The sequence below is a fragment of the Brachyhypopomus gauderio genome, chromosome 9, assembly GCF_052324685.1.
Source record: "Brachyhypopomus gauderio isolate BG-103 chromosome 9, BGAUD_0.2, whole genome shotgun sequence".
NCBI lineage: Eukaryota > Metazoa > Chordata > Actinopteri > Gymnotiformes > Hypopomidae > Brachyhypopomus > Brachyhypopomus gauderio.
The window spans coordinates 18982110-19043539 of record NC_135219.1 but is presented as its reverse complement, the minus strand read 5'-3'; the positions used below and the strand labels follow the sequence as shown (position 1 = coordinate 19043539).

The 61430-nt window shown below is 40.5% G+C and overlaps 2 long non-coding RNA genes and 2 other non-coding genes across 4 annotated transcripts; all 4 read left to right on the top strand.

Annotated features, from left to right (window-relative positions):
* The first annotated feature begins 9524 nt into the window (after positions 1-9524).
* LOC143523693 (small nucleolar RNA SNORD88) lies at positions 9525-9615 on the top strand. Its single transcript, XR_013133439.1, has one exon. It is a non-coding gene; the product is annotated as a small nucleolar RNA SNORD88 (small nucleolar RNA).
* A 4725-nt stretch (positions 9616-14340) lies between these two features.
* On the top strand, positions 14341-17402 carry LOC143523330 (uncharacterized). Its single transcript, XR_013133306.1, has 3 exons — positions 14341-15723; positions 15840-15969; positions 16097-17402. It is a non-coding gene; the product is annotated as an uncharacterized LOC143523330 (long non-coding RNA).
* A 4408-nt stretch (positions 17403-21810) lies between these two features.
* LOC143522531 (uncharacterized) lies at positions 21811-28194 on the top strand. The gene is made up of 3 exons (XR_013133041.1): positions 21811-22328; positions 23569-23695; positions 28163-28194. It is a non-coding gene; the product is annotated as an uncharacterized LOC143522531 (long non-coding RNA).
* A 38-nt stretch (positions 28195-28232) lies between these two features.
* LOC143523692 (small nucleolar RNA SNORD88) lies at positions 28233-28323 on the top strand. Its single transcript, XR_013133438.1, has one exon. It is a non-coding gene; the product is annotated as a small nucleolar RNA SNORD88 (small nucleolar RNA).
* Positions 28324-61430: the final 33107 nt, after the last annotated feature.

Genomic DNA, 61430 nt, shown 5'->3' with positions numbered 1-61430 from the left:
TAAACAAGTTGAGTAGCATATGTACAAAAAAGTAAATAATAAATAAATAATAACGCTAACGACAGCTAGCGTCGCCACAGCGGGCAGAAATTATCATACAGTTAAGCCCGCCCACTAAGAGGGAAGATATGATTGGTCAATTTTGCTGTCATTTGAAACTGGTTTTGCCCTGATTGGCCTAGGTGCACGCACCACTTCCTCGTTGGTGTCAGGATGCTACCGTATTTCCGGTTGGTATGCGGAAGTGTCGATGTCATGGCCGAGTCTAAATTCACAAGGTGCCTGTTGGAGTTCCCGAAATTTACCGTCAACGATGTGCGTCGTATTGTCAGAGCATCAAGTACAACGACACAGAGTCAACTTGAAAAGGGTTTCAAGTTCTACGTTTCATCCTACCTCTGCAATTTTGAAGGTAAGTGGCCGACGCTAGTTAGCTAGCTAGCCTGAGGTGGCAGTCTAATGAAGTGATGTTGTTTTTAGTAACGAACCAACCTGTCCTAGTACTAGAAATGCCTTTTTAAAACATGTTTGTATTTCTGATGGAAGTATCAGGCAAAAGTAAGGCTAACGAGATAACAGTGAGGGCTCACTGCTACAGATCTATGAAGAAAACAGATACGCCACACCAGCTGAGAGTAGGACTGGTTAAAATGACACGAGTTCTGTTCAGTGTCACGTTCAAAGTTCTGTTGAACAAGTTCAAAAGTGAGTTCAACACAAGTTCAATCTTTTATCCTTGCTCTTACTTCACGTAAGCTGTGATAACCATAGGCATTGGTTTTCAAAGCTTACAATGGTAGCCAAATGCAGAGTAGCTGAGTGGGAATCATTAGCAGTCTATTTTGCCTATAGTAAACCAATGGGAGTTTATTTTACAGTTCGAGCTATTGTTATCTACCTCTATGACTCAAAAGCAGAATATAGTTCACCTCAGCTATTCTTCAAACTGCATTTTCTAAAATCTGTCAATCTGTCTTTCAAATCTTTCATCTTAACTTCTTTATTAACATATGGCTGCAACACTTACACCTATTAACATATTCTGATAACACTCTTCAAGAAGCAGTTGAAGTAAAACCTGCACTGTTCTGTTGTTGGTGGTGGAAACAACAAAATAATATAAATATAAGTAGGCCTGTTTCACTCCTATGTGTAAGCATTTCATCTGGAGTGAAAATGAAGTTTAAATCTAAAATATATTTAGTTTATAGTTGCTCAGTGAACTAGTAGATTGAACCATGCACAACACTGTAGAATAGAAAGACAGTATAGCCAAGTGTTTTAAGAGTGATGCAAAACAGCACAAACGTTACATGAGACAATAGACAAGTGACATTCACCACTACCAACATGATGGGACAGATATTGCGCCTATTGACATTGCTGAAGTCTTCTTTTCAAGATATTAAATATTGCCTCTTGTGTATTTCAGATGACATTACGTGATTCAATGCCAGTTGTGCTCATTAAGAGCAACTGCTCTTGTGTTGCTAGTTGCGGAATCTGCAAACACTTGGTTGCATTGCTTTTCCAGACTGCTCATTATTCTGAATCTGGCATGTCTGTCGATCCCTCCTGTCCTTTCATGCACACAGACAGAACAGAAGTGGCATAAATCACCAACAATGGTTTGTCTTATTTCATTATTTAATGTTAGTTAATGTATCACAGTCACTTTACTAACACCATCTTTTAAATTAATAGGGGGTGAAGCCTGGACCCGTGGATGCCATGGTTGTCCTAAAGCCAAAACCAGGTGCTACTACAGCCAGTGGAGTTAGGTATGTAGTACCAAATTTAATAGGCAGATTACAGTGTGTGGTAAAAAAAAATGAATGCTTTTGATCATCTGATAAGACCCTGTTCTCTTCAAGATTTAATTTAGCCTCGTTGTACTTCAGATGACATGTGATATGTGATTCACAATCAGTTGTGCTGGTGAACAGATTACAATGTGTAAAAATAAATGTTATTCACTCTTCTTTTATTTCAGAAGTACACTTTTCAAGGGCTACAGCGGTGAGCTCCCACACCCGGCCACCCTCAATCATGGACCAGTCTACGCTGGAATCAAAGCAGATTCTCTTCCACTCATCTGCACAATGAACATCTCGCCTGACAAGCCACTTGTGGACTCCATCTTTGGGAAGGTACAAGTTGGCAGTGTACTGTCCTATCAACAACCACCACCTCCATCTGACAGTGTTGTCATACATGAGGATGCACCCCCATTCCCGAGTCTGCCACTAGAATGTTACCATCTAAGCCCACCTGAATATTCATTTGTGCCAACACACCAAGAACAGCTACACCTAAGCTCACTTTCTGTGACCTTGTCACAATCACACCTTATTGAGGAGGCAACAAGATCCCAAAGTGCTACACCTGAGTGGCATTCACTTAGGAGAGAAAGAGTGACTGCCTCACATTTCAGAGAGGTGAGCCACGTTAGAGGTCCAGGTGCTGCAGAAAGCCTGGCAGAAAGGATAATCCGAGGGACACGACAAACAGCACACATGAAGAGAGGACTTGAAATGGAAACAGGGGCCTTAAAGGACTATGCAGTTCTGAAAAACTTGAACTTGACCAAGTGTGGGCTAGTGATTCATCCAGATGCATCTTGGCTGGGTGCATCACCTGATGGACTTGTGTATGACACACTTGAGCGTCCATCATTTGGGCTTGTTGAAATTAAGTGCCCAAATGCACAAAGCTATGTAGACTGCAAATTCCTCAAAGTGGCACAAGGCCTACACAAAATGAAGGAGAGCCATTGTTATTATTGGCAAATCCAATTCCAGTTATTGATTACTGGTATGCAGTGGTGTGATTTAGTTATCTGTGCCCATGATGATATCTTTGTGCAGCGAGTTTAGAGAGATAGCAGTGTATTAGAAGAGGTGAAAAGGAGGTGTGACATGTTTTTCTTTAACACTTACATGCCAAAATACCTCTCTATGACCAAGCAATGGAAAATCATAATGAAGACATGAACTCATGAACAATTAAAACAATTTCAATTTATTCTGTCAATTGTATTACTATTGTATTCATTAAATTTTTTTACAAATACAGTAAAAGTTAAGAAATACATAATGTATTGTGTTGTGTCAATTTTACATATAAAAGTGAAAGCATTTTATACAATTAATCATATTGCACTGTACCTTAACATTGCAGCCAATATTTACAGACTAGCATGACCTAAAGCAGGGGTCGGCAACCTTTTTGACTCGGAGCCACAAAAGCAAAATAATTGGAAATTTATTTCAGTGACGATGACATGTCACTCAAGCAAAGCGAAAGTAAATACCGGACATTTGTAAAATTCCACCCGAACATTTTTTAAAGTCTCAAAAATAATATACGTTAATTAAATACTCATTAATTCTATTCAAAAGCTGAGCTGCATCACAGGGATAAAGAGCTGCATGCGGCTCCGGAGCCGCGGGTTGCCGACCCGTGACCTTAAAGGGATCATTTTAAGGTTAGAGAAAAAAAAAATAAAATAAATCACCATAATTCACATTACATCATCTGTCTAATTCTGGATTGACACGGGTGAATAATGTATTTGCTTATATTTTTCTAATTGTTTAGATGTCGATTGTCAAACTGTAAGTGGATTAAATAAAATTGGATAAATTATATTATATATATTTATGTTTTAAGAATATTTTTAGGCCCTCTGAGAGTATATGTATATATATATATATACATACGGTCTCTGGTCTCAACACAGCTCCCTGTCAAATACTGCCCACTAGTGGGACAGTGATGTAGTACAAGTGACAAACTATAAAAAAAAAAAACATACATTGCATAAAATTATACACATAATCACCATTAATAGGTTAAAAGCAGGAATGCTTAGATGTATAATAATTTATAGCTATAGTAAATTATATATGCTGTTTCAGTGTGCCTAAAAATACACCAATCAAAGAAGTGTGTGGATTATAGTTCTACTGTAAATTAAACATAGAAGTTATTTTTGTTGTATAGTCAAAGTCAAATTTATTTATATAGCTTTCACAACACGTCACAAAGCAGCTTTACAATCGTATGGGTCCAGATCCCTAATGAGCAAGCCAAGGCGACAGTGGCAAGGAAAAACTCCCTATGGTGGTGGGGATTAGGAAGAAACCTTGGGAGGACCAAGACTCAAAAGGGAACCCATCCTCCATTGGGTGGCCCGTTAGCACAAGTCCGTGGTGCGCAGGCTGGTTCTACAGATAATGTTTAAAGAGAGGTTTAAGGAAATCTCTCTTATTATTTGAGTGTTTGGAGTTGATTTAAGTGCTTTAGCTAATATTACTGTCATTTAATTACCCTCGCATAAGACCCAAAAACAAACACAAAAAGCAAGAACAAATGTTCAATTTAACCCACAAGCACTTAGTGTTGTGCTGAAGTCCTCCCTGAGGCCGGTCTGCAAAACCACACCCACTCAAAGGGGGCGTCAGTTCTGGCTGGGCTGGCTGGGACTGGAAGGCTCAGGTGGTAGTGCGTTGTGACCTGCTCTCGGGCAGGTAGAGGACCATCTCTAGAGACACCAGCACATTGAATTCAAAGGCGATCTGCTCCATCCTGCTAATGTGGAAGCTCTCCTCCAGCTCCTGCAAAGAGCAGAGACAGTGAGGGGCGGAGTTAGTGAAGGACCTGGAGCGCTCATTCTGATTGGCTGAGCTTTATGGGAACATGTGTTTGGAATTCAGTGAACAGAGCTCCAGAGCATGATTATACTTAGATATTATTGAAGCCATTTAATGAGAAACCTAACAATATCTCGCAGCAAACCGCTTCTTTGTGTATATTAAATTAATTCCGATATTAGCATTGTATACATCATAATAATAATAATACATTTTATTTAAAAGCGCCTTTCACAACACTCAAGGACACTTTACAAGAAATAAATAAAACAAAGACTGACTTTTAGTCATTACTTGGGTAGCACACATATTCTGAATGAGCAATTTTAATCTAGATTAATTTCAAGATTTCAGTGAGTTTAATCTAGATTTTAAAAAATTAATCTATGCCCACCCCTAATACTTATTAATTCTGCTGGTTTACCATTATGTAATTATATCTGGAAATATAAATATAATTTCTATTAACTGGTTTGCCACAACCACCTGAAATGACTTTCTGATCTCTGACCTTAACCAGAGTTCAGCAGGACTTCTTGGCAACACTGTCCATCACGTCAGCCATGGCAGTGCAGGAAATGACCTACCGCCCACTTCCTGGGGTCCAGCACTGATGATGAGTCTGAGCAAGAGCCAATCAGAGCTGGCCTCACAGGGGAGGGGATGAAGATGCGGATGACCAGCAGATAATCACCACGTCACCCCCCCTCCCCTCACACACACACACACACACCGCACGTCGCCACCGCGCACACACACACCGCAACATACCTGTCAAGTTTTGTATTTAAAAATACGGGACATTTCACGTATATGACGTCATCGCCTAATTTGCATAATCTGTTATTTACATATAGCTGCAATCGAGGCTGTAGGAGAGACGAAAACATCTTTGGAGTGGCAAAAAGTGAAGAATAAACACCCCAATTATGTTTTGAACTACAAATGAATAAAAAAATTCAATTTTCTAGTGGTATTTCTAGATACAAACGGGGACATCTCCTGGGCATATTTCTGTGCCTTTAGCCCGCGTTCGTGCTTGGCAGATTGTTCGTGCTGACGGACATCGTTCCTTCCCCCATGAGAGGCACTAAAATCACAGCTACATATCTTACAGAATGAGTAGCTATGCCCCTTCATGCTCCTCTTTAGGAAAGTAAATTCCCTGTCCCATTCGTCAAGGTACTTACACGTACGCTTAGCTTTTTTGGCAGGACTGCCTTCTCTCGTTAAATCCATGTCTGATTTGTTGTTCCAGGTTTGCTCCCACTGTCAACACTAAACCCGCGAGTTTTCAATTTTTTATTTTTTTTAAATAAAAAAAAAAATATATATATATGCCACGTATTGCTGTGTGAAAACAATCCTACATTACTTCCAAGGTGGCATACTTGAGATGTTTTGGAATTATAATTGGGGTTCACACACGTAGTGTGGGGAAACCTATTTTTGCAATTTAGGGTTCACACACATCTCAGGACTGTCACACTGTGCAGTTTTGAAACATTTGGCCACTAGGTGGCACTATTTGTGAATCATGCATAACTTTTCCAAATCTTTGCTTAGGAAAATGAAACTTGATTCTTTTGATTCCTTGCAGTCCACCTGACAACTTTGCAATTACAAGTCCTATTAAAAAAGGCGTAGTTTTGTCACATTCATCAATTGTTTGAAAATAGCACTTTTCTAACTAGTCCTAGGAATTTGATCCAATGATGGCAAGAGTGGCATGGGCATAATCTGTAGACACTGTAGGTAAACTATTTTTAAAAATTGTTGGATTTTTTTTATTTTCAGGTGGGTCCATTTTCCCATTATATCATTGAGGCCATATATGACCTATATTGCTATAATTCATATAAACATGTTGATCAACTCCCAATTTCAAAGCCTTTTATAGACTGAGGTCCTTCAGGTATGCCAAGTTTGGTTCAAATTGGCCTGTCGCTACATTGTCCAAAAACCTAAGAAATCATAAAAACTCATGCTGCAATCCTGTTATGCAGAATACAGACAAATAAAGGGTCTTGTATGAGTCAGATCAATGAGATAAATAACTTTGCAATTAGATCTCATAACAAAAGGTGCACTGCTTGACCAGAAATGAACCTTTTATTTCACTAAAATGTCTTATTTCATTACTGTAATATCAGTATGGTATTACATGGGCTCCATTTACTGGCCAAATACTGGAACTGACTGAATAGTACATACATAAGACCCCATACACACACACACACACTGCTGATCTCAGCATGTGATTTAGTTCTTTGATCTGACTCAATTTCCCAATACACATTTTGATCGTTTTGGGCCTTTAGTGCCTCAATTGAATCTTTTTGTGCACACATTAATTTATTTATGGCCCCATTAAGGCCAGAATGCCTATTTGTGTGTGAACCCGCCAATCGCCGGCTATGTTTCAAATATTATGTTTGTCAATTTCACATTATTTCAACCTTTCACTAATCAAATCTCAAACATATGGTCCTGTAGATGAGGAGACTTCATCACCAGTAAAGAGGGGTCGCGTGGAGACACACGGGCGGCTGACAGAGACTGCAAAAGACGGCACAGTGTGGCATGAAGAACAGATCGGAAGACATGATGGAGTGCATCCAAGCCCAAGTAAATGCAATACCACGAATGGAGAGCCAACTGCGTTTGCCCTACGGAAAGAATCGAGTCGCTTACAGAGTTTCCTCTGTTTCGTTTCTATTGAAATGCTTCGGATCATACAGGGGTGGACTGTCCAGCATGCACGCCAGACACAGCAAGAAAACTGGTTCATGTCCCTCGCTGAGCTAAAGGCGTTCATTGCAATCCTCATCCTGCGAGGTGTTGTGCGCCTTCCAGCGGTGCATGACTCATGGTCTACAACACTGGGAGTGCCCTTAATCACCAAGATTATGTCGCGAAACCGCTTCCAGAACATCATGCAGCACCTTCACTTTGACGACAAGTACACACGCAGTGAACGAGCTGCAACTGACCGGTTTGCTGCAATCTCTAATGTTTGGGGGTCTTTCGCTGCCAATTGCATCACTTGTTACAACCCAGGAAGGCATATCACCATAGATGAGCAACTTTTTCCAACTAAGACCCGTTGCTCTTTTCTTCAGTACATTGCAACAAAACCCGACAAGTTTGGGATAAAGTTCTGGGTGGCATGTGACCTGAAATCCAAGTATGTATGCAACATCATCCCATATCTTGGCAAAGACTCCAGTCGTCCCGTGGGGGAAAGACTATCGGAAAATGTGGTGATGAAGCTTATGGAACCATTTATGGACCAAGGAAGAACTGTTACCACAGACAATTTTTTCACCTCACTGTCACTAGCAAGGCAGTTGCTGGGCCGGAAGACCACCCTCCTTGGCACAGTAAACAAGATTCGTCGTGAGCTTCCAGACTCTGTCAAAAAGAATTTGGGCCGTGAGAAATTTAGTACACAGGTGTTTTCAACCTCTGGTGCCACGCTGACCGTTTACGCGCCCAGACGGAAAAAGACTGTCTGCATCCTCAGTAGCATGCACAGTACGGTGGAGATTGGAGACACCCGAAAAAAAAAGCCAAACACAATCACAGACTACAACAGCCTAAAATGTGGTGTGGATGTCATGGACCAGATGGTGCGAAAGTACAGTGTACGTTCAGGAACACGGCGTTGGCCAGTCGCTGTGTTTTATAACATGATTGACATTTCATGCCTGAATGCACATGTGCTTTTTCAAGCATGCACTGGGGTAAAAGAGAGACGGTCCGAGTTCTTGGTGAAGCTTGCAACAGAACTTGCACAGTCTCATATGGAAGCCAAGGAGGTGTCCAAGGTAGAGTTTCAGCAGCAACAACCCACACCTGACACAGGGAAAAGGGCATTGTGCCAGGTTAAGTGTGGCTGCAAGAGTAACCGTGCCACTAAGCGTTGTGGTTTTTGTAAAAGGTTCACATGTGGCAAATGCAGAAAGGAGATTATGTGGCAGTGCCAGGTGTGTTTAGACAATTTGTAAGTGTGCTGAGTCTATTGGGTTTTCATACCAGTCTGACAACAAGCAATGTAGCTCGCTACTGCACAATGACTGTATGTACATAAACTTCTTAGCAGTTTATATTTCTGTTTCGTTTACATTTCCATTTATGAATACTTATCATAATGTTGCATGCTTATTTTATCCTTTATTACTATTTCGTTGTACAGAGCAACACGTTTCTTTACTGTGCATATACCAATAAAGTTTCTCGTGATGTTTTGCACTGGGCTCCAAAAGTACATTGTGACAAAAGTGCGTCTCTACTAATGACATGGCAGAGACTGAGGGGATTATTAATATTTCAGGGCGAACCCTTTCGGTATTCCGGCGAGGGCATCCTTAACCGGTGATGAACGTCATTTAGGCCTACCTAATCTTTTCAAATTCAGAGTTTGTCATATGCACAGAGGGAACAGGTTTCCTTAGATACAATGAAAAATTTACTTTGCTCCTCGCTAAGAATGCCAAATATGTCATTAACAAATATCTAAGTATATACAAGCACATATCTTAATCAAGAAATACACACTAAATAAATAATTCATTTTGAAATGAGCTTTAATTTCCTTATAAACTACAATCAACGATTGAGTACCCATGTGCAGTTAACAGGATTTGACCCTACCTTATTTCTTGACGACACATGCATGGTGGTCTCTGGTTACAGAATTCAGTGGTCACAGATGTCTAACACGGGAAACAAGCATAAGACCAATTCAGAATAAAAGGCCATGACTGTTAATCTAAGACAATTGTTTTCTCTTTCAGGGGACATCGTCCATGCATCCTGGGGATGAGGTACGTGATTGACTAAGTCTTGAATCTGGAGTCTGAAGGTTTCCTCCTGTGATGATTTTGCACTGGGCTCTGAATGTCTGTGGCGAGAAAAGTGCACCTCTACTCTTGACATGGTGGAGTCTGATGGGGGGGGGGGGGGGGGGGGGGGAGGATGTTAAAGAAACTGATTCAATAGCTTTATCACCGTACTTTGTAAATATACAGGCGGGACTAATTTTGTCTTGAATTTTGTTTCAGGTGGTGTGCTCTTGACTCCCATGGCTGAGGCTCTGTGAAGAAATTCTGTAGTGTCATTATTAGGGCTGGGTATCGATTCAAATTTCAAGAATCGATCCGATTCCCATTCTGAAGATTAAGAATCGATTTATTTCGATTTAATCCGATTTAATCGATTCGATCCAATTCGGGGTTTAGTGTTATTAAAAATGTATTTATTTGAGCTGTTTCCTGACTATGTACAGAAGCAACATGTTAAAACTAGTCATCAATATTAATCAGCAAATAGTTACTGGTAGTTGGTAGTTACTGATGGCTGGAAGACTGGTGAAAAGGGTAATCATAAATCTACCTTCAAGAAAGGTAATCCAGGACAATAAACAGAGGACATCTTTGAGGTGTCTATATCTGCAACAGTGGACTCCTACTGGGACACTAACCAGTGCATTATTATTATGATTGAAATAATTAAGAAGTCACCCAAAAGCTGTTGCTACCAAATGCATTTTTATTTTAAAAGTGCTCACACTTAATAAACTGAAAGTATAAAATGTAAACGTGTATTTTTCTTTAAAGTAAGAATATAATAACAGAACTGTCACGTTACGGTCCCCGACCCCTCCCTGTTGGGCGTGTGTTAACGTTGTCTGCGTCTACTCGTCTGCGTATCTCCGTGGGTGCGGGTGCGTCTTGTGATAATCCTCACCTGTGACTCGTCTCGTCATCACGTGGGGTTTATGTGGTTTGTCTATTTAATGTGTGTTCGCGCAGCGTCCTGTGCTCGTTGTTTGAGTCACACATGTTCTATGTAAACGTGTTTTATGTGCGCTGTCTGCGCTTCGGTAAATGTAATAAACGTAACGATTTGGAAAGTGCAAAGGATTCTGTCTCGTCCATCGCCTTGCGCCCAACATTACAAGAGCATTTTAACTTTTTTAAACTGTAAAAACACTGGGTAAACTGTCAGTGACATGGACTAAATGTAAATAGTCACTGACACTGGATAAACTGTCCTTCTGTTTTTAGATTGCCGATTTGACTATCGTCGTTACCGTCACTGTCCGTCGCCATGTTGTTTTACAGTTAGTTAGACCGAGCACGCCTGCGTGAATTCAGTGACGAGGCGGGGGTAAAAGTTCACTAAAAAATCGATCTTTGGACGTACGAATCGATAATCAGATCATCATATGCGAATCGATTCTGAATCGGAAAATCGATTTTTTCAACACAGGCCTAGTCATTATCCTGGTCTACAGTCATGGCCAAAAGTTTTGAGAATGACACAAATATTATATTTTCACATGATCTGCTGCCCTCTGGTTTTTATAGGTGTTTGTCAATTGTTTTTAGCACATACAGAAATATAATTGCAATCATATGAGTAACAAGCTTTTATTGACAGTTAGAATGAGTTAAGTTAATACTGTGCCATTACACTTATTAGCTATACACAGTGCTTACTTTGAAAATCAAACGATGCCAGAACGCAAACAGCGGCATGAGACAAGGGGTCAGAGGCCAACAATGTCACCGGATCGCAAAACAAAATTACAATGTCACCGGATCACAAAACGCTTAGGCACACAAATGTTAAAATAACAAGCCAATTTGTATATATAAATTACTTTTAAATTATTTACATGTGTTTTATAAGTGTTTAAGTGCAGAAGTGCATACAGATTTCTTCATAACTTATAATTAGTAGGCTTGAAAGTTACTGGATCAAGGCAGACAGTTCCCAGAACGCACCCTTCAAAATGAGAGTTCCTGGATCCTGTTCCGGCAGGATCCGGCTCAAATTAAGCCCTGGCTATAGAATACAAAAGTAATTTTGTGAGTCGTAGCTTTTTCATTTTTTAAGACTCCTCATTGAAAAGTCACATTACACATACCAAACAACAAAAAGACTATAGATCCTTGTTCCTTGTGCATGTGATAAATTACATTCTGCACAGTTACCTCAGGATATGTCAACAGAAAATAACAATCATAGAACAATATATATCTATAGTCACCATGACAACAGTTATCATGATAAGTGTTAGTATTTCAAAATGCAAAAAGAGCAGAGCTCCTAGGCATGTTAAACCTGATGTGATTCGCTAAAATCTGTGCTCCTTATTTAAAAGGACTTCTGAGTTTAAGGATTTAGCTTTCTGCTAATTCAAAATGTTAAAAACGTTTGACTTTCTTCCTCTCTCTTTCATTTAAAGTGCAGGCACAGTAAGAAATACACAAACATCTCCATCTTCAAGTAGAATCCATGTTGGGCTTTATTTTGGTCTGGAGGTCTGGCTTGCAGCTCTCAGTTGATCGGGAGGTTCTTCACAAACTCTCTTAGGCTCTTGCGGATATTGGAAGGTTGGGAAGCAGCACAGTCCAGCAGCGCCGGACCCATGTGGGCATGAAGGGCTTGGCATAGGTGGACAGTGGCCCCTCTCACGCTTCCACCCCTCCCGTGGACCGTACCACTGTTGCTGGAGGTCCCCAGGAGGTACCAGAGCAGAGGAAGCACCTTCTGCTCAACCAGTTGTGGCTTGCAGGGGTAGAGTTCCCTAACCAGCTCTATAAAAAGAACATTTAAAAGGAACAAAGATAAATAAATCAACCCTGGACAGCACTGGGTTATTACAGAAGCATTTTTTTAACCTAGAAAGATTTAATTAAACTAAAGTGACAGTATTTGGTAACTATGGTAACTCTCTGGAATGATTATTATCAATATTATAAATATTATTAATTAATATAGGAATTAAAGTATTTCTGGTAAATCTTTTATCTTTTTTTTATCTCTGGCATCTCTTAGCATATCAGTGGAATTACTTTCTGAAAGAATTGTTTTTTGATAAATGTATTTGAATTTGTAGAATATTTCTGTATACACAACCACAAAAGATTAGACACTGTATATTGAACAAAAGAGCCTAAGCACATCCACTGTAAACTCCATTATTTAACTATCTGCTGTCAGATAATGCAAGATCTCCTGTCAGTCTTACAGAAATATTTTTTCTTTATATTGGACTGTGCCTTAATATGAAAGGAGATTTTCATTTGATCTGCACCACAAACATCTAGCCAAAGAGCAAGAACATTCTTTTACTGATTTGTGTGAACCTTTTTCCCAACCTAGCAACCTTTCATCAAAAGATACAAAGGTAAAACAGAACACAATCATTGTTGTTGTTGTTTTTCTAAAGCCCAGTGGCATGTGTCCTTCAAGATGTTTTGTAAAGAGAGAAAAGAACCCACCAAGGTTATTGATGAGAGCTTGAATGGCAACTGTTGTTGTTATCAGTTGTTGCCATGTAGATGGCGTTATTCTTGGAGTTGAGGTGATTGTCCACTATAGCTGGGACTAAGATGTAGACCACTTGGACCAGGTTGTCTCTGAGCAGTGTGATTATCTTCTGTAAGGCCTCCAAGGCATAGAGGTTAACCTTGCAGTCGTGCTTTGAAAGCATCAAATACCTGTAGCAGAGGAAGAGAGGTATAGAGCAAGCCGCCCATGCATTCATCAGGCACTCACCATATCAGTGCCGTTAAGCCCTGGAGCTGATTTGATAACCCTAACCCTAACCCTAACCCTAACCCTTTCATTTCAACCGACTGATTTTTTCATAAGTCATTCACTTGGATTCTTTGGTTTAATGCAATTTCAAGGATACGCTTGGGTGAAATCTTCACATACATTGTAAAACAAGCTCACACTAACAATGGACACGACTGCCCTCCACTAATAGTTGAGTATATAAAACTATATAATAAAAATAGTATATAAAATAGTAATAGTTAAAACTGATTGTTGTAATATTTTCTACTCTGAAGCATCTGAGCTTTTGACATTTCTTCAGATGTGCCAGCATTTAATGTTCTCCAACGTATGACCCCCCATACAGATCACTTCTGAAAGCTCCTGAAAACATAAAAAATGTGTTCCTTGTTGCTACAGGCTAAAATATAAGAAACTTTAAACAACTTCCATAAAACATTTGAATTAGTATACCACATTGTATTGTAATACACAATACATCACTAACCCCTAAACATGCAGAAAGAACAAAAAGTAAAAACATGTTTTTACCTTTTAGCAAAGTATGATATTAACTTTTGTTTCACATATGTATCAAATACATCTAAGTACATTACAAATACGTGCTTTCATGATGTGTGTGTGTGTGCGCGCGCGCGTGTGTGTGTGTGTGTGTGTATATATATATATATATATATATATATATATATATATATATATATATATATATATATATACAGTCATACCTCTGTCAAATTTTGACTTAAATTTACTTTTATTTAACCAGAAATTATATTTTTGACTGGAAATCTCCCAGGAGATAATACGATGATGTACAAGAAGCATCATTGTGGGGGAAAAAAATTCTCAGCTTTTATTCACATTTGAACAAAAAGTAGCATGTCCAAAATTATTCAGACCCTTCTCAATAATTAATAGAAAAGCCTTTATTTACAGCAATCAAACGCTTCCTGTAATTGCTGACCAGCTTTTTGCATGTCTCCACTGGTATTTTTGTCCATTCATCTTTAGTGATGAGCTCCAACTCTTTGAGGTTGGAGGGTCTCCTTGCCATCACCCTGATCTTTAGCTCCCTCCACAGATTTGTTGGTATGGGAGGAGTGAGGTAGTTACAGGCTGCAGTGTGCCTGTAATCAGGCATGTGATAAGGGCACCATGGGGTCCTTGCAGCAATAGCGTGGCTAAGCTAAGCAGCACAACGGGACGACAGGGTTGGAGCGTGAGCTCGACTTTACGGAGTGTTCGCTGTTGTAAGGTACGGTGCATTTTTACTCATGTATTCTGCTTTTAAATGTGAGACTAGTGTCCAGTACTAAGTGTTTAGTCCTGCTCTTATATCGAGGGAGAGGCCCAGACGAGGCGCCTCCTGGTGCAGTACTATTGTGGGAGCAGAACTGAGCCATTAGTAGTTTTGACGGGGTTAAAGCAGGTATGTTTCACTTGTATACGGAGTTTTATGGGTTGGGGATTTAGTTAAGCTACATAACTGGAGTGCAACCTTTAGCTTTGCTCTCTAACCACCTGTGCCTTTTAGTTTGCTTAGCTAGCCCCTGTAGCTTCTTGGCCTTAGGCGCTAACCACCTACAGCTTCTATCTTTGGCTGGTATATAATGCTTAGTTATTGCTGCTGCTCCTTTATAAGTTTAGTTTAGACTTGATAAAGACGAGGTTTGGTTCAGAGCGCCGATTTTGGATTAAGAAAATGTTAATGTTGTGGATATTACAACTTGTGTTTGTTTCCCATCATTTTTGTCCCATGAGCCTGATATCATGTTAACCCTTTGAGTTGGTATGTTTTGATAGCTTGCCAACCTTGATGATGATGTTTCCTTCATCTCCTGTCCGTTTATGTGTCCTAAACATGACGGGTAAACAAAAAAAAAGTATCGTTTCAACAACGTACAGACAGCAGGTCCAACCACCACTGCTGTGTGCCATTCTGCACAGCATCGACAAGGTGTAATTCCTACCTGAGCTTCCACACCTTTCCAAAGGACTCAGAACTGCAGAAACAATGGGTGGTTAAGATCAGGAGAGATCATTTTATAGTCACAAGTACTTCCTGAGTGTGTTTGCGACATTTTATCGCTGCTGATCTGCTCAAACCTCCCACTCCTGCTGGACGACGACGACGACTGCGACCTGGAGCTTTTCCTGTGCTATTTCAATGGAATAACTATACTATTCCAACTCCATGATCTGGAGTATGGGAAAGAACAGAGCGTCCACCCAACACTGATCTAACAGAGATGCAGACTGACCATGATGATGATGACCCCTTACCGTGTCATGAACATGACTACTGCGTCAGTAATGAGCCTGCTGCGCTTGATCTCTCCCTCAATGAAAATGAAGAGCTACGCGAGGAGATATCAAGGCTCCGAAAACAAATCGAAGACTTAACTGTCAGCAGCAAGTTCTGTTTGGAGCGGTTTTCTGCCTCTGATGACGACATACGATTCTTTACCAGGTAAATACAAAATATGGCAGGACACAGTATACGGATGGGCCTTCTCTGGTGTCTGAAATACATTGTGAATGAATTAGCCATTATATAACTTTATATATAACTTTTATATTCCACAGATTTGCAAACCATGCCCACCTGATGGGCTTTTGGAAGCAAATAGAGCCAGCCACCCACAACATCATACGGGTTACAAGCGCACGGACTGTTGAGAAGACTGATCAGGTCCCTGACTCTGCCAGTACAACGGTAAATGTTTTCCTGTTGTCCATACAAAGCATGTTATGTCATCATTTTCAAATTAATCTTTACATCAAAAGAAGTTTTGATAGTCATAATGTAATATGACAATAGGATAATGTATTTTTTTCCCCAGGTTCTTTAACCAATTGATGAGTTTTTTCTCTTCATGAACTACCCGTCATTGGGACTGATGCAAAAGGATTTGGCCCATAGATTTAGAATCCATCGGTCAACTGTTAGTCGTATTATTAACACCTGGGCCAACTTCCTTTATACTGTATTGGGAGCTGTTTGTTTGGTTAGATGTGGACACTGTGAAAACTCACCTCCCAGATGTGTTTCAGGACTACGCTGACACTCAATTTTAGATTCCACAGAACTGAGATGTCAAACTCCAAATTCCCTTCTCCTCTAGAGTGAAGTGTTTTCCACTTATAAATCACACTGTACATTCAAATGGTTGCTTGGGATAGCCCCTCATGGCGCAGTGACCTTTGTGTCTTCTCTTTATCAAGGTGCTATCAGTGATAAAGAGATCTTAAAGCAGTCTGGCATTGTGGCCCTCCTTGACCCATCTATGGCCATCATGGTGGACAAGGGTTTCCTTGTTGAAGACTGCGTTCCATGCAAAGTCCACATACCCACGTTTCTGTCAAAGAGAGCTCAACTGTCTAGGTCAGAGATCAGAACGTCACAGTCCATTGCAAGACTGAGAGTCCATGTTGAGCGTGTGATTCGCAGAGTCAAAGAACATAAAATATTCAGCACAGTGATCCCCCTTTCAATCACAGGGAGCATAAACCAAATTTTTACTGTTGCCTGTCTTTTGGTGAATTATCAAAATGGCCCCTTGGTAAAAGCCTGGGCAAACAATGGCTAATCTCAATCCAGAATTAGACAGATGATGTAATGTGAATTACGGTGATTTATTTATTTATTTATTTCTCTAACCTTAAAATGATCCCTTTAAGGTCAGGGGTCGGCAACCCTAGCTCCGGAGCCGCATGCAGCTCTTTGATCCCTCTGATGCGGCTCAGCTTTTGAATAAAATTAATGAGTATTTAATTAACGTATATTATTTTTGAGACTTAAAAAAATGTTCGGGTGGAATTTCACAAATGTCCGGTATTTCGTTTTGGTTCGCTTGAGTGACATGTCATCGTCACTGAAATAAATTTCCAATTATTTTTGCTTTTGTGGCTCCGAGTCAAAAAGGTTGCCGACCCCTGCTTTAGGTCATGCTAGTCTGTAAATATTGGCTGCAATGTTAAGGTACAGTGCAATATGATTAATTGTATAAAATGCTTTCACTTTTATATGTAAAATTGACAACACAATACAACATTATGTATTTCTTAACTTTTACTGTATTTGTAAAAAATGAAACGAATACAATAGTAATACAATTGACAGAATAAATTGAAATTGTTTTAATTGTTCATGAGTTCATGTCTTCATTATGATTTTCTATTGCTTGGGCATAGAGAGGTATTTTGGCATGTAAGTGTTAAAGAAAAACATGTCACACCTCCTTTTCACCTCTTCTAATACACTGCTATCTCTGTAAACTCGCTGCATAAAGATATCATCATGGGCACAGATAACTAAATCACACCACTGCATACCAGTAATCAATAACTGGAACTGGATTTGCCAATAATAACAATGGCTCTCCTTCATTTTGTGTAGGCCTTGTGCCACTTTGAGGAATTTGCAGTCTACATAGCTTTGTGCATTTGGGCACTTAATTTCAACAAGCCCAAATGATGGACGCTCAAGTGGGTCATATACAAGTCCATCAGGTGATGCACCCAGCCAAGAGGCATCTGGATGAATCACTAGCCCACACTTGGTCAAGTTCAAGTTTTTCAGAACTGCACAGTCCTTTAAGGCCTCTGTTTCCATTTCAAGTCCCCTCTTCACATGTGCTGTTTGTCGTGTCCCTCGGATTATCCTTTCTGCAGCACCTGGACCTCTAACGTGGCTCACCTCTCTGAAATGTGAGGCAGTCACTCTTTCTCTCCTAAGTGAATGCCACTCAGGTGTAGCACTTTGGGATCTTGGTGCCTCCTCAATAAGGTGTGACTGTGACAAGGCCACAAAAGGTGTTAGAAAATGCTTGAAATTGTAACTTCATTTCACAACAAATATCTGTCTGACTGAACAGTTATTTTGTGTTAACAAATACGAGCATCTTGCAATTCCAGGACGAAACATGAGAACGTGAAGACGTTACGATTGGGCGTTTTGAAAATAAACAACCATTAAATAATGTGATAAAAAAGCGAATAATTTCGAGTACATGTATAAATATTTAACTTATCCCAACAAACATGCGACGTCAGAAAGACGTTAAAATCAAGTCTGTATCACGTCGGTCAGTCCAGACCCTTTTTTGCATGTCTGGTGGACGTTCAAAACTGGTTCAAAATCTGACAGTGTGACTAGGACCTTAACCTTTTAACTTAACATGAACGTCTATGACAAGTTTTCTATCTGAACGTTTGACTAGGACCTTTATTGGATGTCAGGATGTGCAAAAACTGCAACTGAACGGCAGTAATAGACGTTTAAAAAAGACGTCGCTAAAACTTTCATTCTGGCTTTTCAGTGGACGTCTTTTGAACATCTGACAAAGTGTCTTTGCTCGTGCTGGGAAATATTGAAATGGACCTTGAAAGTGACATACAAGTGTTTGAATTCCACAAGGTGTATGAACCCTGCAAACATGACTTTGTTCATCGCGCTGAAGCGTGGCGCACGCGAGGTCGTGCACCTCTCGAATTTTGTAACTTCGCACGCGCCGCACCTCAGCGCAATGAACAAAGTCATGTTTGCAGGGTTCAATTCAAGCGCTTGTACCAATATTTCCCAGCACGTTAAACTTATGTTTCAGAATGTTCAGTATCGATACGTATCGATATATCAATTTTTTTGACAACACTAATCTGAAGTACAACAAGGCTAAATTAAATTTTGAAGAGAACAGATCAGATCGTCTTATCAGATGATCAAAAGCATATATTTTTTTAACCACACACTGTAATCTGCCTATTAAATTTGGTACTACATACCTAACTCCACTGGCTGTAGTAGCACCTGGTTTTGGCTTTAGGACAACCATGGCATCCACGGGTCCAGGCTTCACCCCCTATTAATTTAAAAGATGGTGTTAGTAAAGTGACTGTGATACATTAACTAACATTAAATAATGAAATAAGACAAACCATTGTTGGTGGTTTATGCCACTTCTGTTCTGTCTGTGTGCATGAAAGGACAGGAGGGACGACAGACATGCCAGATTCAGAATAATGAGCAGTCTGGAAAAGCAATGCAACCAAGTGTTTGCAGATTCCGCAACTAGCAACACAAGAGCAGTTGCTCTTAATGAGCACAACTGGCATTGAATCACGTAATGTCATCTGAAATACACAAGAGGCAATATTTAATATCTTGAAAAGAAGACTTCAGCAATGTCAATAGGCGCAATATCTGTCCCATCATGTTGGTAGTGGTGAATGTCACTTGTCTATTGTCTCATGTAACGTTTGTGCTGTTTTGCATCACTCTTAAAACACTTGGCTATACTGTCTTTCTATTCTACAGTGTTGTGCATGGTTCAATCTACTAGTTCACTGAGCAACTATAAACTAAATATATTTTAGATTTAAACTTCATTTTCACTCCAGATGAAATGCTTACACATAGGAGTGAAACAGGCCTACTTATATTTATATTATTTTGTTGTTTCCACCACCAACAACAGAACAGTGCAGGTTTTACTTCAACTGCTTCTTGAAGAGTGTTATCAGAATATGTTAATAGGTGTAAGTGTTGCAGCCATATGTTAATAAAGAAGTTAAGATGAAAGATTTGAAAGACAGATTGACAGATTTTAGAAAATGCAGTTTGAAGAATAGCTGAGGTGGACTATATTCTGCTTTTGAGTCATACAGGTAGATAACAATAGCTCGAACTGTAAAATAAACTCCCATTTGTTTACTATAGGCAAAATAGACTGCTAATGATTCCCACTCAGCTACTCTGCATTTGGCTACCATTGTAAGCTTTGAAAACCAATGCCTATGGTTATCACAGCTTACGTGAAGTAAGAGCAAGGATAAAAGATTGAACTTGTGTTGAACTCACTTTTGAACTTGTTCAACAGAACTTTGAACGTGACACTGAACAGAACTCGTGTCATTTTAACCAGTCCTACTCTCAGCTGGTGTGGCGTATCTGTTTTCTTCATAGATCTGTAGCAGTGAGCCCTCACTGTTATCTCGTTAGCCTTACTTTTGCCTGATACTTCCATCAGAAATCCAAACATGTTTTAAAAAGGCATTTCTAGTACTAGGACAGGTTGGTTCGTTACTAAAAACAACATCACTTCATTAGACTGCCACCTCAGGCTAGCTAGCTAACTAGCGTCGGCCACTTACCCTCAAAATTGCAGAGGTAGGATGAAACGTAGAACTTGAAACCCTTTTCAAGTTGACTCTGTGTCGTTGTACTTGATGCTCTGACAATACGACGCACATCGTTGACGGTAAATTTCGGGAACTCCAACAGGCACCTTGTGAATTTAGACTCGGCCATGACATCGACACTTCCGCATACCAACCGGAAATACGGTACCATCCTGACACCAACGAGGAAGTGGTGCGTGCACCTAGGCCATTGTACCGGAAAAAGGTTAACTTCATGAAGCAGTGGACATTATCGCCATCTGGTGGACAGTGAAAGCAGCGTCTTTTATTTATTCATTTTTAGCCTTTAACTCCATATTGTTTCATTAAAGTTTTTCACGTTTTGTCAATAAGTCAATAAAGGAAATCTGTTTGGTTTGTTGTGATTTGTTGTTTCTTATATATCTAGCTGGTTTGGGTACTTATTTTTACACTTTTTAAAATTAATCACATTTTTTAATATGTATACGTATATCGTGAATGTTTATGTATGGATGTAAAAATAACAAAAGTGCTTGTGGAAAAACAAGTTTGATTTATTAGTGATTTTAGTGATTGTGGACATTAGCATCTTTGTTTTCAGTTTTTATTCAAAAAGAGGATTTGTTCCACTGTGCTGGGACACAATTTTTCAAGCCTCACACAGCACTGAGGAGGCTGGTGTACATAAAAATTCCAGTGCAAGCTGATAGAGGTGGAGATAAACCGTGGAACTATTGGGTCAGTCAGGTATCTTTGAACCTCAACAGTAAATCCCACATTCCCTCACCTGAAAAAATAAACACACATGATGGTCAAAGAACAGGTTAAGGGGTTTTGTAAAGCATATTAACTTTTACCTCCCATTAGAATGGAAACAATACTTCCCCTTGGCCCACCGGGGAAATCCCCGGTAGTAATGTATGCCAGTCCGCCCCCGATACCTACAGTTGCATACATTTTACATACATTTATTATGCATAAAGCAGTTTTACCCTGCTGACTGTCAAAACCTATAGAGTTTTCTGTTGCCATCTGCACAAACGGCAGTCATGTTCGGGGTACAAGCAGAGTGAAGCATGTGAAGTTTTGTCACACTGAAACTTGCACAATGAGTACTCCATGAAGCTTCTCTGGAACATGTCTCCATGTATCTTCCCAATTAGCAAGGTTACAATTTAATAAGTTAGAATTAAAAGTCCTAAAGAACACCTAAATATGTATTAATCCACACTGGACTTACCCTTCCAAACTGCCGAGTCCTCCCATCCAACATCTGCAAAAACTTTGCCTTGCCTTGTATATATGTATATAATATATATTATATAGTATATATCATTTGTATATGTATATATTATATGTATATAATATATACTTATTTTATTTAAATCACTTGTATGATGCATGTAATATTTAATTACAAATGTCTACATGCCATTTATTCAGGCCCTTACTTGCAGAAGTCCCTACAAGGTAAGATATACAGACAAACACTCTGAAAACAGTTATCACACTACAACACATAAAACATGCAACAGAAGCAAAAACAAACAAACTTTAAGTTCAATCAGTGCCTACAATTGAATTATAAGCAAACATCTGAAGTGCCTATGGATGGCAACGATGTTTGAAATTAATGAAGAAGATCGCTTTCACTGCGAACCAAAAAACTAATAATAACAACCATACAAACTACCCCACTCTGAAAAAAAATTCACACACGAAGACGTGACAGTGAACTCTTATTTTGATACACTCGTTGATGTTTTGAATAGGCGCCTCATCAGGATACCTAAGGGTCCTCGAGAACTCACAATATAAAACCACCATCTTGGCCTGTCTTGGCCACATTTCAATCTTTCTTCTGAGCAGGAAAGGGGCTCCTTGCAAGTAGCTGTTGAAGCGCTGCAGCAATTGGTAAGCATTTGTTTAGACGTTACCGGTTTTTCTATTCTATTCCGTAGTTGATGTTTGCCGTTGCTAAAAGCCGTATTGTCAGAGCCTTTTCGACGTGTGACACCTCTGGTACGTTGACAAATGCACAACAATTCTGTTAATTTGTCGTAGTAGTGACTGTTAAAGGTACTGTAATCTTTTAACACTGCAACTACCAGCATTTTCATACGACTCCTTCTAGCAGAGAGTGCCAAATGGCAGTGCTGGGGTCATTTGCATCCCATTAGGCCAGGCAGAGTTGAGCTCATGCTCCTTATGCGGGCCATATTCAATAGTATTTTCAGATTTTGATGCAGGCCATATTCAATAGTATTTTCAGATTTTGATGCAGGCCATATTCAATAGTATTTTCAGATTTTGATGCAGGCCATATTCAATAGTATTTTCAGAATTTGCTGCAGCCTAATGAAAACTGCACTAATGGACATGATGGCCTAATGCAGAGGTGTCCAAACTCTGGCCCGCAGGCCAAATGTTTAGGCCATCCTTTGTTATTTACATGCAGCCACTACTTGGTAATGCTAAACGGGGGGATGGGTGATTGTGGGAACTGTGTTGATGCATTGACTCAGATGGAGAAGAAAAAAAACCCTTTAAGAAAAAATCAGAACTTTAGCTATTTTTGACCAATCAGCATGTCTCCTTTTGCAGTGAGAACAATCCAAAATTAGTACAAAGGAGGCAGACTTGAGATGTTTTAGAATTATAGTTCAAATAATGTCGTTGTCAGTTTTATAATGGAGAGAGATGACCGCAGACATAGGAAACTTGTTAATAAAGTGCATAGACTTTAATAAACTGCACCAAAGTAAATGGCCTATCTGGCTACATGCTAAGTGAAATAAAATAGAATAAAGGTCTAATAAAAGCCATCCTTTATGTACATGCAGCCACTACTAGGTAATGCTAAACGGGGGGGATGGGTGATTGTGTGAACTGTGTTGATCCATTGACTCCGATGGAGAAGAAATAGTGAAGTAAAATAGAATAAAGGTTTCTCACTATAGTACTATATTACAATATTACAATATATAAATATAATGTTGCAGCCATTAGATTGAAATATGCAGGTACCAGGTAACGGTGAACAGGGATGGGTGTGATCGGTGGTAGTGTGAACGATTATGACTATTATGTATGTATCCACCTACATGTGGATAAAAATCCATGTTGCTATATTTCACTTACTCTGTTGACTTAGAAGCAAAGATGGCAAAGGTTTGCAGAACACTGCATGCTTTGGACGTGGTCCTCAACCATGTCGACCCTTGTGACTCTGATGGAGGAGAAATAACTCTTGATCCGAGTAGTGACTGAAATCTCTTCTGGTAAGATTTCCTATTTTTGTTTGTCAGTTATGGCTGTTGTGTTTTTGGAAGAGACACTGCAAAAAGTACCATCTGGATAAGTTAAAATTACTCGAATATTATTCTATTTCAAGTAGTTGAGGGTTTATTGTATAAATTTATGTAGAAATATCTTTACCTATTAACATTTTTTCAAAAGATAAACTATTAAAAAAAAAAAAAAATATATATATATATATATATATATATATATATATATATATGCCACGTATTGCTGTGTGAAAACAATCCTACATTACTTCCAAGGTGGCATACTTGAGATGTTTTGGAATTATAATTGGGGTTCACACACGTAGTGTGGGGAAACCTATTTTTGCAATTTAGGGTTCACACACATCTCAGGACTGTCACACTGTGCAGTTTTGAAACATTTGGCCACTAGGTGGCACTATTTGTGAATCATGCATAACTTTTCCAAATCTTGCTTAGGAAAATGAAACTTGATTCTTTTGATTCCTTGCAGTCCACCTGACAACTTTGCAATTACAAGTCCTATTAAAAAAGGCGTAGTTTTGTCACATTCATCAATTGTTTGAAAATAGCACTTTTCGAACTAGTCCTAGGAATTTGATCCAATGATGGCAAGAGTGGCATGGGCATAATCTGTAGACACTGTAGGTAAACTATTTTTAAAAATTGTTGGATTTTTTTTTATTTTCAGGTGGGTCTATTTTCCCATTATATCATTGAGGCCATATATGACCTATATTGCTATAATTCATATAAACATGTTGATCAACTCCCAATTTCAAAGCCTTTTATAGACTGAGGTCCTTCAGGTATGCCAAGTTTGGTTCAAATTGGCCTGTCGCTACATTGTCCAAAAACCTAAGAAATCATAAAAACTCATGCTGCAATCCGGTTATGCAGAATACAGACAAATAAAGGGTCTTGTATGAGTCCGATCAATGAGATAAATAACTTTGCAATTAGATCTCATAACAAAAGGTGCACTGCTTGACCAGAAATGAACCTTTTATTTCACTAAAATGTCTTATTTCATTACTGTAATATCAGTATGGTATTACATGGGCTCCATTTACTGGCCAAATACTGGAACTGACTGAATAGTACATACATAAGACCCCACACACACACACACACACACACACACACTGCTGATCTCAGCATGTGATTTAGTTCTTTGATCTGACTCAATTTCCCAATACACATTTTGATCGTTTTGGGCCTTTAGTGCCTCAATTGAATCTTTTTGTGCACACATTAATTTATTTATGCACACCCCCCCCCCCCCCCCCCCCCCCCATTAAGGCCAAAATGCCTATTTGTGTGTGAACCCGCCAATCGCTGGCTATATTTCAAATATATTTCAAATATTATGTTTGTCAATTTCACATTATTTCAACCTTTCACTAATCAAATCTCAAACATATGGTTCTGTAGATGAGGAGACTTCATCACCAGTAAAGAGGGGTCGCGTGGAGACACACGGGCGGCTGACAGAGACTGCAAAAGACGGCACAGTGTGGCATGAAGAACAGATCGGAAGACATGACGGAGTGCATCCAAGCCCAAGTAAATGCAATACCACGAATGGAGAGCCAACTGCTTTTGCCCTACGGAAAGTATCGAGTCGCTTACAGAGTTTCCTCTGTTTCGTTTCTATTGAAATGCTTCGGATCATACAGGGGTGGACTGTCCAGCATGCACGCCAGACACAGCAAGAAAACTGGTTCATGTCCCTCGCTGAGCTAAAGGCGTTCATTGCAATCCTCATCCTGCGAGGTGTTGTGCGCCTTCCAGCGGTGCATGACTCATGGTCTACAACACTGGGAGTGCCCTTAATCACCAAGATTATGTCGCGAAACCGCTTCCAGAACATCATGCAGCACCTTCACTTTGACGACAAGTACACACGCAGTGAACGAGCTGCAACTGACCGGTTTGCTGCAATCTCTAATGTTTGGGGGTCTTTCGCTGCCAATTACATCACTTGTTACAACCCAGGAAGGCATATCACCATAGATGAGCAACTTTTTCCAACTAAAGGCCCATTCACACCCTACGGTAATTACGGATACGGACCCTTTCGTCCGGTTCCGGAGGTCGTTTCATCCGTCAGTGGGTCCGTTGCCAGAGCGCTTACGAATCCGTAGTAACGGAGCAATATAAACCGCAAATCAGGGGGCAGTAGAGAGTCAGAAGCATCGGGCGTACACCAATTCGGGAAAATCAATGAAGAAGAGTACTGGACTTTAAAAAATGACGCTCGAGTTAGAAGAGAAACTTTGCGAGTTGGTTAGAGGCTACATTCTGCTACGGTGCCAGGTCATCGCGATAAACAGCGATGCAAAAACAGCTGGCAGGAGATTGCTGGTGCGCTGGTGCCGGAAATTTGACTATACTGCCCTCTAGAGGATGTATTAAAAAAAATCATAACAACGTTGGAAACGGAAAGAGGTATAGTGGCCCCCTACGGAGGCTACGTTTGGTACGGACGGACGAAATTCGTCCGTGTCCGGAGGTATAAAGCCTGCTTTAGACCCGTTGCTCTTTTCTTCAGTACATTGCAACAAAACCCGACAAGTTTGGGATAAAGTTCTGGGTGGCATGTGACCTGAAATCCAAGTATGTATGCAACATCATCCCATATCTTGGCAAAGACTCCAGTCGTCCCGTGGGGGAAAGACTATCGGAAAATGTGGTGATGAAGCTTATGGAACCATTTATGGACCAAGGAAGAACTGTTACCACAGACAATTTTTTCACCTCACTGTCACTAGCAAGGCAGTTGCTGGGCCGGAAGACCACCCTCCTTGGCACAGTAAACAAGATTCGTCGTGAGCTTCCAGACTCTGTCAAAAAGAATTTGGGCCGTGAGGAATTTAGTACACAGGTGTTTTCAACCTCTGGTGCCACGCTGACCGTTTACGCGCCCAGACGGAAAAAGACTGTCTGCATCCTCAGTAGCATGCACAGTACGGTGGAGATTGGAGACACCCGAAAAAAAAAGCCAAACACAATCACAGACTACAACAGCCTAAAATGTGGTGTGGATGTCATGGACCAGATGGTGCGAAAGTACAGTGTACGTTCAGGAACACGGCGTTGGCCAGTCGCTGTGTTTTATAACATGATTGACATTTCATGCCTGAATGCACATGTGCTTTTTCAAGCATGCACTGGGGTAAAAGAGAGACGGTCCGAGTTCTTGGTGAAGCTTGCAACAGAACTTGCACAGTCTCGTATGGAAGCCAAGGAGGTGTCCAAGGTAGAGTTTCAGCAGCAACAACCCACACCTGACACAGGGAAAAGGGCATTGTGCCAGGTTAAGTGTGGCTGCAAGAGTAACCGTGCCACTAAGCGTTGTGGTTTTTGTAAAAGGTTCACATGTGGCAAATGCAGAAAGGAGATTATGTGGCAGTGCCAGGTGTGTTTAGACAATTTGTAAGTGTGCTGAGTCTATTGGGTTTTCATACCAGTCTGACAACAAGCAATGTAGCTCGCTACTGCACAATGACTGTATGTACATAAACTTCTTAGCAGTTTATATTTCTGTTTAGTTTACATTTCCATTTATGAATACTTATCATAATGTTGCATGCTTATTTTATCCTTGATTACTATTTCGTTGTACAGAGCAACACGTTTCTTTACTGTGCATATACCAATAAAGTTTCTCGTGATGTTTTGCACTGGGCTCCAAAAGTACATTGTGACAAAAGTGCGTCTCTACTAATGACATGGCAGAGACTGAGGGGATTATTAATATTTCAGGGCGAACCCTTTCGGTATTCCGGCGAGGGCATCCTTAACCGGTGATGCACCGGTATCGGTGACCATCAACTTCTGTTCAAGAGACTCATAAATATTGGAGTTGGATAGTGCTGCTTCTCGTCAGAAAAGAAATGTTTATCAATCGTACGAACCACCCTAGGCATTTGTTAGTAGAAAATAAGAAATGAATAAGCTGACGTTTAACCAAAAGCTTTAGAATCAACAGATTTTTTTCATGCAACGTAAAACATAATTGTCTGCATGCGTGAAAACGTCATTTAGGCCTACCTAATCTTTTCAAATTCAGAGTTTGTCATATGCACAGAGGGAACAGGTTTCCTTAGATACAATGAAAAATTTACTTTGCTCCTCGCTAAGAATGCCAAATATGTCATTAACAAATATCTAAGAATATATATACAAGCACATATCTTAATCAAGAAATACACACTAAATAAATAATTCATTTTGAAATGAGCTTTAATTTCCTTATAAACTACAATCAACGATTGAGTACCCATGTGCAGTTAACAGGATTTGACCCTACCTTATTTCTTGACGACACATGCATGGTGGTCTCTGGTTACAGAATTCAGTGGTCACAGATGTCTAACACGGGAAACAAGCATAAGACGAATTCAGAATAAAAGGCCATGACTGTTAATCTAAGACAATTGTTTTCTCTTTCAGGGGACATCGTCCATGCATCCTGGGGATGAGGTACGTGATTGACTATGTCTTGAATCTGGAGTCTGAAGGTTTCCTCCTGTGATGATTTTGCACTGGGCTCTGAATGTCTGTGGCGAGAAAAGTGCACCTCTACTCTTGACATGGTGGAGTCTGATGGGGGGGGGGGGGGGGGGGGGATGTTAAAGAAACTGATTCAATAGCTTTATCACCGTACTTTGTAAATATACAGGCGGGACTAATTTTGTCTTGAATTTTGTTTCAGGTGGTGTGCTCTTGACTCCCATGGCTGAGGCTCTGTGAAGAAATTCTGTAGTGTCATTATCCTGGTCTACAGTCATGGCCAAAAGTTGAGAATTACACAAATATTATATTTTCACATGATCTGCTGCCCTCTGGTTTTTATATGTGTTTGTCAATTGTTTTTATCACATACAAAAATATAATTGCAATCATAGGAGTAACAAGCTTTTATTGACAGAATGAGTTAAGTTAATACTGTGCCATTACACTTATTAGCTATACACAGTGCTTACTTTGAAAATCAAATGATGCCAGAACGCAAACAGCGGCATGAGACAAGGGGTCAGAGGCCAACAATGTCACCGGATCGCAAAACAAAATCACAATGTCACCGGATCACAAAACGCTTAGGCACACAAATGTTAAAATAACAAGCCAATTTGTATATATAAATTACTTTTAAATTATTTACATGTGTTTTATAAGTGTTTAAGTGCAGAAGTGCATACAGATTTCTTCATAACTTATAATTAGTAGGCTTGAAAGTTACTGGATCGAGGCAGACAGTTCCCAGAACACACCCTTCAAAATGAAAGAGTTCCTGGATCCTGTTCCGGCAGGATCCGGCTCAAATTAAGCCCTGGCTATAGAATACAAAAGTAATTTTGTGAGTCGTAGCTTTTTCATTTTTTAAGACTCCTCATTGAAAAGTCACATTACACATACCAAACAACAAAAAGACTATAGATCCTTGTGCATGTGATAAATTACATTCTGCACAGTTACCTCAGGATATGTCAACAGAAAATAACAATCATAGAACAATATATATCTATAGTCACCATGACAACAGTTATCATGATAAGTGTTAGTATTTCAAAGTGCAAAAAGAGCAGAGCTCCTAGGCATGTTAAACCTGATGTGATTCGCTAAAATCTGTGCTCCTTATTTAAAAGGACTTCTGAGTTTAAGGATTTAGCTTTCTGCTAATTCAAAATGTTAAAAACGTTTGACTTTCTTCCTCTCTCTTTCATTTAAAGTGCAGGCACAGTAAGAAATACACAAACATCTCCATCTTCAAGTAGAATCCATGTTGGGCTTTATTTTGGTCTGGAGGTCTGGCTTGCAGCTCTCAGTTGATCGGGAGGTTCTTCACAAACTCTCTTAGGCTCTTGCGGATATTGGAAGGTTGGGAAGCAGCGCAGTCCAGCAGCGCCGGACCCATGTGGGCATGAAGGGCTTGGCATAGGTGGACAGTGGCCCCTCTCACGCTTCTACCCCTCCCGTGGACCGTACCACTGTTGCTGGAGGTCCTCAGGAGGTACCAGAGCAGAGGAAGCACCTTCTGCTCAACCAGTTGTGGCTTGCAGGGGTAGAGTTCCCTAACCAGCTCTATAAAAAGAACATTTAAAAGGAACAAAGATAAATAAATCAACCCTGGACAGCACTGGGTTATTACAGAAGCATTTTTTTAACCTAGAAAGATTTAATTCAACTAAAGTGACAGTATTTGGTAACTCTCTGGAATGATTATTATCAATATTATAAATATTATTAATTAATATAGGAATTATAGTATTTCTGGTAAATCTTTTCTCTTTTTTTTATCTCTGGCATCTCTTAGCATATCAGTGGAATGACTTTCTGAAAGAATTGTTTTTTGATAAATGTATTTGAATTTGTAGAATATTTCTGTATACACAACCACAAAAGATTAGACACTGTATATTGAACAAAAGAGCCTAAGCACATCCACTGTAAACTCCATTATTTAACTATCTGCTGTCAGATAATGCAAGATCTCCTGTCAGTCTTACAGAAATATTTTTTTCTTTATATTGGACTGTGCCTTAATATGAAAGGAGATTTCCATTTGATCTGCACCACAAACATCTAGCCAAAGAGCAAGAACATTCTTTTACTGATTTGTGTGAACCTTTTCCCCAACCTAGCAACCTTTCATCAAAAGATACAAAGGTAAAACAGAACACAATCATTGTTGTTGTTGTTTTTCTAAAGCCCAGTGGCATGTGTCCTTCAAGATGTTTTGTAAAGAGAGAAAAGAACCCACCAAGGTTATTGATGAGAGCTTGAATGGCAACTATTGTTGCCATGTAGATGGCGTTATTCTTGGAGTTGAGGTGATTGTCCACTATAGCTGGGACTAAGATGTAGACCACTTGGACCAGGTTGTCTCTGAGCAGTGTGATTATCTTCTGTAAGGCCTCCAAGGCATAGAGGTTAACCTTGCAGTCGTGCTTTGAAAGCATCAAATACCTGTAGCAGAGGAAGAGAGGTATAGAGCAAGCCGCCCATGCATTCATCAGGCACTCACCATATCAGTGCCGTTAAGCCCTGGAGCTGATTTGATTTCAAGCCCTTTCATTTCAACCGACTGATTTTTTCATAAGTCATTCACTTGGATTCTTTGGTTTAATGCAATTTCAAGGATACGCTTGGGTGAAATCTTCACATACATTGTAAAACAAGCTCACACTAACAATGGACACGACTGCCCTCCACTGTAATAGTTAAAACTGATTGTTGTAATATTTTCTACTCTGAAGCATCTAAGCTTTTGACATTTCTTCAGATGTGCCAGCATTTAATGTTCTCCAACGTATGACCCCCCATACAGATCACTTCTGAAAGCTACTGAAAACATTAAAAATCTATTCAGTTCAAATGTGTTACCAGGAACATGTTGCCCACGACCATATATGGGTTGTCCTCGCAGTGGGCCACCAGCTGATCAATGCCCTTGATGGGCTCGCTGAAGTCTTTTGAACCCAGCAGGGCCTTGAGATGCTTGACGTACTCTGTCTTGTCTGCAATGCTGTGGATGTGTGCTCTGCTGCTGTCTTTGCTGAACACACACAAGAGAGAAAACACAAGGATTGGGTTATAGTGTCCAAACAGAAAATGGCTGCAATCAAATTAAACCAACATCAACACCATCAAAAATTGCAAACATCAAAGCAGTTCCAATCAGGATGCACTTTTTTGTTGTTGTTGTTTTGATTAACTGTTTAAATATTCACCTGCTGGCAAACTGAGGAGGAGGTACGCATGACTCCACAGCTGGGATAGAGTTCACGGGTAAGCGGTACGGTAAGGTTCTCAAGATACAAGAGGGGAGCGTTCGCTGAAATCAGCCGTTACCTTTCAGAGGTGCCGCGTCGTCTGGGCTCACGTCCCTCACCGTGTGCCTAAGGCTGCGCTTCATTCGTTGCGTGTTCTGACGCTCCACCTGTGCGGCTGGAGCTTCTTGCTGCTCCAGACGAGGCTGACGCATCTTATATCTTCGCATTCCTAGACACCTTTGTCCTCTCCTGGGAATACACACGTACGAATCACCACAAAACATGGAGTGATGATATTGAAGTCCACATATTGCTTCATACTTTGATTCTATCCCAAAGGTTTCAAGCCGGTTCATTTTGAACCATGCTCTGTCCTTTAACTACTGGGTCTGGGACTACACTGTGCATGCCTTACTGTAAATACACTGTGTGGTGCCACGCACTGCCCTGTACTTTATTATTTGTTTACAATATATGTTAGGGTGCCCGCCAAAAACGAACTTCTGAATTTCACATGTGGTACCCTCTCAGTTTGTTATATGGCATGATAGTAAATCACTGTCATTTTTTCAAAATTTTTATTGAATATTTAAAGGTGGCTCAATGTGTATAAAGTTAACACATTGGTTAATATACGATAGCCGCTAGTGCTGGGCAGTTAATGTTTACTTTATGTCTCATCAACCAATGTCAAATTATTAATGCACTATCATATATAATCACAACTCAAATTGTATTATTTTAAAGTGAATTCACAACTGCTTTAACTAAGTTTATGCTACAGCCAGTCCAAAGAATTATAAAATTCACGCAGTCTGCGATGCTGTGCTGCTACTGCTAGTGCTGAATGTCATCTGCAACACTGCCAGGCTCTGCAAACAATGATTTCCTGGCGACGGGATATCTGGCTCTGTGGCTCAAGACTGCCTGCAGAAGATACTGTTTCTGATCTTCATTTGTTGTAATTGGAAGTGTTGAAGTCCTGCATCAGTTTTACTGCTCGCTCTGCTCAATCATTTACCACGGCCAAACTGTCAACATATTTCTTTGCTTGTAGAAAGTCGTCACATTTCTGCCAAGTGTCAGGATCTGCTTGTGTAAGGAAGTCTGCATTCAACCCAAGAGTGTGAAAGAATGATATTGTTCTGTTTGTGCCAAAGTCTTGGAGTTCCTTTTCAGGAATGACACCAGGTTCAATCTCGATCCGTTTTGGTGGCTTAGTTTCATCAGAGCCGGCTTTCTGAAGGGCAGTAATCATATTTCTTTTGATGTTGCTGTTCACACCATCAAAGAATGCAAGAGCGATTAATTCTTCACTCAGGTACCATAAGTGTCTTCGCCATATAGTATCAACTTTATTCATGTTGAGCCACCAGTAAATATTAACCTACAGCTCTGAAACTTTGCAGTGTTTATAAACAAAGCTGGCACTACAATTTGGGAGGGTACCACAGTCAAAATTGCCAACTTTAATTTTTTACATTGGTTTGGCGGGCACCCTAATATATGTCTACCATCACAGTTTAGATGGTTTTTTTTATTGCAGTCTGTTTCACCTAAAAGTTTTGTGAATAAGCTTTGTTTAGTGAGTAAACATGGGGCATAGTGGCTGAATGGCATAAAAAAAAAATCCTCATCATGTATCCAAACATGAATCGCTACCTTGGATTTCAGAGTGAGGACAGTGTTCCTGATGGTTGCCAGGTCTTTGGCAGGGATGCACTTTTCCACCATCTTATCAAAGTCATGGTGGGAGGACAGGAACAGCAGCATACGCCGGCCCAAGCGCCTGAGACGAAGAACAGACCCCAAAACAGGAGAGAACCGTGAGTGAGAGACCCGTAACTCACAGCACACCGACCATTTATCTTACCAGGTCACAATTTTACAAGGCCGTCTGTGTGTAGAAAACATGATAGTGCTTCTATTACTCTACAATTTAGCAGCATTTGCTGACTTCAGAGTATCAGACTAGGAGACTAAAAGAATCAGCAAAAGATTAGTATCTGGGAAACTGAATAAGCTTTGTAGAATTCTCGTTCTGATCCCAGTACTAACCTGGTTTCTTGGGAAGCGTCCTGTGCCAACTTGGAGACTGCAGGGATAATTCTCGCTATGACGTCTTTCGCCCCAGACAATAAGCGGCCAGCGCCAATCTTCTCTACCAAAGTAGCCAAGTGCAGAGCAGTACACTTTCTTACTGCAGCATTCAGATGACTTTTGAGGAAAACAGAAGGAAAAAAATTAGGGCATTCAAAAAAAGAAGGTAATAACTATTAATCCATCCAATCAATGAATACAGTAGGCCTACAACTTTTAGCTTCTATAAAGAAACTTAATCACCATATGTATGATCTAAGTGCACAATCAAATTATCATATTCTATTCGATGGCTTAGTTTGCACCAGTTAGTGTACATCTGTATTTTTTAAACAGAAAATGTTTGCATGTCCTCTGTAAGCTAGCTAACTAGCCTATTCTTTAAGCGGTGTGAAGGGCAGTTTGGATCAGAAGAGAGGAGGTGGAATGCAATAAAAATAATATTTAACAGGATAAATAACTAAAAATATTGATATAGGCCAGGGCAATATTTTGAAATAACAATGGAAAAGTAAAAACAGCAGCCAAAATCAGTGCTTTGTTAGCTTCTTGTGACTGTTGTTGCTATCTGAAAGCCACAGTTTAAAGCTCACTGCAGGCTAACTGACCAGAGTCCTCCAGCGAGAAGGGCGTTCATGCTCCGAATGGGGGTGCAGTTCTGCACCATGCTGTCCAGAGCTGTGTCCACGTCCTGCCTGATGAAGGCATTGGACTCCGCTGCTTTGTGAAGGAGGACCTTAGCTGTAGCCTCCACTTCCTGGTCCATCCCTTTCTGCAGGCTGGAGTACAACTCCCTCAAGGACACCACCGCCATGCGGGACACGGCAGAGCGCAGGTTCTGCACCTGCAGGAAAGACGACGTTCCAGCTCGTTTCAGTCACATCCAACACTGCCACCGCCATCGTAATAAGTATAATCCTCCACTGCAATGTGTTATGTAGGCGGAAATACCTTAATCACTAATTACAGTTAGATATGCCATCTGAATTTCAATTAGATGAGAAATGTTTTTATAAAAAATGAATTTCAAAGTACTTTGCTAACGCTGACTTGACTTTGTCAGCAACATCACCTGTAATATGTACATGCTGATGGTGTCTGCCAATTTTAGAATTCAGACCGATACACAGTCAGCAAATCTAGTGGCTTACCTCTTGAATAAGAACAATGCAGACATCATGACGCCTGCTGCCAAGCACATCAGAGTGATGCTGAGCCAATCTACGGATTAACATCAACCCTTCAATTTTCTTCTCCCTGTATGAAGATATTGAACATAGACACACACTGTAACCATCGGATACTGAAAGAAAAAAATGCTACAAGAAAATGGACAAAGAGGAAAAAACTTCACTAAATACATGCATACTTACCATATATGCAGAACACCATAAATGACTTGCTGTTTAACCTGCCCTAGCCAAATGCTTCAGAATTTTGCAGGTGTGACTTACCAGTCATCAGAGCTAAGCAGACTGAAGCTCTGAGCGAGAGCGAGGTCTGGATCGGAGAAGGGCCGTAAAGTCTGCTGCTCGTGGGGATCCTTCCTGGGAGGTCCTGGTTTGAGTTCATCTAGAGAGGAATACCAGAACCCAAACAAACTGACTGGGACTTTTAGGGCTACCAGCTCAACTTTGGTCAAATCAGCTTGAAGGCTGACAGCAAAACATTATTCAATGTGGTGAACTAGATTTAAAACATTGTTGTGTAATGCAGTGTTAACAGCAAAGCAATTTACATGCAAGTGCAGTGATCACACATGAAGTGCTGAAGAGCAGGCAACACTCATCAGAACTGTTTGAAAGGGACGGACGTGCTCTGATCAGTCTGGTACCTCGTCTGCGTCGTGGCAGCATGTTTTTAGTAGGGACAGCCGTGGGGGGGCTGGGATGAAGCGGAGGACTCAAACTTTTGACGGGACTTCTGGGGGTGCGTGCGTTTCTGGAGCTTGAGGGCAAATCATCCAGGATGACACCGGTCTTAGTCTGTGCTGGAAGACTACTGTTCAGCTGCAGGTCTGATGGGAAAGAGGTTCACGGGTAAGCGGTAATGTAAGGTTCTCAGGAAACAGGAGGGGAGCGTTCGCCGAAGTCAGCCGTTACCTTTCAGAGGTGCCGCGTCGTCTGGGCTCACGTCCCTGACCGTGTGTCTAAGGCTGCGCTTCATTCGCTGCGTGTTCTGATGCTCCACCTGTGCGGCTGGAGCTTCTTGCTGCTCCAGACGAGGGAGACACATCTTGTATCTTGGAATCCTAGACACCTTTGTCCTCTCCTGGGAATACACACGTACAAATCACCACAAAACATGGAGTGATGATATTGAAGTCCACATATTGCTTCATACTTTGATTCTATCCCAAAGGTTTCAAGCCGGTTCATTTTGAACTATGCTCTGTCCTTTAACTACTGGGTCTGGGACTACACTGTGCATGCCTTACTGTAAATACAATGTGTGGTGCCACGCACTGCCCTGTACTTTATTATTTGTTTACAATATATGTCTACCATCACAGTTTAGATGGTTTTTTTTTATTGCAGTCTGTTTCACCTAAAAGTTTTGTGAATAAGCTTTGTTTAGTGAGTAAACATGGGGCATAGTGGCTGAATGGGATAAAAAATCCTCATCATGTATCCAAACATGAATCGCTACCTTGGATTTCAGAGTGTGGACAGTGTCCCTGATGGTTGCCAGGTCTTTGGCAGGGATGTACTTTTCCACCATCTTATCAAAGTCATGGTGGGAGGACAGGAACAGCAGCATACGCCGGCCCAAGCGCCTGAGACAAAGAACAGACCCCAAAACAGGAGAGAACCGTGAGTGAGAGACCCGTAACTCACAGCACACCGACCATTTATTACTATCTGGGAAACTGAATAAGCCTTGTAGAATCCTCGTTCTGATCCCAGTACTAACCTGGTTTCTTGGGAAGAGTCCTGTGCCAACTTGGAGACTGCAGGAATAATTCGCTCTGCACCAATCTTCTCTACCAAAGTAGCCAAGTGCCGAGCAGCACACTTTCTTACTGCAGCATTCAGATGACTTTTGAGGAAAACAGAAGGAAAGAAATTAGGGCATTCAAAAAAAAGAAGGTAATAACTATTAATCCATCCAATCAATGTATACAGTACAACTTTTAGCTTCTAAAAAGAAACTTAATACCCTTATGTATGATCTAAGTGCACAACCAAATGATCATATTCTATTTGATGGCTTAGTTTGCACCAGTTATTGTACATCTGTAATTTTTAAACAGAAAATGTTTGCATGTCCTCTGTGAGCTAGCTAACTAGCCTATTCTTTAAGTGGTGTGAAGGGCAGTTTGGATCAGCAGAGCGGAGATGGAACACAATAAAAAGAATATACAAGAGGATAAATAACTACAAATATTGACAGGGTGTCTACAGGTTTGACCAAGTGAAAATTTAGACATTTTAAGACTTTTTAATACTGTTTTCCAAATAAAATTAAAACCAACTCGCAAGAACATACACGTTAAAATAAAGCACAAAAACTAACTGATTATTAGTTTTTGTGCTTTATTTTAACGTGTATGATCTTGCGAGTTGGCTTTAATTTTATTTGGAATTTTATTTAATTTTATTTGGAATCTACCGATATCCGCCCCCGAATTTCAACACATGGCTGACGGAATTATTCCTCCCTAAATTTAGCTCCGCAATTTTAAGATATTTTGGTTGAAAATTTAAGACAAAATAAGACTTTTCAAGGCCTTATTTGACAAAAATTAAACTTAATACCATTTAAGACTTTTTAAGGACCCGCGGCCACCCTGATTGATATAGGCCAGGGCAATATTTTGAAAGAACAATGGAGAAGTAAAAATTATCTGAAAGCCTCAGTTTAAAGCTCACTGCAGGCTAACTGACCAGAGTCCTCCAGCGAGAAGGGCGTTCATGCTCCGAATGGGGGTGCAGTTCTGCACCATGCTGTCCAGAGCTGTGTCCACGTCCTGCCTGATGAAGGCATTGGACTCCGCTGCTTTGTGGAGGAGGACCTTAGCTGTAGCCTCCACTTCCTGGTCCATCCCTTTCTGCAGGCTGGAGTACAACTCCCTCAAGGACACCACCGCCATGCGGGACACGGCAGAGCGCAGGTGCAGCACCTGCAGGAAAGACGACGTTCCAGCTCGTTTCAGCCACATCCAACACTGCCACCGCCATCGTAATAAGTATAATCCACCACTGCAATGTGTTATGTAGGCGGAAATACCTTAATCACTAATTACAGTTAGCTATGCCATCTGAATTTCAATTAGATGAGAAATGTTTTTATAAAAAAGGAATTTCAAAGTGCTATGCTAACTCTGACTTGACTTTGTCAGCAACATCACCTGTAATATGTACATGCTCATGGTGTCTGCCAATTTTAGAATTCAGACCGATACACAGTCAGCAAATCTAGTGGCTTACCTCTTGAATAAGAACAATGCAGACATCATGACGCCTGCTGCCAAGCACATCAGAGTGATGCTGAGCCAATCTACGGATTAACATCAACCCTTCAATTTTCTTCTCCCTGTATAAAGATATTGGACATAGACACACACTGTAACCATCGGCTACTGCAAGAAAAAATGCTACAAGAAAAGGGACAAAGAGGAAAAAACTTCACTAAATACATGCATACTTACCATATATGCAGAACACCATAAATGACTTGCTGTTTAACCTGCCCTAGCCAAATGCTTCAGAATTTTGCAGGTGTGACTTACCAGTCATCAGAACTAAGCAGACTGAAGCTCTGAGCGAGAGCGAGGTCTGGTTTGGAGAAGGGCCGTAAAGTCTGCTGCGAGTAGGGATCCTTCCGGGGAGTTCCTGGTTTGAGTTCATCTAGAGAGGAATACCAATCAATCAATCAATCAAAATGTATTTATATAGCGCTTTTTACAACAGTTGTTGCCCCATGCAGCTTTACAAGTGTCCCAATAAGTGTTAACTGCTATAAATGCATGACAGGCACTCAACTACCAGACACCATAAAACAAAAGACACTCACACTCACACTTTACCAGAAGTACCCAAACAAACTGACTAGGACTTTTAGGGCTATCAGCTCAACTTTGGTTCAAATCAGCCTGAAGACAGCAAAACATTATTCAACATGGAGAACTAGATTTAAAACATTGTGTTGTGTAATGCAGTGTTAACAGCAAACCAATTCCAACCTCTGCCAATTACTCCTTCAGACATGTCGTCAGCAGGGGACGCCCTGGTGCTTTGCACTTGAGATCCTGAAAAGCACAATACATATTAACACATACTCTATCAAAAATCTCAAATATAACTTCTGGTTTCATAGTGGTTTCTTCATGGTGCAGAAAAACAATGTTAATGGGTGCAGGTATAGCAATGTACAAGAGGATCAGCAGGGGCTTTTTGTTTGTAGTATAGGGCTTTCAAAGCAGTTTTTACTTTTTTAATACTTTTTTCTTTTACTTTTTTTGTTGTTGTTGCTGCAACAAATGGTTTGGATGCCATTTCCAGGAGAGCAAAAGAGTGAGCTCACCTTTGGCAGGCCTGAAGGCACGGAGTGGCTCTCGGCCAGCAGGTTTGGTGAGTGGAGGCAACATTGCTTCTCTGCCACTCGCATTCACCTTAGCCCGCTTCTTAGCCACTCTTTTACGCAAGAGGCGCAGGGAGTTCATCATCTGAAAAATAAAGAGTCTTTCAGCCCAAGTGCAACTGCCCATACCCACTATATCCGTCAAGTACAAGTACATACAACAATACTATCCAGCCCCTAACCGAGAATCGTTACATCGCCGCGAAATGCACTGGCTAAAGTGCGCACATTTAGCTCGCAAAATTATCAAACGTGGAAAAGATTTAGCTCTGTGACTCATGTACAAACACTGTTTGCTGGGGGTTGTTCATAACCAAGCTAGGAGCGGGGTTATTATAATAATATTAATTTATATATTATATGAATTTGTGTTTTTAGGCCCAATGGTCAAACTATTATATTAAGATGTATAATTTACAGTTATTTATTATTGTATTTTGCACATTTTCAGTCAAAAAAAATTTCTATTAATGACAAAGGATATATAAGACATTTTGAAAAAAACATGGCATGGATTTATTGCGTTTTGTGAAAAAATGAATTGTTTTTTAAAAATAAATCTTTAAATATTAAAATCTTGATTTAATTCGTTTGAGTTTTTTTAACCTTAGTATGGTATTTGATAGTTTGAAACAAAAAACTGTGGTTTTCAGCCTACCACTTAAAGAAAACACATTTTTACTCAAATTGATCAAAATGGATATAGCATTTTGGAACCAAACTCTTCATATCTTAACTAGGTTCATTTATTTATTCACAGCCACCATATACCCAAAGGGAGATGGATACTCTCAACCAGACAATGCTCCCTCTCATAGTGCTAGGACTATGTTGATATCCTTAACAACTGAGATAAACGCAAATGTAGCATCAGCAGAAGGAAACATCATCTCATCATATTTGGACACCTAAGCAAAGCATATCGCATGCATGGTCAGATTTAATACTGGGATGCTACAGGGCCTTTATTATGTAGACGTTAGGTTTGTCAGCTTATATTAGGACCAATGCTGTGTTTATGCATTAAAATCCAGAAAGTACAACACTTGAGTAACATTTGCAGGCAGCAACCAAAGAAATCTATCAGTTATGTTGTATCAGTTGGTGTAATCAGTTGGTGTATTTGTATGTATTTTAAATGTTTTATGCTATGTAAAATTCTACATGTTTTTTTTATGAGTTGGGCATATATTGTACTTTTTAGCCTCTATACAGCACTTTGGTTGACTCCGTCATAAAAAATGTGCTTTATAAATAAACTTACTTACTTACTAGTTAAACTAATGCATCTGAGACTGAGATACTCCAACTATGTACAACATGATATATGTTCCTACTGACCTCCTCCTTGTCCACTGGCTCCTCATCTGGGTCATGTATGAGGGCGAGGTCCAGGTGGAGGTTCCTGCCAGGCTTCTCCTCCTGCAGGGCTTCCACTGGGGAGGTGGGCGGAGAAGGTCTCATCAGTCCTGACGAGGTCCCTCTCGTGCGTGAAGTGAGCACAGGCAGTTTAGAACACCTGCTGGAGCCAACTTCACCTGCATGGGTGAATAAGGACATTAGCAGAAATTACCTCACCATAACATTTCTCAGTGCCTTAGTACTACGTTGCATATGTTTCTTTATCTGAAAGTACCACTGAAATATGATTCAAGCAAGATGGACCGAGAACGGCAACTTCTCATATGCATCTTGCTACAATTCATGTAATGGCAGCACAATGAAGTAGTACTGAATAACTGAAAGCAGGGCATCCGTGAGCCCAGAAGCAGGAAGACATTTATCAGAGCTTCAGTATATGTGTGACCCAGTTTTAGTTTAGCTTAGTTGTGATTCTTTTAGTTTATTGCATCATGAAATCTTACATTTCAATACAATTTGATTCAATTTAATTATTTTGGCACAATTCAGAATTATTTTAATTCTGATACTGGTAGATACATTAGCCTAGCTCTGCTAATGGCTAGCACATCTCGCCTCTGCTAGACACTGTTCCATTACTGAGTGAAACCATGTCAGATGAAGATCATCAAATTTGAATTTAAGTATTTTGTACATTTGACAAGTGGTGACTATAAATGATCTACGTATATGCACATTTGTTGGTTAAAATTAAATTCATATAGAATATATGACCACAAAATTAGATCTGCTCATCAATTTACCACTGACATGGGAACAAGTGCAAGACAAGCTTAGTGCAAGACCAACTTAACTTAAGCGGGCACCCAAATAACCAGCCATGCCTCACTGTGTGTGCCTAGCACGTTCTTAGCAACGTAGCCATGCACTCACCAGTACTGTCCCTCCACGGGCCCGGGTCTCTGCGCCGAGGGCTTGTATCTCGCTGCACTCCCGGAAGAGTGGCCAGAGGGTAGGAGGGCAGTAGGAAATACCCGGGGGGGTTCCCAGGTAGCAAGCGGCTGGATTTGGGCAAACCTGCGTGGGAAAGGGCATCCATGCTCATGAGTTTAGCTCCGCTCACTTGACACCTGAGTGAAGTTTCTGACTAACTGATCTCCTTGTTCCCAAATATCGTATTTAGCAATATTTTAACACAAAACAAATGATGCAACATTATAAATTCTACATTTTGTACAGGTATTTCAATGACATATAAAGTAAAGCCAACATCAATAAGTCACCTCTACCAGCATCACTGGGGTTAGCTGCTTCGAAGATGTCTGGGAGCAAGGGTTGAAGATGTCTGCTGCTCCCGTGAAGTCTCCCCACTCTCTCTCTCCTCCACCCTGGAGAGTGGAGCTGGGGAGGCTCCACTGAACCTGGACATGAAACACAGACAGAACTGTAGAGGACACGTTCAATCTTCAGACCAGCATATGAAATTAAGACCTGCAGATCATACTGCATTTTAAATAATAATAGATTATGATAATGGATATTTTGGCATGTGGGATTGGCATTCTGGGGAGTAGGGTGCTGGCACAATCAACTGACTGCAATAAAACATTCAAGTCTAGTCTTGCTTGTAAGCTCACATTGTCCTTGCCAACAGAAGTAGGTACAAAGCACAAACTCCTTATATCACACAGACTGCTGCTGCATACCACTGCTTAACGCTGGCCAGGTGATACCCAATACTTAAAGAAGCCATGTTACATAGATTACAAAGATTAATAGATATATGCTTTGGCAGCAGTCCAGATGAGGTATCAGAAGCCAGCAAAGCAGCATGACAATGTTTTGTTTATATTGTTTGGGGGTGTACTAAAATAGTGATAAATGACATCTGTAATCCATATACATGTATTATCAGTATTATACTATGCTGGTATAACAATGATTCGAAGCATTATAACCTTAGACCAGGGGTCTCCAACACGTCGCTCGCGAGCTACCAGTAGCTCGCCACCCCTTTCCGAATAGCTCGCCAAAGGGCCAATGAATTACATATAAATTTGTAAACCTAATTGGTCCCATCGAGAAATCTACTTAAATTCATGTCCAATCAAAATTCACAGTTGTCCCTCCCCTTCTAACACTAAATGATTATTCGCCAATTATACAACAGTTAGTTCACAATCCGACTGGTTGAGAAGTGTTCTAACCCTGCAGATATGTGTGATAACAGCACGGTATTCTCGTTCTCTGTATCACTCCGCGAACGCGTTGTCAAGTAACGGCATGTACATATATTCACTATAACACACTCTCTCTCGTTTGCTATTGCTCAATTAGCTGTCAATCAAAAAGTTAGGCTGCCGTCAATATTGAATAAACCAGGGGTCACCCACGTCATGAGTCGCCACGTCATGTTTTTGCTACTATTATTATTACACGCAACTTTCGTTCGCCTCGCCACCCCCCCCCCCCCCCCCCCCCCCCCCCAACCAACTTTTCGTTCGATTGATGCGTTCTAATCTGGTAACCCTCCGCAATAATTTGTATCCAAGAAGTAGCTCCCAGTCTCAAAAAGGTTGGAGACCCCTGCCTTAGACTAAACACAACCGCCTAGCAGATAACGAGTGTCACTGTATGTGGGCTGTCAAGGTGCCCACTCTAAAGTGCTCTACTCTACACCAAACATATCACAGCTAAAGTAAAGAATGGAACATGAAATACATTCAGTTTTTTCTCGATGGAATCGGCATGTGCCTGTTTACAGCCTTGATATTCACCATGTGGGATCAGGGAGGAATTGGGTAAATACTGAAATGATCATATGACTCCTATCTTATCCGTGATCAGTGGAACTGATGGTGTTACAACTCTCCCCATGTTACAACCATACCCGGTCTCCCCTATAGGGCTTTCAAAGCAGTTTTTGCTTTTTTAATACTTTTTTTTTTTTTTTTACTTTTTTTGTTGTAGTTGCTGCAACAAATGGTTTGGATGCCATTTCCAGGAGAGCAAAAGAGTGAGCTCACCTTTGGCAGGCCTGAAGGCACGGAGTGGCTCTCGGCCAGCAGGTTTGGGGAGTGGAGGCAACATTGTGATGGTGGGCGGAGAAGGCCTCATCAGTCCTGACCTGGTCACTCTCGTGCGTGAAGTGAGCACAGGCAGTTTAGAACACCTGCTGGAGCCAACTTCACCTGCATGGGTGAATAAGGACATTAGCAGAAATTACCTCACCATAACATTTCTCAGTGCCTTAGTACTACGTTGCATATGTTTCTTTATCTGAAAGTGCCACTGAAATATGATTCAAGCAAGATGGACCGAGAACGGCAACTTCTCATATGCATCTTGCTACAATTCATGTAATGGCAGCACAATGAAGTAGTACTGAATAACTGAAAGCAGGGCATCCGTGAGCCCAGAAGCAGGAAGACATTTATCAGAGCTTCAGTATATGTGTGACCCAGTTTTAGTTTAGCTTAGTTATGATTCTTTTAGTTCATTGCATCATGAAATCTTACATTTCAATACAATTTGATTCAATTTAATTTAGTGCTGTTAATTCCAGGTGCCGCGATTAAAAGTCCTCACCAGGATTTTGCTCAAGCTTGCTAGATTTTCTAATTAGCAATTCAGGTAAAATTAGTGGAATCAACACAATCCAGGAAGCCAGAGCAAAATCCTGGTGAGGACTTTTAATCGCGGCACCTGGAATTGACAGCACTAATTTAATTATTTTGGCACAATTCAGAATTATTTTAATTCTGATACTGGTAGATACTGAAGAGCCAAACTACAGTACCTCCTAGCTCTGCTCATGGCTAGCACATCTCGCCTCTGCTTGACACTGCTAGACAGTCCAGATGAGGTATCAGAAACCAGCAAAGCAGCATGACAATGTTTTGTTTAGATTGTTTGGGGGTGTACTAAAATAGTGAAAAATGACATCTGTAATCCATATACATGTATTATCAGTATTATACTATGCTGGTATAACAATGATTCGAAGCATTATCACCTTAGACTAAACACAACCGCCTAGCAGATAAAGAGTGTCACAGTACACCCACACTGTATGTGGGTCGTCAAGGTGCCCACTCTAAAGTGCTCTACTCTACACCAAACATATCACAGGGCTACAGTGCCATGTGAATTCATTACAATGTTGAAGAATATGTGATGTCATATTTTCTGATAAAACTGATGTTTTACTGGTCAGGTCATGTGCAGAAAGCTGATGGTTCTGCACCTCTGCCAGTCCTTACAAACAAATGTAATAAATGTTTTTTTCTACTTCATCATGCATGATTATTTGGTTTGTTGAATACGCATGTAATCTTCAGTGTTACACAGTACCAGTGTGGAGTGGTCCTTCTACAGGGATGTTAACATGGCCGACATCTGAGGGTCCCGCCGTCCTTCTGTGAGGGAAGGGTGCTGGTCCACAGGGATCCGTGTGGATCACTGTCGCTTGGGGGTTGTAGGGCACACCTGAAAATCCCACAGCAGGTAAAGTGAAACCCAGCACGCCTCCCAGTGAGGCTCAAATGCCTTGTAAGTGTTTCCCAATGAACAAGTGATTATAACAAGGGCTATGGTGCCATGTGATGCCATTAGAATGTGGGGAGAATGCTTAAGAATGTGATGTCATGTTAGAAATCTGTTTCTTTTTAAAAAAAAAATATTTTTATTTGCTTTTTCCATGGCCACATGGACAATGTTAATACATATATGTAACATGGTGGGATTTATGAAAATTGTGCTGAGTCAAAGAAATCAAAGAAATAACCCATGCTCCATTAATTACATTATCCTGTACACATGAAATAAAGAGCTTGACAGTCATCACTAGAATAAATAAACATGTTATTTTTCTGAACCTTAGAAACCTACTATATAAATGGGTATATTTAACTTTTAATTATTATGAATAAGCCTATGGAAATCCATACTCATAAGAATTAATATACTGTCTTACATAGAAGTATAAAATGATGTACAGTATATGAAAATGTATTTTTCTCACCATGAGTGGTAAAACCTGGTGTGTCTTTGAAGTGGTTCTGTTCCTGTCCAGGCCTTGGCTGGTCAGTTGTCCTGGGGTAAAAACTCATTCTCCACCTGAAAAATAGAAAGAATAGAAAGAGAGAAAGATCTAGAAAAAATAGAAAGATTTGTTAGATTATTTAGGTTTGTAATTCTCAGCAAAATGTCGTGCGACTTGTTTTGAGCTTTTCAGCATCAAAACTGAATCCAAACATTCCACCTTCCCAACCAAACATTCTAAACCAAACGTTCCAAAGTTGAGTATCACGTGATATCACAATTTCCTGTTATTCTAACCAAAACACCAACTCAGCCAGGCTGCTACAATAACCTTTTTGTTTTTTTACCTTTATTTACAATAATCGCTTACAAACAAAAACAAGGCACAAGTGGTAATACAAGGAATCAGAGTTAAACAAGTTGAGTAGCATATGTACAAAAAAGTAAATAATAAATAAATAATAACGCTAACGACAGCTAGCGTCGCCACAGCGGGCAGAAATTATCATACAGTTAAGCCCGCCCACTAAGAGGGAAGAGATGATTGGTCAATTTTGCTGTCATTTGAAACTGGTTTTGCCCTGCTTGGCCTAGGTGCACGCACCACTTCCTCGTTGGTGTCAGGATGCTACCGTATTTCCGGTTGGTATGCGGAAGTGTCGATGTCATGGCCGAGTCTAAATTCACAAGGTGCCTGTTGGAGTTCCCGAAATTTACCGTCAACGATGTGCGTCGTATTGTCAGAGCATCAAGTACAACGACACAGAGTCAACTTGAAAAGGGTTTCAAGTTCTACGTTTCATCCTACCTCTGCAATTTTGAAGGTAAGTGGCCGACGCTAGTTAGCTAGCTAGCCTGAGGTGGCAGTCTAATGAAGTGATGTTGTTTTTAGTAACGAACCAACCTGTCCTAGTACTAGAAATGCCTTTTTAAAACATGTTTGTATTTCTGATGGAAGTATCAGGCAAAAGTAAGGCTAACGAGATAACAGTGAGGGCTCACTGCTACAGATCTATGAAGAAAACAGATACGCCACACCAGCTGAGAGTAGGACTGGTTAAAATGACACGAGTTCTGTTCAGTGTCACGTTCAAAGTTCTGTTGAACAAGTTCAAAAGTGAGTTCAACACAAGTTCAATCTTTTATCCTTGCTCTTACTTCACGTAAGCTGTGATAACCATAGGCATTGGTTTTCAAAGCTTACAATGGTAGCCAAATGCAGAGTAGCTGAGTGGGAATCATTAGCAGTCTATTTTGCCTATAGTAAACAAATGGGAGTTTATTTTACAGTTCGAGCTATTGTTATCTACCTCTATGACTCAAAAGCAGAATATAGTCCACCTCAGCTATTCTTCAAACTGCATTTTCTAAAATCTGTCAATCTGTCTTTCAAATCTTTCATCTTAACTTCTTTATTAACATATGGCTGCAACACTTACACCTATTAACATATTCTGATAACACTCTTCAAGAAGCAGTTGAAGTAAAACCTGCACTGTTCTGTTGTTGGTGGTGGAAACAACAAAATAATATAAATATAAGTAGGCCTGTTTCACTCCTATGTGTAAGCATTTCATCTGGAGTGAAAATGAAGTTTAAATCTAAAATATATTTAGTTTATAGTTGCTCAGTGAACTAGTAAATTGAACCATGCACAACACTGTAGAATAGAAAGACAGTATAGCCAAGTGTTTTAAGAGTGATGCAAAACAGCACAAATGTTACATGAGACAATAGACAAGTGACATTCACCACTACCAACATGATGGGACAGATATTGCGCCTATTGACATTGCTGAAGTCTTCTTTTCAAGATATTAAATTTTGCCTCTTGTGTATTTCAGATGACATTACGTGATTCAATGCCAGTTGTGCTCATTAAGAGCAACTGCTCTTGTGTTGCTAGTTGCGGAATCTGCAAACACTTGGTTGCATTGCTTTTCCAGACTGCTCATTATTCTGAATCTGGCATGTCTGTCGATCCCTCCTGTCCTTTCATGCACACAGACAGAACAGAAGTGGCATAAACCACCAACAATGGTTTGTCTTATTTCATTATTTAATGTTAGTTAATGTATCACAGTCACTTTACTAACACCATCTTTTAAATTAATAGGGGGTGAAGCCTGGACCCGTGGATGCCATGGTTGTCCTAAAGCCAAAACCAGGTGCTACTACAGCCAGTGGATTTAGGTATGTAGTACCAAATTTAATAGGCAGATTACAGTGTGTGGTAAAAAAAATGAATGCTTTTGATCATCTGATAAGACCCTGTTCTCTTCAAGATTTAATTTAGCCTCGTTGTACTTCAGATGACATGTGATATGTGATTCACAATCAGTTGTGCTGGTGAACAGATTACAATGTGTAAAAATAAATGTTATTCACTCTTCTTTTATTTCAGAAGTACACTTTTCAAGGGCTACAGCGGTGAGCTCCCACACCCGGCCACCCTCAATCCTGGACCAGTCTACGCTGGAATGAAAGCAGATTCTCTTCCACTCATCTGCACAATGAACATCTCGCCTGACAAGCCACTTGTGGACTCCATCTTTGGGAAGGTACAAGTTGGCAGTGTACTGTCCTATCAACAACCACCACCTCCATCTGACAGTGTTGTCATACATGAGGATGCACCCCCATTCCCGAGTCTGCCACTAGAATGTTACCATCTAAGCCCACCTGAATATTCATTTGTGCCAACACACCAAGAACAGCTACACCTAAGCTCACTTTCTGTGACCTTGTCACAGTCACACCTTATTGAGGAGGCAACAAGATCCCAAAGTGCTACACCTGAGTGGCATTCACTTAGGAGAGAAAGAGTGACTGCCTCACATTTCAGAGAGGTGAGCCACGTTAGAGGTCCAGGTGCTGCAGAAAGCCTGGCAGAAAGGATAATCCGAGGGACACGACAAACAGCACACATGAAGAGAGGACTTGAAATGGAAACGGGCCTTAAAGGACTATGCAGTTCTGAAAAACTTGAACTTGATCAAGTGTGGGCTAGTGATTCATCCAGATGCATCTTGGCTGGGTGCATCACCTGATGGACTTGTATATGACACACTTGAGCGTCCATCATTTGGGCTTGTTGAAATCAAGTGCCCAAATGCACAAAGCTATGTAGACTGCAAATTCCTCAAAGTGGCACAAGGCCTACACAAAATGAAGGAGAGCCATTGTTATTATTGGCAAATCCAGTTCCAGTTATTGATTACTGGTATGCAGTGGTGTGATTTAGTTATCTGTGCCCATGATGATATCTTTATGCAGCGAGTTTACAGAGATAGCAGTGTATTAGAAGAGGTGAAAAGGAGGTGTGACATGTTTTTCTTTAACACTTACATGCCAAAATACCTCTCTATGACCAAGCAATAGAAAATCATAATGAATACATGAACTCATGAACAATTAAAACAATTTCAATTTATTCTGTCAATTGTATTACTATTGTATTCATTAATTTTTTTTACAAATACAGTAAAAGTTAAGAAATACATAATGTTGTATTGTGTTGTGTCAATTTTACATATAAAAGTGAAAGCATTTTATACAATTAATCATATTGCACTGTACCTTAACATTGCAGCCAATATTTACAGACTAGCATGACCTAAAGCAGGGGTCGGCAACCTTTTTGACTCTGAGCCACAAAAGCAAAATAATTGGAAATTTATTTCAGTGACGATGACATGTCACTCAAGCAAAGCGAAAGTAAATACCGGACATTTGTGAAATTCCACCCGAACATTTTTTAAAGTCTCAAAAATAATATACGTTAATTAAATACTCATTAATTCTATTCAAAAGCTGAGCCGCATCAGAGGGATAAAGAGCTGCATGCGGCTCCGGAGCCGCGGGTTGCCGACCCGTGACCTTAAAGGGATCATTTTAAGGTTAGAGAAAAAATAAATAAATAAATCACCATAATTCACATTACATCATCTGTCTAATTCTGGATTGACACGGGTGAATAATGTATTTGCTTATATTTTTCTAATTGTTTAGATGTCGATTGTCAAACTGTAAGTGGATTAAATAAAATTGGATAAATTATATTATATATATTTATGTTTTAAGAATATTTTTAGGCCCTCTGAGAGTATATGTATATATATATATATATATACATACGGTCTCTGGTCTCAACACAGCTCCCTGTCAAATACTGCCCACTAGTGGGACAGTGATGTAGTACAAGTGACAAACTATTAAAAAAAAAAACATACATTGCATAAAATTATACACATAATCACCATTAATAGGTTAAAAGCAGGAATGCTTAGATGTATAATAATTTATAGCTATAGTAAATTATATATGCTGTTTCAGTGTGTGGATTATAGTTCTACTGTAAATTAAACATAGAAGTTATTTTTGTTGTATAGTCAAAGTCAAATTTATTTATATAGCTTTCACAACACGTCACAAAGCAGCTTTACAATCGTATGGGTCCAGATCCCTAATGAGCAAGCCAAGGCGACAGTGGCAAGGAAAAACTCCCTATGGTGGTGGGGATTAGGAAGAAACCTTGGGAGGACCAAGACTCAAAAGGGAACCCATCCTCCATTGGGTGGCCCGTTAGCACAAGTCCGTGGTGCGCAGGCTGGTTCTACAGATAATGTTTAAAGAGAGGTTTAAGGAAATCTCTCTTATTATTTGAGTGTTTGGAGTTGATTTAAGTGCTTTAGCTAATATTACTGTCATTTAATTACCCTCGCATAAGACCCAAAAACAAACACAAAAAGCAAGAACAAATGTTCAATTTAACCCACAAGCACTTAGTGTTGTGCTGAAGTCCTCCCTGAGGCCGGTCTGCAAAACCACACCCACTCAAAGGGGGCGTCAGTTCTGGCTGGGCTGGCTGGGACTGGAAGGCTCAGGTGGTAGTGCGTTGTGACCTGCTCTCGGGCAGGTAGAGGACCATCTCTAGAGACACCAGCACATTGAATTCAAAGGCGATCTGCTCCATCCTGCTAATGTGGAAGCTCTCCTCCAGCTCCTGCAAAGAGCAGAGACAGTGAGGGGCGGAGTTAGTGAAGGACCTGGAGCGCTCATTCTGATTGGCTGAGCTTCATGGGAACATGTGTTTGGAATTCAGTGAACAGAGCTCCAGAGCATGATTATACTTAGATATTATTGAAGCCATTTAATGAGAAACCTAACAATATCTCGCAGCAAACCGCTTCTTTGTGTATATTAAAATAATTCCGATATTAGCATTGTATACATCATAATAATAATAATACATTTTATTTAAAAGCGCCTTTCACAACACTCAATAGACAATAAAGTAAATCACAGGGAATAGGCTATTTTGAACAGGTGAGTTTTGAGTCTAGATTTAAAAAGAGGAAGAGAATCAATTTTTATGGATGTCAGGTGGGAGGGAGTTCCAGGGTTTGGGAGCAGAGCGACTGAAAGCTGCTTCCCATGGTACTCATACGAGCAGGAGGCACAGAGAGATGAGTGGAAGAGGAGGATCTGAGCGAGAGGGAGGAAGATGCAATATTGAGAAGATTTGACAGATATGGGGGGACAAGATTATGGATGGCCTTGAATGTAAAGAGACAGATTTTGAAATGTATTCTATATTTAACAGGAAGCCAGTGGAGTTGTTGAAGTGGAGTTGTTGTAATGTGTTGGAATGAAGGAGTTTTAGAAATAATACGAGCAGCTGTATTCTGAACCAGCTGAATCTTATGGAGGGACTTATACAGAAGGCCAAACAGGAGAGAATTGCAGTAGTCAATACGGGAGGTAACAAGGTTATGAACAAGTATAGATGCAGTATGGGGGGTGAGGGAGGGGCATAGACGGTTGATGTTACACAGATGAAAATATGCAGACTGGGTTATATTACTGATGTGCGAGTGAAAGTATAAAGTGCTATCTAGGATGACACCCAGACTCAATTGGCATGGAGAAACTGTGAACTTTAGATATTGTAGATTTTGAACCACAGAGCAACATTTCAGTTTTATCACTATATAAGTTTTAGGAAATTAGATGCAAAACAGGTTTTTATTTCAGATAGACAGTTTGAAAGGGATGAGCGTGGGAACAGGTGCCTGGTTTACCAGATAAGTAGAGCTGGTATCATCTGCGTAGCAGTGTAAATCAATATTATATGAGCCAAATATATTGCCAAGGGGCAAGAGGTAAATGATGAAAAGGGGTGGCCAACCCATCAGAGACCAAGAGACACTTTTTTTTTTACTGTGAATGACCCGTGTGAGTGCGCCCTAAGAGCTGATTAGTTTTACCATCGTTTTTCATGCAGTTCATAGTGCTAAATATTAGAGCCTTTACTTTTACTTTCAGTACTTAAGTACATTTGAAGGCCAATACATTTGTACATGTGTGACTGTGTGTGTCTCTTGATGTTCAAAAAAAGAGTTGTGTGAGTGTGTGTGCATGAATGTGTGTGTGCTTGTATGTCCAGTGGTGGATGGTGCCATAGACATAATATACATAGACGCTTCACGGACTGACACCGCCTATTGGCGCTGACGTAACAGGTGGCCGCCATATTGGATGGGTCTCCCTTGCGCTCCAAGTACATATATTTGTACTGAAAAAGGAGTATAACAGTGTTCTCAAGTCTCACGCATTGAGCGTGTGACATACGCATCTTACCGTCTTCACACGCTCTCACGCCACACTTCAGATTTCACACGGCGAAAAAAAAAATCTAGTTTATTTACCTCTGATCCATATATATATGTCGCCCTCCACTGGCGATCGATCGCGAAATACAACAACAATGTTCACCACCCCCCCCCCCCCGCCCCGCTCAACAACTTACGTTCGCCACCCACTCTCACACTCTGAAAAGAATTCAAAACTTGAGAGCCCTGAGTATAATATAACTATAATAATCACAACTCTGCGAATCTTTACCCGATTTTCACAGTTTGGTTTGTTACAAACAGCAGAGATGTAGTTATGACACAGGACACTGTTACACATTACATACACAATAAATACAGTTTGCAAATATATTTGCAAATAAATTCTTTAAAAGTCAGACAAAATGATTTTCTCAATTTTTTTTCACATTTTGTCTCTCATAGTTGAGGTCTACCTATGATGTCAATTACAGGCCTCTCTCATCTTTTTAAGTGGGAGAACTTGCACAATTGGTGACTGACTAAATACTTATTTTCCCCACTGTATGACACACTTACTTACAACTATTTGGAAAACAAAGTATAAAGACACCAGTGCAGTAGCATGTTGGACCTCTGACCAGCCAACAGCAAAGCAGTTCTTCTGTTTAGCTCGTAGCTTTGACAAAATGTTACTGTGTCTCACGCAAGAAAAAAATGGTGCATCCACTGCTCCCCACTAGCCAGTGTAGTGCTTGTGAATGTACCTCTTTAGACAACAAACTTCATAAAACGATGAGGCAGGTCTCATGAGATGTAAGATGAAGAACTGCTACTTAATATGCCTCAGGGAAATATTGCTGTGTGACGAGGGACCTGATGAACCTGTGGGGTTCTCAGTAGAGAAGATCTGCACCTTCAAGTTCCTTGACATAAAGAGAACCTTACATGGACCATTCACGCTGGTCACGTGGTGCAACATCATCTCTTCTATATCAAATGCCATTAAGGTAACTAAGAGTCTGGACTATAAATGGTTTTAACTAGCTTGTCTCATTAATCAGACTCATCATCATGTCCTCTGGTAATTCAGCACAGCGTCATCAGTACAGAATATTTTTGCTTCCTCTTATTATTATATTAGTGCTTATTATTATATATTAGTGCTTCCTCCTGCCTGATTGCATTTAGACTTATTCGTGAGTTTTTTGTAAAATTAATTCTAAAGGCATTTTTACTTATTTTTACTCTGTGTGTGTTTTGCAGCAAACAGGGGTAAGCAGAGAGTTTAAGGGTATTTCCATCAATACGGATGGCGTTTTCAGGTCATCTGATGTTTCATCTTTTGAGATTTGTGTAACCCTAACACATCACTCATTTCTCAGAAAAACACTGAACCGTGTTTGGTCTTTATTTTGCTTTTCTGCCTCTTTCTTACTCTCCATCATGTAGGTCTCCAGTGCTTCTCCCTGGAGTAGAGACCACAGACAGCTGGACAGAATAAGGAGCCTTAACAAGAAGTGAATCAGGAACATCGTTTTGTTTTTTAATTGCAAGGGAGTCATATTGTCTTCTGGTTTACTTTCAGTGTTACTCATGTAACCATTATTAGTGAGTTACAGGTTAACATGTCTTAGGTTGAATGTATCCAGTATATAATTTGAGGGATTCACTATTTTCCTTGTAAACAATTATTCATGGGCCAACCAGTCAGTCATGTAATGTGCATAAGCAAAGGTTTTTGAAAATAATCTACATGAATAACTTTTGAAGGATGATTTTGTCACAAATTGTGACAATATCCCATATTTGATACATCGCCCTCCAGAAATATTGGCACCCCTGGGTAAAATATGTTAAAAGCCTTTAAATTATTATTTTATTATTTGCAAAAGCATAACCTCACTCTGAAAAAATTAGAAAAAAAGCAACCTTCAACTCAAGTAAAAAAAATAACCTGGCAACTCACATCTCTATTATCCACTATTATTTACGTTATATATGCTACCATTGGGCATAGTTATAAGCAAACATGGTGTCAATTTTCACTGCTATGCAGATGACACCCAACTTTGCATTTCAGCCAAACATGAGGACAAATCCACATTAGGAAAAATTGAGGCCTGCGTAAGAGATGTTAACTGCTGGATGTCGCTAAACTTCCTCCAACTTAATAGTGACAAAACTGAGGTTCTCCTTCTGAGCCCAAAGGCCGCAAGACAGAAAATACCAGATCTAATGCTAAATCTGGCAGACTACCCCATTACACCTGGCTCAGTAGCCCAAAATCTTGGCATCCTACTGGACTATGAACCCCCACATCTACTATGATCACATGCTGGCTTCTTATTAGTTCCAATAATTAATAAGGTAACAGCAAGTAGAAGAGCCTTTTCTAATAAGATCCCCCAACTAACTGGACTGTGACACAGTCTCAATCTTTAAGTCTAGGTTTAACATTTACTTATTTAGTTTAGCAGTTGGTTGACAGTGTAGTGGATGGATGCCAATGTCTCAGGATGCTCCCACGTCTGTGTTAATTTCTGGTTCTGCCCTTTTAGCTGGGCTGTAATAATTTAATGCTGGAGTTGCTGTCACACTCCAGAAATGTTTAAATGTCCTCTGTCCCACATATAGTCCCATGCACAGCGAATCGCCCCTGTTTCTTTTCCAATTGGCTGCCCTCCTACCCGAGAAATATTGAGACGCGGAGAGACAAGCCTTTCCTGCTATCCCCCCTAAGCCAGCCACCTCCTGCCTACCCAGTTATGAGGAAGGATCAACCCACTGCCCTGGCTCCTCTCACCACCCCGAATTCCCCCCTGCTATGGCTGTATTTCCACAGTCCTGGACTACTATTATTGACCATCAAGAAGTGTAGGGCTCTTAAGAATAAGATTAGAATTATTTATCATTCACATCACTTCTTCTTTTATGTATGTCTCTAATTCTCTAATATTGTTGTCAGAGTGTTGTCATGTTAACATCTATGTGTTGAATGAGCTAAACCCATATATGAGTTGAACCCCTCCCTGATTGGGTCTGGAGTGGTGGTGGTGTGATTTGTTCTGTTTTCAAGCACCAGGAAAATGCACACATGCATCAGTCCACTACAACCACAGTTTGCTGCATGAATTCCTGAACAGATGACGAACCACATGCAGAAGGAAAACCACATTCCAAAACAAGGGACACCAGCCTTGAATTACTTCCTGCAGCACACCAATATTCCAGAGTTCAGAGCTATAATGAAGAAAAAAATATTTTCATAACAACCACATCCTAGGCCCCATACACTACCCAATTAAGCCAGCCTTAGATCAGCTGACTGATTCAACTTAAAACATAAATGTTTTTATATTCATAATTTGGAGAAGAGGTTGATCATGACAAGATCTCTGGGTATGTATGTCTTTGATCTGATGCAATCGTTTAGCCTACGTGTTCATATAACAAGAATAAAATGATTCTACACATTGTACATTCAGCAATTGCTACATTTTGTGATGTTTTGACAACATTGATCAGTAAGACTAACTGCTGAGGTCCCTCTCGAAGATAAAAATTTGTTGGTATATAGGCCCTCAACAGAGAGTCAACCTAAAGGTGATCATGGAAATGCTGTTAATTACATCTGTGATGTGATGTAAAATGTAGTTTTCCAATGTCTGTGAGCCTTGGGCATTAAAGGCAGAATGCAAAGACTCAAGAACACCTGAGGATGTGAGAAGTCCTGAGAGGGATTGTGTTATTGTCATACTGTGATATGGACAAAAGCAAGCTGTATTGAGAGAAGAATCTCAGGGAGAAGTGCAATGTGTGGTGATGACTGTAAGATGTAAGATGACTGACTAGAGCCAGATTGTTTGTGGAGGTTGAGGTTTCAGCACCATGGACAGCAGGGACATGTGGCGTGAAGTGCTGCCAGAATAAACGTAACTCCTAGTTACAGATGGAATGATGAAGTCACAACAGAAGTTAATGGTAGTCTCTCCAGTCTAATACACTAACACACTGAAACAAAGCATTGCAATTTCTGGTTGTAAGTCGTCGAAAGCATAGTGAAACATGAAAATACAATTGAGGGGATATTTTTGTTAAACGGGGTGCTAAAAAAATTGTATTATGCTAAGCAATGTTTTAATATATTGTCTAAGAACAATTTACAAACATTTTTCAGTTTGAGCTGACAATGTTGGTAACTTTGAAATTATTTTTGCTAGTTAGCTAGCTATCAAAATATTGATGCTACAAGCTAACAGAAATGACACAGCCATGTCTACTAAAATCACCAGCTACATGGGCAAATATTAAACTATTTACAATTCACTCGTGCACTTACTCACTGTTCCTCTTATAGAATAATTTATTTAGTTTGTTTAATAGGGAATTGGCCAGTGAAACGCCCCCTCAGAATAAGGTTCCCAGTGTCAAGCACCACTGGCATACCAGCAAAGAAGAGCGTCACACCGGTTGAGCACCAGAGTCTCTAAATCACGCGCAGTAGAAATGTTAATTGTTTACTCTTTAAATGTCGTGAGATGGAAACCATAACCAAACTACCCTAACTACTTCACAGAAGAACTATAAGAATTATTTACTGCACACACAAATCAACTTCATATCATTAAACATTGGAGCATTTTGTTATATTGTATTTTGTATTTTATAAAAAGAATAATCCACTCGAGGCCGTGCGCTATAGGGATTTTATACAAATTAGTTCCGACCTCACAATCTGATTGGTTTAGAAGTGTTCTAAGTGTTCTAGCGTTTGTGAGAACAACTGAACGCACTGGAACTGGCTCGAAATGAACAAAATAGAATTTGACAAAGTGGGCTACAAAGTGTTTCATGGACTGGCTCTTACAAAACGACTTTAAGGTCAATTTGGGAACATTTGAAAAGGCTGAGCTAAACTTAATACTTAGGCAGTTATATGGCTCTATCTGCACTACAAAGGGTGAGCTTTACAGTATCAGCAGCTGTCTTGTAGTTAATCATTATTTTATTTTTTAGGTAGGCCAGGGAACTGTTCAGTTCACTTGTTGTGGAACTACTTTTTGGCGGAAGACACAATCCGTATTAAAGCATATTCATTATGAATGTCTTGAATTTTCTTCATTTATTTTGTAAAAAAAAATGATTTCGAACTAAATGTAGGCTTACTGTTGCCATGGTAATTAATCAATAGAACACTTGAGCACTGTTCTGTTGATAAATTACTATGACAACAGTAAGCCTACATTTAGTTCGAAATCAATTGTTGCGTCAAAAACGCGCCATATAAATGTTATTCACACGTGTATATCTACAAACAGAACTTTCTCACCTCAAAAGTTTGTACTTTTGATTAAGATTGTGTTTTCGATATGAGTTTTGATGACAACCACCTTTTGTACACAGGTATAGTGAGACTCCATTTCACGTATTCTTCTTTTGTAAAATGACAAATACAGGGTTGCCAACTTCTGAACTTCACTTGGAGTGAGATTTGAACTTGGAGGGGGGGTCGAGTGTAAATTATTGACGGGGTTGCGAACGTAAGTTGTTGACGGGTGGCGGGTTAAATTGTCACCGGGCGGGGTGTAAAACGGATACAAATTAAGTATTATATCGCGATCGATCGATCGCCAGTGGTTGGCGCCAGAGCGAACTAGTAACTCATTGAATCATATGGATCAGAGGTAGAGTCCTGCACCGGGTCGGGTAATATGCTGAAACGGGTGGGTTTTACACATACCGCAATTTTACGGGTGGGTATGCGGGCGGGTAAGTTAAATACGGGTGGGTAGCACATGAATATGTGGTCATTTTTAGTAGGCTTTTATTTGCTACGTAATGAACATAGTGTTACCTTTTGCCTGATTAGCGCCTCCCGATGGTGGTGGCGAAGCTCAGGGGAGCTTACTTATACCGTAGCTCCGTTGGCCAGAGCGGGCTGAACTTTACTCTTCACCCGTTCTGGGGTAATACCCAAACTTCGGTTCTTTTCCAGCGGAAACATGAGCAGAGGCTGGTTATAACGCAGTACCGGGCATTTATTGTAGCTTGCTTGGTGGTTTCAAAGCTAAATGGGTGGCCGTGCTAGAACAAAGAAAAATGAGGAGAGAGAACTTAGCGTGCTGCTCCCAGCAGATAGGAAACTACTACCACTGTGAACCTATGCGATTTTATTTAGTTGTTATACTGGCATTTGTTCCCTCTCGTTTTGCATTGTGTTATGGCACCGGTTGGCTACATACATTTTCTTGCGTTTTACCAGTTGCTACTTTTAGATAGGAATAGCCTACTGTTCCTGCACCGCAACATTAGATTTTATTTTGTGTTGTACTGACGTTTTTTCAGAGGCGCATTGTAAAATAAAGTGCTCTATAGCAATACTTTCGATTTGTGTGATTTTTCACGGGTACGGGTGGGTAATGGGTAAAATATTAACGGGTCCGGGCGGGTACAGATTTAACTTTGAACCACGGGTTCGCGGGTGGGTGGGTGCTGTACTCTGCGGATATGGGTGGGTGCGGGTCTCAAAAAACGGATCCGTGCAGGACTGTTCAGAGGTAAATAAACTAGATTTTTTTTCAGCGTGAGAAATCGGATGTGTGGCGTGAGAGCGTGTGAAGACGGTTAAATGCGTGTGTCTCACGCTCAATGCGTGAGAGTTGGCAACCCTGCAAATAGTAATTCTTATCTATTAAAAAAAATAAGTGTCCTGAGAACTGTTGTAAGATGACTGGATATAATTTAAGAATCAATATAATTTGTGAACAGGAAATGGACTATTCATGGGTAACCCTGTCCAGAACATTCCAGTACATCCTGTCAGAGCTGCTGGTAGGTTAACATTTCTTACAAAGCCTTAATAATAACATTACAAAGATCAAAACTGACTAAGAAACACATATCCTAAGATGCTAACTTTCAATTGTATTCAACAATGCATCCACCTTAAATTTGTGAAAACACAATATTACAATGCCAGTATTTCTGTTGGATAGGACACATCCCAACATTTGGAGGTGTGGTTCCCCCACTGGTGTCTCCGTGGACGTATTATGGGAATTACCCACAACCAAACCTGATGGTTCTAGGAGGACTCCCCCACTCAGCCTTTGGCCAGAGTCAGCAGCTCCAGACCATGCCCAGCCCACAGAGCACTTTTGTCCCACTCAGGAAACAGGAGGAGAGCAGGACAGACCAGGCAAAGCGTAAAATCAATCAATCAATCAATCAATCAAATTTTATTTATATAGCGCTTTTTACAACAGTTGTTGTCACAAAGCAGCTTTACAAGTGCCGAGTCCTAGCCCCCAGTGAGCAAGCCAAAGGCGACAGTGGCAAGGAAAAACTCCCTAGCAGTTTTGATGTGTATGATCCTGGGAACTTTGAAGCCAGACTCAGAAAGATGATAGAGGAAGAAGGGTCCTGCAATTCACCTCAACATAAGAGATTAGGTCATAAAGACAATGACTGGACCACAGGAAAGGACGTCACAGAACTCGGAGTCCCTAAGACGTCAGTGATGGTGGGAGACCCTGAATCATCACATGCACACAGCAAGAGGAAGAGGAAGGCCAGCAGCCAAGAGAACAACAGAGAAGATTTGAGATGTGAGAGTAAGAGTCCAGTAGAACATGAGAGGAAAGATGCAGGGAAGAGGCAGATTAGTAAGAGAAAGAAAGAGAAAGGTGCCAATAATAAGAATGAGAGTAAAAAAAAGAGGGCAGATGCTGAACAGGCTGTTGCCAGGACCATCCAGGGAAAGGGAAAAAACAGGAAACAGGTCACCTCAGGAACATCCGCTGCCACAAACGTTGGGTCCACTGAGGTGAGCCAGACAAGTAGAAAGAAACTTGTTCAACAATTGGCGCAGTCCATCCAGGTTTTCCATGAGCTTGGACCCAAACCAAGTAAAGGTGACTCAGGTGACAAAAAAGGCAAGAACCTGCAGACACCAACATCATGGAGAACTTGTGCGGTAAAGGACTCACCTGGACTGGGAGGCATGCATGAGGAGAGCACTCAAAAAAACACAGCACAGGAGAGAGCTACACCCTCTCCGGCAGGAGAGCTTCCAATATGCTCGAAGCAACTGCATCTCTCAAACCGAGCTGTTCGGGGTAGGCCAAATATTTCCAAGATCGTGGCCTTCACAAGAAAATTGAAGAACAGACTGAGAAAAAATCTCCAGAATCAGTTGGTCCGACGCATCAGGACGCGGCCCTTTCCAAAGTCACACAGCAAGACCACTTCAGCCACTGACTGCTCCATCATTGTTGTTCCCAATCAGGGAGAAGAGAAAGACACCACAAAGTCCACCACACTGCAGCAGAAGGTGGAGGAGAAAGAGACCACAATGTCCATCACACTGCAGCAGAAGGTGGAGGAGACAGAGACCACGAGGTTGACCACATTGCAGCAGAATGAAGCCAACGGGGTCCCCCTTAAGAGCCTGCAGCACAACACCTCCCCTACCAGAGATGACTGGTCTTTAATGGGCTTCATGAACCGCATGGGCCTAAAGACCAGGAATCAGTAACTCCAGGAGTGACTTCACCTTCTATACGCAAGAGTAAGTGGAAAAAAATGGGGGCAGACAGCTGCTTTGTTATGACCAATGTAGTTCTTACAACTAACATTTCTCTCATCCTACACATACTAAGACTTTCTCATACTTTGTATTAGCGGCATAATTCAAGGATGTCTTTTCAACACTGGAAGGTGCTATTTATATGGCTGTATTATTAGCAGCGTAACAGTCAAAGGCTGCTTATATAAAAACTCCCCCCTTCCAGTATCTTACTTTTTGATTCGTTGTCACCCTGTGACCACAGCAATGGCAGAGAGGGCAGTTACGCAGCTGACCTCGGAGGACAAGACCGAGCAGAAGATCCAGTTACGGCGACCCAAGATCGAGAGGCTGAAGCTTCGTGGCCAAGGCCTTTCTCCGCCCCTCCCGGCCCTGAAACGCTACTCCCACATGACGACAAGCTCAATTTAGGAAAAATTGAGGCCTGTGTAAGAGATATTAAAAGCTGGATGTCTCTAAACTTCCTCCAACTTAATGAGAACAAGACAGAAGTTCTCCTCCTGGGCCCTAAGGCCTCAAGACAGAAAATTCCAGATCTAGTGCTTAATCTCGCAGACTACCCCATAAGGTATGAACCATTTTAGGACAGTTCCTGAGAGTCCAACCCAGTTCTCAAGTCTATCTATGAGAATTTTGTGGTCAATGGTGTCAAA